At 35.5% G+C, this 69,185-nt stretch overlaps 10 protein-coding genes across 21 annotated transcripts; 6 read left to right on the forward strand and 4 right to left on the reverse strand.

Moving 5' to 3' along the window:
- Nucleotides 1-3,430: 3,430 nt before the first annotated feature.
- Nucleotides 3,431-4,345, forward strand: LOC105171017 (Late embryogenesis abundant (LEA) hydroxyproline-rich glycoprotein family). The gene has a single exon (XM_011092010.3). It carries the CDS (start codon nt 3,531-3,533, stop codon nt 4,155-4,157), a length of 627 nt encoding a protein of 208 aa, XP_011090312.1. The 5' UTR covers nt 3,431-3,530; the 3' UTR covers nt 4,158-4,345.
- A 2,826-nt stretch (nt 4,346-7,171) lies between these two features.
- LOC105171018 (internal alternative NAD(P)H-ubiquinone oxidoreductase A1, mitochondrial) lies at nt 7,172-15,519 on the reverse strand. Of its 4 annotated transcripts, XM_020696866.2 has the most exons (12): nt 15,384-15,458; nt 15,201-15,311; nt 14,909-15,010; nt 14,061-14,130; nt 12,280-12,595; nt 10,408-10,621; nt 10,155-10,315; nt 9,929-9,994; nt 8,995-9,158; nt 8,304-8,418; nt 7,749-7,928; nt 7,172-7,655 (listed from the first exon to the last, which is right to left on the reverse strand). In XM_020696866.2, the coding sequence occupies exons 5-12, from the start codon at nt 12,436-12,438 to the stop codon at nt 7,503-7,505; spliced, it is 1,212 nt and encodes a 403-aa protein (XP_020552525.1). In that variant the 5' UTR covers nt 12,439-12,595; nt 14,061-14,130; nt 14,909-15,010; nt 15,201-15,311; nt 15,384-15,458; the 3' UTR covers nt 7,172-7,502. The 4 variants fall into 4 exon arrangements, with proteins under 4 accessions (XP_020552525.1, XP_020552524.1, XP_020552526.1 ...); XM_020696865.2 differs by lacking the exon at nt 15,201-15,311 and having other exon boundaries at nt 15,384-15,519; XM_020696867.2 differs by lacking the exons at nt 14,909-15,010; nt 15,201-15,311; nt 15,384-15,458 and having other exon boundaries at nt 14,061-14,145.
- Nucleotides 15,520-18,544: 3,025 nt separating this feature from the next.
- Nucleotides 18,545-24,511, forward strand: LOC105171020 (transcription factor E2FB). 5 transcript variants are annotated; one of them, XR_016067532.1, is made up of 16 exons: nt 18,546-19,034; nt 20,574-20,766; nt 20,965-21,024; nt 21,182-21,267; nt 21,345-21,433; nt 21,558-21,612; nt 21,816-21,868; nt 21,964-22,014; nt 22,120-22,168; nt 22,250-22,315; nt 22,396-22,472; nt 22,606-22,828; nt 23,135-23,201; nt 23,282-23,831; nt 23,947-24,015; nt 24,100-24,511. XR_016067532.1 is itself a non-coding variant. In XM_011092012.3 (14 exons), exons 1-14 carry the CDS (start codon nt 18,858-18,860, stop codon nt 23,461-23,463), a joined length of 1,428 nt encoding a protein of 475 aa, XP_011090314.1. In that variant the 5' UTR covers nt 18,546-18,857; the 3' UTR covers nt 23,464-23,945. The 5 variants fall into 5 exon arrangements, 1 of the variants encoding a protein (XP_011090314.1); XR_016067533.1 differs by lacking the exon at nt 23,947-24,015 and having other exon boundaries at nt 18,545-19,034; nt 20,583-20,766; nt 24,045-24,511; XR_016067530.1 differs by having other exon boundaries at nt 23,947-24,511.
- Nucleotides 24,512-25,250: 739 nt separating this feature from the next.
- Nucleotides 25,251-26,197, forward strand: LOC105171021 (transcription repressor OFP6). The gene has a single exon (XM_011092013.3). The coding sequence runs from the start codon at nt 25,460-25,462 to the stop codon at nt 26,012-26,014; it is 555 nt and encodes a 184-aa protein (XP_011090315.1). The 5' UTR covers nt 25,251-25,459; the 3' UTR covers nt 26,015-26,197.
- Nucleotides 26,198-27,115: 918 nt separating this feature from the next.
- On the reverse strand, nt 27,116-28,320 carry LOC105171022 (putative CCR4-associated factor 1 homolog 11). Its single transcript, XM_011092014.3, has one exon. It carries the CDS (start codon nt 28,054-28,056, stop codon nt 27,223-27,225), a length of 834 nt encoding a protein of 277 aa, XP_011090316.1. The 5' UTR covers nt 28,057-28,320; the 3' UTR covers nt 27,116-27,222.
- A 3,854-nt stretch (nt 28,321-32,174) lies between these two features.
- On the forward strand, nt 32,175-37,248 carry LOC105171023 (Translation initiation factor 2, small GTP-binding protein). The gene is made up of 7 exons (XM_011092016.3): nt 32,175-32,519; nt 32,818-32,953; nt 33,341-33,413; nt 34,099-34,447; nt 35,037-36,110; nt 36,192-36,341; nt 36,462-37,248. The coding sequence occupies exons 1-7, from the start codon at nt 32,493-32,495 to the stop codon at nt 36,894-36,896; spliced, it is 2,244 nt and encodes a 747-aa protein (XP_011090318.1). The 5' UTR covers nt 32,175-32,492; the 3' UTR covers nt 36,897-37,248.
- Nucleotides 37,249-38,300: 1,052 nt separating this feature from the next.
- Nucleotides 38,301-41,557, forward strand: LOC105171024 (V-type proton ATPase subunit E). The gene is made up of 6 exons (XM_011092017.3): nt 38,301-38,503; nt 38,599-38,699; nt 39,103-39,259; nt 39,827-40,020; nt 40,238-40,337; nt 41,153-41,557. The coding sequence occupies exons 1-6, from the start codon at nt 38,402-38,404 to the stop codon at nt 41,186-41,188; spliced, it is 690 nt and encodes a 229-aa protein (XP_011090319.1). The 5' UTR covers nt 38,301-38,401; the 3' UTR covers nt 41,189-41,557.
- A 5,260-nt stretch (nt 41,558-46,817) lies between these two features.
- LOC105171026 (uncharacterized) lies at nt 46,818-50,111 on the reverse strand. 3 transcript variants are annotated; one of them, XM_088884447.1, is made up of 5 exons: nt 50,055-50,111; nt 49,884-49,938; nt 49,770-49,801; nt 49,040-49,222; nt 46,818-47,149 (listed from the first exon to the last, which is right to left on the reverse strand). In XM_088884447.1, exons 4-5 carry the CDS (start codon nt 49,196-49,198, stop codon nt 46,982-46,984), a joined length of 327 nt encoding a protein of 108 aa, XP_088740573.1. In that variant the 5' UTR covers nt 49,199-49,222; nt 49,770-49,801; nt 49,884-49,938; nt 50,055-50,111; the 3' UTR covers nt 46,818-46,981. The 3 variants fall into 3 exon arrangements, with proteins under 3 accessions (XP_088740573.1, XP_020552240.1, XP_011090323.1); XM_020696581.2 differs by lacking the exon at nt 49,884-49,938 and having other exon boundaries at nt 49,770-49,843; nt 49,987-50,108; XM_011092021.3 differs by lacking the exons at nt 49,770-49,801; nt 49,884-49,938; nt 50,055-50,111 and adding an exon at nt 49,571-49,712.
- A 3,495-nt stretch (nt 50,112-53,606) lies between these two features.
- Nucleotides 53,607-57,052, forward strand: LOC105171027 (putative late blight resistance protein homolog R1A-3). 3 transcript variants are annotated; one of them, XM_020696566.2, is made up of 3 exons: nt 53,607-56,476; nt 56,576-56,666; nt 56,878-57,052. In XM_020696566.2, exons 1-2 carry the CDS (start codon nt 53,744-53,746, stop codon nt 56,660-56,662), a joined length of 2,820 nt encoding a protein of 939 aa, XP_020552225.1. In that variant the 5' UTR covers nt 53,607-53,743; the 3' UTR covers nt 56,663-56,666; nt 56,878-57,052. The 3 variants fall into 3 exon arrangements, with proteins under 3 accessions (XP_020552225.1, XP_088740633.1, XP_020552224.1); XM_088884507.1 differs by having other exon boundaries at nt 56,910-57,052; XM_020696565.2 differs by having other exon boundaries at nt 56,576-57,052.
- A 1,843-nt stretch (nt 57,053-58,895) lies between these two features.
- On the reverse strand, nt 58,896-63,691 carry LOC105171028 (methyl-CpG-binding domain-containing protein 6). Its single transcript, XM_011092023.3, has 3 exons — nt 63,208-63,691; nt 59,493-59,606; nt 58,896-59,360 (listed from the first exon to the last, which is right to left on the reverse strand). Exons 1-3 carry the CDS (start codon nt 63,586-63,588, stop codon nt 59,235-59,237), a joined length of 621 nt encoding a protein of 206 aa, XP_011090325.1. The 5' UTR covers nt 63,589-63,691; the 3' UTR covers nt 58,896-59,234.
- Nucleotides 63,692-69,185: the final 5,494 nt, after the last annotated feature.

The raw sequence follows: 69,185 nt of genomic DNA on the forward strand, positions 1-69,185 counted from the left end.
TCCATAGGGGACTCAGCCTTATCCTCCAAAAGATCTCAATAGATTCCAACAAATCCCCTAGTCTTAGGGTGTATCCTCCAGCTACCCCTCAAATCTAAGGAGGACCAACCAGGTACTGGAGGACTTTGCACCAAATTTGAAGGAGGATCAGCATTATCCAACACATTTGAGACCATAATCCCTCCAAAATCTGTGACCTTTTCCACAAACCTTATAATTGCCTATAAATAGAGGTCTCCCCCAACGAGAAGGACATGCTCAACCAGGAGGACATTGACCTTCATACATTCATCACATTCACATATTCACAAGTTCAAGGGACACCCTTCATACCCTCACACATTCACATGTTCTTCACTTTTAGTCTACCAATTATATTTTTTTATCCTTTTTTGCTACCATGTTGGCTTAAATGAGCATTGTAATTTCCTACTCAGAGCCTTAATTTTGTATCAATCTTTCTATTGTACACAAAATCGAGCAATAACACTATCTTCTTCACTCATTTAACCATTTTTACCTTCTACCCCTTGTTTCACCACTTCCCACTTCAAGTGGGCCGAACACCTCTCATCATTTATTTAGTACGCGCATTTTTGCAAGCATCACTATTATATCCTCAATTAAACTTTCTCAAAATAACCATCATTTTTATTAATTAGTTTTATTAATATTTTCTTATTTATACACATTTAGAACTAATTTATTTCTAGAGTAAATTATAACAACCTCCTATGAGGTTTGGTATAATTACGAATACTCACTCGTTGATTGAAAAATTATCAGTACCCCTTGATTTTAATAGCCGTCTAACAATTAGTCCATTCCGTTAGTCCCCGTTAGGTTTTCATCAATTTTTTATCATACACTGAGCAAAATATCGTTGTGGACTAAAACTTATAATTTTTTTTATTTTTTATTGACTAAATGGATAAATTTTTTATAAATTTTAAATTTTTCATCCACTTCATCCGATTTTTTTATAAATTTTTATGTTTATTTAAAAAAAATACAGCAAGGGTATAGTTGACAATTTCATACCTCCATCCAAAAATTACATAATTTCATCAAACATCAGGGGGTATTTGTAATTTTTCAAACAACAAGAAGGTATTCATAGTTATACCAAACCTCAAGGGAGGTCCCTTGTAATTTACCCTTTACATTTTTATTAGCTTTAATAAGTTATTCATTTTATTATTTTTTTATTTAATATTTATTTATACACATTATATTTATTATGTATCTATGGTATATATTAACTCACTACTCCACTTTTAATTTAAATTTCACTTATTAAAAATTCTTTTTAGCTAAAAATTAATTTGGTGATAATTTAATACGCAAAAGATTAAAATATATTAAGAATAATATAATTATTCAAGACATAAGGGACAATTTAATCAAATAAGAAGATAAATGTTATATTTGTTAGTTTACGAGGTAGATGTTACATAAAAAATAATCGAGGGGCGAAATATAATTAACATTTATTATTATTACTACTATTATTATAATAATAATATAGATCAGGAGGGTGTATCTTTTCTTTTTCCCCATCTTGGATCAAGTATTAATTAATTACTACCTTAATTAAGTGATTCGAATTTAATCAAAAAGTTCATATCAGCAATAAAATTTATATTATATTAGTATGATGTGATCCATATATTAATTTATTACATCCACACTCGATGCATATATGAATTTATCTTCAGGTTCGAGCAATAATAGAGAATATATGGATTTTATTAATTAAAATGCGATTAAGACAAATACGTTAGGTGAAATGTGAAATTCCACAAGTCCTTTTCTTAAATTTGGTACTAAATTTGAGCAATTTGATAAAATGAAAAAGATGGTTGAAAAATGGAAAAAATTAAACCAATTACGTAACTTGTAATAACCAATAATTTAGAAAAAAGAGCGTGCGTCTACTCATAAATTATATATACTAATAAATAAGCACACTCGACGTGTAGACAAAATATATATTAAAAAAAATAATATCAATATATTTAATTATAGTTATATATTCATAAAGAAGAGTATATTAATCAACGTTTCTGCAATTTATAGATGTAGATGTCCATAAATGTTTTACTAACCGAATAGATGTAAATGTTCTTTCCATAGCCCTCAAAAGGAACATGATTATGATATAGCTTATTCATTATTAGACAAAATGACAAATTAATATAAATGTGTTGTTACAAAAAATAGAATTTGGTATTTTTTTGTGATTTGCTATTCTAGATGAATTTGGATATCTCTCGACTACTCGAGTGTGTATTTATAAAAATTGAGGAACAGTCTTCCAATATTTAAATTAGTAAATAAATTAAAAAAAATATGACACTAGGACATAGTAGAGTAGCATGTATGGCCCGTATTTATAGGAGTAACATTTAATTGTATGATTTTACGTATACCATAAATACAATTGTAGTAAGGAATGGAAGAATCAGGGGAGGAGGTTACCTATAGGATAGGTCATACCATTCCATTATGTCGTCTTCGCTAGAGTTAAATTACATGTGGGTCCCCCCAATATTCCTGAATCTCATAGCCTTCCAATTCAAGCATAATAACACAAAATTTATTTATTTATTTTTTTACTATACAACATCATTAATTATATTCAAATATAAAATGCCGAGTTAAATATATTAATATTTTAAAGCAAATAAACCAAAAATTATTATGATGAAATATATACACATATCTCGACATTTGTTTCAACCCCTTTTTTTTTAAACAAATTTGAAATCCAATTTTGTATTTAGACAAGATTCATTGAAAAAAAAATAACAAGATTCATTGTGTATATGATTATTTATAAATAAAATAAATAATATAATATTTATACACGCTGTGTTTATAAATTAATTGAAATAAAAAATTCAACCAGCCCACCCCCTTAAGTGTAAAATTAGTGTACCTAAGTTGATGTAGTTTAGGTATCTCTTTCAAAAATTAAGGTCAAATATTAATCTACGTAACCTATCAAAGAAGTTCTAATCTTTTATAACCTGCTAGTTATTATAAGTAATAATGTATTTTGTTCGACTCAAATTTTAAATATGTGTCAACTACTGATAAATGTAATACGATATTATATATATATATATATATAATTTACCTTGAGAAATTTTAATTTGAATTGACCATATTGATTATACGCAAATATTGAAGTAAATTGTATTTATTATGTAAATATTTAAATAAATCAAATTTTTGTCTTCAAATGTTTTGTTTTATTTTTTATTGGAAATATTGATAGCTCGTTCGTTTTTTAATTTATATAATGTTCATGAAACATTTTATATATAATATGAATTTTTGTAATTACAATATATTATTTAATAATTAATAATTTAGAATTAAAAAAATGGAAGTGGCAGCAAGTGTGTGTTATAAATGAGACATAACTTACGCACATACGACTCTCTCCACAATTACTAACTTTACTTACACAATTCTCTCACCGCATTAACTTCCTCCACCACCATCGCCGCCGTCGCTACAACATGACGGCCAAGGACTGCGGCCACCATGAGGATGACCGGAGAAAGCTCTACCGCCGCCTCTTCGCGGCCTTCCTCGGCTTCGTCGTCGCCGTCCTCTTCATAATCCTCCTCGTCTGGCTCATCCTCCGCCCCACCAAGCCCCATTTCGTCCTCCAGGACGTCACCGTCTACGCCTTCAACGTCACCCCGCCCAACTTCCTCACCTCCAACTTCCAAATGACCCTCTCCGCCCGCAACCCCAACGACAGAATCGGCATTTACTACGACAAGCTGGACGTCTACGCCTCCTACCACAGCCAGCAAATCACGCTCGCCACGCAGCTCCCCACATCCTATCAGGGCCACAAGGACATCACCGTCTGGTCTCCCTTTCTGTACGGAAACACCGTCCCGGTGGCGCCGTACCTAGCCGTGTCCCTGAACCAGGATCAGATGGCGGGAACGGTGCTGGTTTACATCAGAGTGGACGGCAGAATCAGGTGGAAAGTGGGGACGTTCATCTCCGGGAAGTATCATCTGTACGTGAACTGTCCGGCGTACATAAATTTCGGAGACAGAAGTAACGCCGTCGTGGTTGGGTCTGCTATCAAATATCAACTGATTATGGACTGCCATGTTGATGTTTGAGCTTTATCACCAGGCCGTTCATGGTTGGTTTATTATAATTATTATTATTTTTTTTTTTTGTATTTTTGGGTATTAGTTTAAAGTTCTTGATCATATTATAATTTTATGTCATCTTAATTTGAAATTATATCGAATATTAGAATTTGCAATTTATCATCTTATGGTGATAAGAAAATTTCTGGTCTAAATTTTGTTAAGTCTGTCTAAATTGATATTTCATCTTATGTTTTACTTTTTATATAGATGTATTAAAAATATAAAATCTTCATTGAAATGTATAAGTATTATAAATTTTGTACATATAAAAGTGAAATAGAATATAATTATAAAGATTAATTCAAATTATAGAATCAAACTAAATTTTGTTTTATGGTAAATTACATACATAAACCTGATGTTAGACCTAATTACATAAGTACCACGTATATTTTTTGAAAAATTACAAGTACATCCTTGAGGGGATGTTAGTGTAAAGCATGTGTTCTTTGAAAAATTACAGGTACAATCCTAAAGGGGTGTTAGCGTAATTCATCTTAAAGGGTATTTGTGTAAAATTTTGCCACTAAAAATTATATTCTTTATTACAACTACAACATCAAGATGTATATTTATAATTTCATTAAACAAAATAAATAAATTTATAATTAGATATAACCTCAAAAATATTAAATATAATTTTTCTATCTAGGGTTTATATGTGTATACATGCATAAGTTGCAACTCTTTTACTTCTCTTGGTTCCCAACATTTATTTCATCTTCTTGATAACTTCTCAGTTTCATCTTCATCCTTGTCTTCAAATGACCAAAACGCCCCGAGGACTTTTGGATTTAGTGTTTCTTTTCCTGTAGTGGGTGTCAAGAAATTTCGACATAAAGTCCGAGGGGCAATCATAGTAAGATGTAAAGTTTAGGGATCAAAATTAGGTCTTGACTTGATCATGCTACTTTCATAACATAAGCAAACTTATATCCCAAAAATACTAATTTGGCCCCAATGGGTGTCAATGTGATATAAATATATAATACAAGGACTTGAACAGGAAAGAAAAGTTGTTCACCTGTCTTTGTAGTATCTTGTGATGATTGAACCTTAAAAGAGAAGAAAAATATAAGCATAAAGAAATGTGTGTGGATTGTGTAAAGGCAAAGGAAGACAGAGTTCAATGAGTGTTGACATAGCTACGTAGAGATTAATAATTTAAGTGGTTGATGGTAAGGATGAGTGTTTTGGTTCCTCCAAAGTTTGTGGTACTTAACATACCAAGAACTTTGTTGCCCAAAAGGAAACATATATGCAGAGGTTTAATGTAATGTAGAGATTAAGTAGCAAGAATCTAACATCATGGGTGGTCCATTAATGGCTAAATTTTTTCACTAATATTTTGTATATATTTGAATCTCATCGAGGACTGATTTGAACTAGAACGCATTGTACTTTAAGGTTGTGAAGTAGCTAGGGTTATCTTGATTTAAAATCTTATTATTATCTTACCTTAGAAAATCACAATCACGATACATTGATAGGACAATGATATATTTTCTAGCATTCAAATCAGTGTGGTGGTTATGAAAAGGTTTGACAGATGAATTACTCACGTCAATATATATATATATGCATATGATCTGTTGGATTGAGTTTCGTTGATCTTATAACTAGTACGTATCTTATGTATTAGATTATGAATAATGTAATGCGAGCTGACTCCATCCGAATAGAAACAGAGGAATTCTGTTTTATTATTACGTAATTTTCACAATTTTCAAGGATGTTTTGATCTTTACTTTATAATTTATTAGACCCCATATCGAGAATATATAGATCTTCACTTTATAGAAATGTATTATAAGTTAATAATAATTCACTCTGTCTAACTCTCACGATATGAACATTTAGAATTGGTTAAATATTTTCAAATTTAATACGATCTAAACTTTTTTTTTTCAAAAGAGAGAACTATACTTAATAAAGCATATATACATATTGTGTATGTGTGTGTGTGTTTTTTAGGCTTTGATCTTAGTCTCGATTTCTGATGAGTTACACAGCATAATTTTAGGATCATGCTACAGGAAGATGGACTCCGAAAGCTATGACGACTTACATCGGAACTCGATTAACATGCTAATTAATTGTCCCCACGAACTTGAAATTGATGATTGCAACTTCAAGAATTATTACAGGGTTTTGCAAACTATTGGAGTACCGGTAGGGTATCTCTCATTTTTAATATTGGTGATGCAACGAAATTAGAAATTAAATGTTAAGGCTGGCAGATGATCTATCAAAATCAATCATATTTTTTAGGGTAAATTAAATGGACATTCCAGATATGAAGTCTAATTACATAATTATCTGTTATATACAAAAGTATGAAATATAATTTTTGAAATTGTAATTGTAGTTATAAGTATCTTTTTTGTGAAATTTTACACAAACATTCCTTGCAGTATATTGCACGAACACCCTTTAAAAGATGTACTTATAATTTGACAAAGGCAAAAAGTATATTATATTAATATTACAATAGGGTGTACCTATAATTTTATAAAGATAAAAAGTGATTATAAAATTAGATCGAATTTCAGGTAATATCGGAAAGACAAAATCTTGTGAATATAGGACTGCGTTAGCACTGGAACAGACAGAGTCGGATTAGGTTGGGTTTTGAATTAGTCAGGGGAATGTCTTTTTCAGTTTGGAGAGCAACAGCAGCAGCAGGAGCCTTTTTCAGTTCATGAAATGAATGAAGTGTGACTACATAAGCAAATCACCTAACACTATAAATTTTTAATAAAATTATGTTATTATTCAACATACCTTTTTCTTATTGTTCTTTTTTAGAATATTGTTTTGATAAATGTGTTTTTATAGATATAATTTATTATATCGTTTATTACTTTTCAAATATCAAAAGTTGATTTGATACACCAATAATTTTTAAATTACAAAAAACTGAACAAAATCAGAAGCCGTAAGCCTTATGGGATGTTTGCAAATATTTACCCACTTGATTTTATCAAAACACTGGACGATATATAAATAGTCCAATCTGATATACACCAAATAACTTAACAAAATAATTCACAAAGGAAAACTTTCACGAAGTTCAATCGTGTGTGTAGTCCTACCCAGAAGTATACCTAACACATTGCTTCTTGATCACACTGTACGAAGCTGACTGTTGTTGAGTTTTGCAACTCCCCAGTCTTTTCCAACTCCTGGTCGGAAGTGGAACTAAATAGAAAGACCACGTGGTACAGATATACGGTAATGTCCTGATCCGAGCCATAGTGTTTCACCATCTATTCTGGAGTGAACAAGACAACAAGAACGTGCTCGTGTCTATATCCGACTTATATCACGACCAAACACAAAAGTCGTCAACCAGTTGATGGCTACGTAAAATCGGTTCCTCCAGCTTACGACACGAGTGAGATATGCCGAGCGCCAAATGAACCAGCTGACGAATCCGGCCAGCGACAGACCTTTTCCTTCCTGATGACAAAAGATGAAATGATTTGGGCCACTTGTGGCAGGTTTTTTTAGTAGTTAAAGTTATTTTTCATGAAAAAGGGAGGAAATCTTAACCTTGCTCTGCCTGAGGTCAACAAGGGCCTTGTACCTCCCAATGGTAGCCATGCTCCCCAAATGCCTATACACAAACGGGCTCCCAAAATCCAACTCTTTTGCAGCATCAGCACGTCCACCACCGGCCTTGCCTAAGTGGTTCAACAGTTTTGCAAGATATTTTCCCTGTCGTTCTGCCACCTGAAACAAATGTTATCTCAATTAGGCATTTAGGACACTTGAATTGGATGGTTCTGAAGTGCGGTACAAGCATATTTTCAATTAGCCCACTTTTGGTTTCTACATAACACAGTCAAGTTGTAAATACTGTAAAAACTTGGTACTACTTTAGACAGTGCTGTTAACATAATTGTATGAAAATGATGAGTGAATATTCAGGTTTTGGTCCTAAGGAAGATTTCTCTGATCTTATAGATGATACTATACATTCGCATGGTAATCAAGCAGTCATCCATCAGGAAAACGACGAGTGATGATTAAGTCCCAAATCAATCTGAGATGTTCATAACTCCATCGATTTCTGAAAAGCATATCTGACAGTATCCAGTAGCATACCTGGGCTAAGGCTGGTAGAACGGGCCTGCCAGTATTTTCAAGAAACCCACTGCAGTCACCAATTGCAAACACGTCCTGGACAGAAGGGACACGTTGCCATTCATCAATGCCAATCCTGCAGTAACATGAACTCCATTCACCCTTCAGTAAAGGAAATTGGACATATCGAGAATTTTATTAGATGGGTTCAATTAAAAACAGAAAAAAAAAACCATGACGATTGTTTCAGGAAATTGTGAAAAAATGCAGACTAAAAATGAATAGAGCAAGTATATATCTATCAACTCCGTGATAATAGTAAGCAAAAGAGGCCACTAGAAGTAAGAGTTGCATGCATACACATTGAACTAGATCATAGTGATCACTCTACATACAAATGGAAGTCTGGAGTAAGGGGAGAATCAATGAAATTCATAAGAAATCTAAGAGGCAAGAGCATCAGAAAATAGTTCACAGGGACACAGGTTCTATTAAATAGATGTCCTCTGTGCTGGTCCTATATCCGCAAGCTAAATTTCTCTTCAGATACATACAAAGACATTTAGCATATATAAAAACCGCCGGCTCCTTTAAAGAGTGCCCAAGTTCCAAAGAGTTTCCATCACAATCTTTTGAGAAGCTTAAATTTATAGCCAAAAACTACATATTGGAAGAAAACAACTAACAGATATCCTTTAGAGCCAAAATATACCTTCCGCCAGGTGCTTTAGGAATTTCCAGGGAATTCACGAATGCTGAAGGACCAACCCCTGTGGACCACACTAAAACACCATATGGAATCTCAGTATCGTCGCTAAGAATTATCTTTTCAGCTTGGACATCCTTCACAATTCCACGGACAAGACGAACTCCTGACTGAGAAACTGGTGTGTAAATATCAAATAGATCCACAAATTAACATAAAAAAGTGAATGCTATATATCCAGAAATTGGTAAAAGGAATTCAGGATGGCAAGTAAACATTGTAAAGAATACAATTTAAACCATTCCCCAGAACAAACTAACACTAGAACTTGGTGGATTGATGAGCAAAATTTAGAAAAGGAAGAAACCTGCTGGTTATTTTTAACAGGATATAACTAGCAAATGCACGATACTGCATGCTTGCACAGGGGAGCAAAATGTTCCCTACCTAACCGTATAGGATTCCTGACGGCATATAGAAGACTAACACTAGCCAAACAACCACTAGAGCAGGGATAATTTACGAAACCGAGGTAGATGCTGGATTTTTTCCGGGTTCAAGGATATCAAATTAGAACAGAACTTATGCTGAGTAACACATAAGTTGTCACATTCTTGTTCCTCCATCGCTGCTCTCACATTCCTCAGTAAAATTATAGTTAATAGCGCACAACTATGATGAACATGTGAAATCCGTGGCAAAGGACAATCAATCTCACCAAAGCCATTACCAAACACAGAAAATAAAGGGGGCATGCTAAAGCAGAAGATGAGCATAAGCAAAGTGTCTTTACTGTGATTAAGTCAAACACAAAATAATTTCTTTCTCAATAGCTGCTTATTTGATTCAGTTCTGATGCAATATGCTTAAAAAGTTGTCATCAAGAATTGTGATATTGGATAATATCTAAATGCATATCCCATAATCAGTAATTCCTCACCTTGGTCAATTGCTTAATTGCATATTTTCTGAGGCGATCATCGAAGGATGATAGAATCTCATTTGCCTGCAAGGTGAGAAACATAAGATTGAGGACATAAGATTCAATTCAATGAGTTTGACTCCAACTATGCAGAAAGCATCTACATTATCCCTGTAACAGATGAGAGCTAGAAGACAACAGAGATTTTATCACAGTAAATCTACGCAAGTTTTTTCAGCCTAACCTCAACCAGAGTAACATGAATATAATCTTTCACATGTGCGTATCTTTGATGAACATCCTTCTGTATAAAGTCACTAAGTTCTCCACTGAACTCAACTCCTGTGGGACCACCTCCAACAACAACACAATGCAGAAGCCTACGCTTCTCTTCATCAGTTATTCCTGTTTTAATACCCAACTCAACAGCTAATTAGAAAAAGTTTAGCTCTTTACGCATCATTCAGTTAAGGTTTAATATCTAGATTTTCTGATACCTGGCACATCTGACAGCATCAGATTTAGCAGCAGTTTCCTCCTGATCTCCTGAGCATGATGAACTTCACGAAGAAAGGTTGCATGTTCATTTGCACCCTTAATTCCAAATGTAGAAGCCTGTGCTCCAGAAGCAATTACTAGCTTGTCGTATGCAACTTTGAAGTTCCATGGATCTAAGGTTTCCACACCTTCAGTGACAGTTTGGCAGTGAACCTAGCATGACGATTTGAGCTTTCTAAAATTAGGCCACACTTCAATATAGATAAAAGGTCAATATCAGAGTTTCAATGAAGTGATTATGTATTCCATGGCACTTGACAATTGCACTTTTATCGAACTCTGGATGAGGCCGTGCTCTAGATTTCAGAAACAAGATACAATTTCGACATGGATTCATTCCTTCCCTATGGTCAGTCATTACAAGAACACTATTGTCTCTGGCAGCTAGCTTAGCTACAGTACAGGGAAGACAACACCTTACTCAATTTTATCCCTAAGATTATCAGCTCGGGCAGGTCAGTTAGCTCCATAGCTAAGCAATTCTTGAGGGCAAAGGTAAGCTATTTGGTGTTAACTATGAATTTCATAAATTGAGTTTGTTTCAATCATTACATTGAACTATGAATTACTATTTATAGATTGGGTTAACATTATGACAAGCAAACAATAGTTCCAAATCTTCCATCTTTGGTACACATGTCGGTTTTATTGAGCAAATTCATGAGCACCCCAAGATAGCAATACATAAGGTTGTTTCATACCAAAAACAAGAAACAAACCTATGTGGAAAAAAATGTGGGAACACAGAAAGGAAAAATAAAATATGTTCAGGAAGCCATTCCAGAAAACAAAATTGAATAATCATATAACCAGAGTTAGAAGATATCACCAAACCAACCTGAGAATTTTTCCAACCACTGATCCAAGCAATTCGGCGGACATGTAGAGCACGCAAGTTAGACTATATCTTTTAGCATATTACATACAGAGATTTTTCTAGAGCTTGCACACTATTTCCAGAATTAGAATTTTCATGTTCCACATATGAAGCTAGCAGAGGTACTTATAAGCATGACCGAGTGTACACTACGCGAACACAGATAAAAGCGATAAGAAAACCACAACATATGTACGCTCCCATTTTTTATTATATGTTCCGCTGGTTAAATCTTTTTGCTCATCAGCACTTACTCATTATTATGTACCAATGTAATTCCTTTACGAGTTATGTACCAAATGTTGATGCTTTTCAGACTTCATGAGGACATTTTGCACTGGCTACAATTACGAAGGGCCACAATGCAAAACCAAAAACATCACCTACTTTATAACCACAGGATAGAGAATAACTTTTTCATTAGCCTATTGCTCAAGAAAACCTTCCTTATAACTATCTTAAGACTAGCAGAATGCCAATAGTTCCTTTTGAAACGAATGTCTTCCTCTTCTGCCGCTGCTTCTTTCTCCATTTTTCCTTTTTGGTTTCAGGGACTTCTTTTATTTCCAAGATAAAATATCTTGACTTACTCCAAGAAGTCGACATTCTTCCAATATTTCATCTGTTCAAAATTAATTTCATATCTCACCCTATCATCCTTCTTAAACAAGGATCCATAACAGATGCAAAGGTCTCCCATTTATTCGAAGATGATAGTACAAACATTTGACAAATACATCAGCAAAATTCATGAAATTCCTACTCCAAGCTTTACTTAGAACTACACTATCATGTCCAAGAAAGTAATCAATGAAGTACCGGATACTAATTTGAAGTTCTTTACTTCTCCACAGAGAGAAAAAAAAAGAAGCACGAAAATCAAAACAAACAGGAAACACTCTCTCCTTCTCAAACAATCACAAAAAGGGAATACCTGGTGATTCTGGAAGTCAACCCCAGTACAATTAGCCAAGAAGAAATAAGAACCGGGTTCTCTCGAAATGGCGGGCTGGATCCTCCCGATCGGCTCAGCAACCGACCGGAACTCAAGCGTTCCTACACAAGTGGAAGCGAGGAGTGGAGTGAACACCATGTGATTTCTGGGTGAGACACAGACAACATCATAAATCTTGGTATCAATATCCTTGATGAGCCTGCACCCGGCCCAACCCGAACCCAGAACCACCACTCTTGGCTTCTCGTCCCCCTTCGTGGGCCCCAGACCGGGATACTTCTCTTGAGGGTGGGTGCTGAAATGCCGCAACAACTGGGTGAGTGACGGCGAACGAGTAACGAATATCGCCGCCGCTGCTCTGCGCGGCGACGACGACGGCGACTGTTTACTGAAAGTGGCGGAGAGCTGGATAAAATTTCTGAACCACGGCATCGTTTTCTTTTTAAAAATTTTTTGGTATATTTTTGGGATGATGATGACTGTTTTATTCTTGTATTAATTAATCTTGATTATTCGGAGAAGAAAAATCTCCATAAATGTGGGAGGTTGAAGCCTGAAGGTCTAAGGGGGCTGCTTGGACTGCGGCTGCTGAAATGGTGGCAGCTTGGAGTAGTCAACACATGGCAACTGTATGAAGTAAATCTGGTCTTCTCCTTTTCTTTTATTAAATGTACAAAAGATCAATTTTATTTATAATTTTGACACTAATACTTCTTTCCATTGGGATGAAAATTAAATTAAAATACATAAAAATAATAATACGTAGTTATAGATAAATTGATAAAAATAACAAGATAAGTCCATTTTCGTTTACATCGAAATTGCGTGAAAAAATACTAATATAAGATTCCAAAAAAAAAAAAATCTCTGTTTTAATTTTTATTTACTCATCAAATTCTAAAAGTTACAAAACAATAAAGGATGGACAGATTGGATTATGTGGTTATGAATGAGCTCAAATAAACTAATAATAGGTAAGATCTAGCTAGATTTATTTTTCCAGTATCAGATCTGAGGTCATAAATTACAAGCCTAGTTAGATCTTAATTAAGTCTCATTTTTGTTTTAAGTATGTGCGAACTGTCTCGAAAGTCAAGAAATATACTGTAATAAGATGGGCAAGTTAAACTATAATTCTCCTCTGCAAGTTCGGAACTGAATTCAAACTTTGGTTCAGTAACAGGAAGCGGCTGTATCCACTTTATTCTTCTCTTTAAAATATTAATTAATAATTAATTAAGAATGTTCGCTCTTAAGAATTTCCACTTTCCAAGATGATTAATTATTCTACTGAATTTCTAAAATATATATTTTTTTTGTTAACGCAATAGTTTTAAATATAATTCCGTGGACGTCGTTGTAGATAAAGATCATGATAACAAGGGCCCGTGGGCGAATAGGCCAAAAATATATGTGAATCCAATTTCAGATATATAGAGTTAAATTAAAATGACTTGCTCTAAAAATAAATAATTAAATCATATATATTTCCTCTTTTGAAATAATAAAAGAACTTTTCTTTTGAGTTTCTGCATTTGAAAAAACTTTTCAATTATACTATAAATACAAATAGTGACACCACCATATTTGATATTTCTGAAAAGGGGGTGTATTAAGTATACAACTCTCATGAGGAAAAATAGTTATAATCAACCCTATATTATAGTATAAAGTTATTCAATTTCGTATATTTTTCATGATAACACTCTTCCTCCAGTCGTTTGGTCTGTTCTGCCAGTTAGTGTTGGTAACAAACTTACCTCTGTCAACATGGATGTGTTCGTCTTTGCTTCTCTTAGCAAGTTTTCTCCCATGTTCTCTTCCCCATTGCTGCAAATAAAAATACTAAGAGTGGCCTTAGCATATAACTATGATGTACACCAAACATTTATTATTTTTGCAACTAAACAGTGACAGATTCTTCACAATATATGTAAGCCACCCTAACGAAAAGTTGAATAAAATTTAGGCAAGCAGAAGCAAGAACACGTCATCGACCATGAACAATGCATAGCAGAATATACTAACCCCTGTATCTCTTTAACACATGCTGATCTCTTAAGCTATTACAACAATTACAATGACGAACCATGGTAATGCCATACGAATTTTACATGTTATAAACACATTGTGGAGAAACTTTTTATGTTAAGCTCTTGCATAGCAGTAGCCTGCAGTACCAAGGTCAGAGTTGGGGGCCTGGGAAAATGTGTAACTAGTTCATCAAGCACAAAAGGTCCAACCAGTTCACTCAGTTATGTCAATTTCTATGAATAGATCATATAAGCTGGAAACTGAATCCAGAATTTACCAACACGAATTATACTAAAGGGAGTGCATATATTATGCTTGCTCATCACCCACAAATTGTGACTCTTCCACGAATTACTTGCACAATATTGGTGTTATCCTCGAAATTATTTTCTGTCACATATAACTCATAGCAAATTAGTTACTATTAAGAAAATAATGTCAAATAGCAAAAAGCCAGGAACACATAAAAGGATAGCAAATACCTGTGAATTATTCAATCATACTGACAACAAAGTGCGAACAAATACATGAATGGCCATATGCTAATAAGTGAAAAAGCGAATTCGCATAATACCTTTCAATCTTGGCGATCCATCCGACTAAGAACGAAATTCTTCCGTAATATTCTCATCAACAACAGTAAATGCTAATCTTCATACAGTTTTTTCCCTGAATGCTGAAAGTTTAAAAGAGGTGCAGTTATTATGTGCAAATCCTTTTGCCAAAATCACAAAACGAATACTCGATATCACCACGTAATCCACACAAATGAACGACCTCAATTCCATATAAAAAAGTATTAACAAAACAACCAATCTATGTGAGCCGTAATTCAGAAATCAAAAACTAAATCACAGAGCCCTTACACAAAACCAAGAGCTGCAGCTACTCAAACTAAAAACGCTGATTTCACTGAAACTGAACCGCGAAAATTCACTATAAATTTCAGCATCCGCACATTACCAATTCCTCTAAATCTGGAAAAATAGAACAACACATGCGTTGCATTAACGTAAAATTTAACATAAAAAATCAAGCTATAAATTTACCGTGTAATTTCCGATCGAAGCGTCCAAATATACAGAGATCAACTAGGCAAGCCGGAGCCTGGAAACCCGAGAGAGGAACTACAGTGAAGGCGCAATTGATACAGAAGAAAGGTAGTCGAGAATCAACTAAAAGCGCTGAACTTTGTGGGCTGAGACAAATGCAGGATAAGCCCAGCCCAAAAATAGGCCCATTAAACATAATCCGTTTTGGAGCAGTCAACCGTCAAGGCAAGCGTGATGGGGTCTCTGTCGCCTCGTGGCGAGCATTAGTTAAAAAGCATTACGCGCCAAAAGATCGGCAGCGTAACGGTGCAAATTCAAGGCGCGAATCGCCGATCCAAACATGTCTTAAACCCCACTAATATAAAGTCATAACTAAACCTATTTTCCCAAAGGAAACAAAAAAAGGGAGAGAGAGAAATTTAACTAACAACCTATTTTAACATTACAAAAAAAAAGAAAATAGCACATAATGTGAGTAGAAATAAATAAATAAATAATTTTTCCCTTTGTTTAGTTATGAGATTGAGTAAATAATCCTCATCACATCCCAAAGAAAAAAGATATGAATTGCCCACGTTTACCTAAAAATTCGAAATCATCGGAAACTGTTCATTGTTTTTCCTATTTTTCTAAATTAAAATCTAGTCAATCTCGCAAATATTTTATAATTCTAAAATAAAATATTGCTTATTCTTTTTAATAAATTTATACAATATAAATAAGTAATGTTTTACATCTGTTATCCACAAAATGCTTTGCGTTATAATTTATTAGAGTCATTTTGTTACATATTGTTGAATATTGGGTCGAGTTAGCGGACTCGTGACCCAATATAAGTTCATCTTTGAAATAGAGTTTGAGTCTCTCAAATACATATTGGGATAATGACTCATTTAGGATAAATCCTATCTAAGATAGAGTTTGTAGTCTTTCAATTAAGATATGGACTCCTCTTAGGGATAGGTTTATGTACACTTATAAATAGGGTACATGATTGTTATCAAATGACAACACATAAACACTAATGTGATACAAAATGAGTTGATCACAATAATCTCTCCCTTTTTCTCTTTATGTTTTTTCTTGGAACATCACCATAGGCTCCTTGAATTTGAGGTGTGTAAATGAATGCATTACTCTAGTAGTGATCCATCAAGAGAGTAAGGTACGTTCGTGGTGTGCACAAAATTTAGAGCAAGATTTGACGTGGGGTAGATCTTGAAGTTGTTCGTGGGGTGGCCTCGAATCAATGGGGAAAACGATGTGTTCGTGATTCATAAAAGGCATAGGCTTATAGACGAGGTTGATCCGTATGGGTGGATCGACATGTTTCCATTACTTAAGGTTAATTTGATCCACAATTATGTGCTTATATGACTAGAATAATGATTTTCATAATTCCACAAATAAGGAGAGAACATTAAAACCCCCCTCGTCTATGTGAGACTAAATGGGTATCCGCCATAATTATTATGTAGATGTTGATGAGTCAAATTTTACGAATTAACTTCACTTAACACTTCAAGTGGATAGTTGCTTAAAGGGAATTGATATCCCTAATGACTAGGAATGAAGCTAAGACTATAGGTTGATCTTTTATCTATGAGCAAGATCATTGAAAACATGTAGTTTCTAAATGTAAATGCAAAAAAGATAGTTTATAAAGGTCAATTGACGGTGAACTATTTACGCCGACTTGAGGGGGTGTAGTTTTGAGATATTTTTCATGAAGGTGAAATTATTTGAATTCGTCATAGCCACTATCGCTACTTTTATCTAGGTGTACTTAGATAATGATGGTTGACATATCCAAATGAGAAGTGGACATGAGGATAGTCTTCTTGTTAATTTAAGCAATGGGCAAGAGCAAGTTTGATGCTTGAAAGCTCCAGGTGGGCAAGCTATCATTTGATAAGCTTAACGATGATCGAAATGCTCACCGAATATGGCAACATAGTGAGAGAATGGAACTCTCATTGCTATGTGGGCGAAAATATTTGATGGCTAAAAGTGATATAGAGGTATCGCCAAATAGAGTGATTGTCTTTCACATAGATATAAGGAGATCATATGATACATACTTAGTGTTCACATACTAAGATTGTATACATGTCATACTATCCTTATTGATACTTCATAATCACATTGTTCTTAGATAAATGAGATGTCTTGAAATTGAAAGAAGAAAAGAAATGCTAATGAGTACTAATTCATTAGGCGCTGTAGAATGTTTGATGGACAATATGTGTGCTCAACAGGTCTAGTGCTCAACAATTAAAATGCTGACTAGACATCAAGATGATCCTTATTATACATTTAATGTTAATTCGATCTACAATTATGTGTCGATATGATTAATATTTATGTGCACATAATCATTTAATTATATACTAGATTTATTAATGAGATAATATATGAATTATGGATTATTCTTCTATTATATATATTTCTTTCTTTTTGGTGTGTGTGTGTGTTGGGGGGGGGGGGGCACTATTTAGAACATGAGATGAAAATTAGGCACCTTAAATTATTGGTTAATAGGGACAACACACAAAAAAAAAAAAAAAAGGCTTTTACTCTAATCTTTAGCATTATAGAGGTTTCTTTCAATAACACCCTTTGGACCATTGGCATATAGCCATGTGTTGCCACCACCTGAATTACCATACATACCCCTCACTACACATCAAATGTAATAAGCTACACTTTTTGTGAAGATTGACTTATGTTAAAATACCATAAACCAAACATAACCAAATTTACAAGTGTAGTTACTTTACATCTCTTGTTTTTTTTTTATCTTGTTTTTATCATTACAAATTAAATTAAATTTATAAAAAATACTTTATTTAATTAAAAATAGTCATCCTATGGCTGTATTTTAATCAATATATGCACGATTAAGTATATAACATGCAAGTCCGTCAAAAAATATGTAAATTTACATATCCCAAATAATATATTACAATACGAAAAAAGTGAATAAAAATTGAATTTTGGAACTGGGTGTTACAGAGCAATGCATATTCAAGTTGATTCATTTATGTGAAATTTGTACCAAATTTTGGTAAGTATTTTATTGTAGTATTTAATATTTAAAAATTTTATAATGGTATTTGTAAGGAAGGGGTAAATGAGTAAGAAAGTGGTTCCCTCCACATCTATATCCGAACCAAATTCCCTCCCTTCCTCCCCTCACTCCTCTTTCCCTCGTTTTCTTCTCCATTTTCTTTCCCTCTTTTTTATTGCTTCTCTCCCAAATCAGATCTCCCCCAACTCCAACTCCCACTTCCATTCGTCCCTCAATTTCCCTTTTCCATCATCAATTTCCTTCCCCCCTTCAATTTCCCTCTCCATGAACCCCCCAAGAATTCCTTGAAGATCAATTCTTGAAAACCGGAATTAATTTGGAAAATTCAGGATTTACCGCGCTTTCTTTGGGTTTTTGAGCTTCGGGGAAGAGATCAAATCATGCAGCAGCCGTCCACGCATCAGCCGCAGACTTCGAGAAAGCAGTTGCCTTTCACTTCGGCCAAGCCGCCTTTTGGTGGAGGAGGAGGAGGCGGTGAGTACCATCACTTTGCCGCTGCTGATACTCACCGGCCAATTCAAGAATTTGATGAGGCCATCGTCGTGAAGACGCCTCCCGTGAGTGTGAATTCGGTTTGTTTTGTTTTTGTTTTTTGTTGGAAACCCAATTCTGTTTATATGACCATTTCATGTTTATGATTAGTGGTTTATAGTTTCAAAGAGAGAAGAGATTTGGTCGTGCGATGTAAGTTATAGCATTGGTTGACTTGTCTCTGTTCTTGAATTATTAAGTTTGTCTAAATGAAAGGTTGGTGTTGAAATCTGAGGTGAAATTCAGGCGTCAATATGGTATTTGTGCGATCAAGCCTGTCCTAATTCCAAGGCATGATATTCAAGGCCATGCTGGAAACTGCATTGAATTGAATTGTTTGATTTGTAAACTATATGGGGTTTGAGCAGCACCATTTAGCTTGTAATAGCCCCACAGTTTCATTTTTTTATTTTATTTAGGCAGAATTTTGGAAGTGGGATTTATCCGCTATTTGGTGCTAGTATGAAAACATATCACTTCATAATGATGTATTCCTTCAATTATGTCGGAGTTTCTTGGTAATATGATCTGTATGTTCTCTAGGAATTAAATACAGTTTGGTCCTTCTCTCTTTCTCGTTTCCTATTTGTTCATCTCATGCAATTGTTGTTTGGGACTCTTAACATGGGATTAGAAATGATCATCTGCTTGCAAGGATACATTTAAAAGGTCTACCTATGTTGGATTGGGTTGTTCTATATAGTCTAGCTGGCTGAATGTGGTTTACATCTTTATAGCATCCGATCACTGATGTGAAGTATCCATTTTATGAAACACCATTACCACCCGGCACAAAATTCATGCACCTGGGAGATATCAATGACCAGTTGGATGGCACCATTTTTTAAACTGTGTACTCAACAATTAATCAAATTGGTTTAATCACTAGACTTGATGGAGTTTGTTTTTCAGAGTACCATAAATTAATCTTGATAGTTGCTCGTGTTTTAGTACATGTTTTAGCTGTATTGATCAGTAGTTAGTGTGTGTTAAGAGACGTTATCTGCTAATTGATGGTATGGGGTGATGAAGAATTGAAGAGCTCTTATTGCACACTGTGTCAGTGGCCTCTTTGATCTATGTTGCAGTATAAAATCACTTGAAATGGAGTCATTAATCTCTATTCTGTGTTTTCACTTGTTAATTGCTATTTATAACTTGTTGGATATGCTTATTTTACTACATCTTCACGCAATCACCAGATTCAGGCTGCCAATTTCAGTTATTATCTCTCATTAGCATGATAGTTCAAGCAAACAAATCGACTGATCCCTGCTTTTTTGCTGAATGGTAATGCCAACTTATGATGGGGCCAATGTGCATCTGGAAGTGATGCTATAGTGAGGTTTTACTTCAGAACCTGAAAAGCCTTATTAAGGTTTTGTAGTTCTTATCCACCATAACTACGCTAGTATGATGTTGGTTTTTCTCCTAGAAAGTGACATGAATTACCGTTCATGGTGTTCCTTTATTTTCTACCTTGGAAACTTAATTTGTTTGAGAATAACTTTTAGTCGTATTTGATGCCTGTTACTGAACGTAACTTGTTTTTTCTTCTCGGCAAGCCATTAAAGCGGAAAGGCGGAGTAGCAGATAGTGAAGTAGAATCTGCTGAGCAAAATGCAGGTGCTGGCAGTTTTGCTGCTCTGAAAGCTCCTGTTCAGACCCCACCATCTGGAAAATCAGGAAAAGCCCAAAAGGTTCCAAGGACAACAAAAGCCAAAAAAGCTGGATCCCAGATTCCCATGGCAAATATTGGTATGCATTAAAATAATCAGTTTTCATCTGGGCTGAAGTTCTATTTATGATATATTTTTCCGAGTTGAGTAGCAATAATTAATAAAATTGTATCCCTCTGAATATTGTTTCCTTCACTGGTCTTTCTCCAACTTGTTCCCAATGGACCAAGGAATGATCACAAACCGAATAGTATTTCTGATAAACATCTTTGTGCAGGTTCTCCTGGCAGCAATAATCTCACTCCCGTCGGGCCCTGTCGTTATGATAGCTCTTTAGGTAATGGACATTGTACCTGTTCTATTTACAATTATTTCTTCCTTCTTGTCGAATTTGTATCTTGCATCTATAGTAGATTTGCCTTGAATTCCAACTTTTCGAGTTCACTCTGTTTATTTTGAGGACAAGATCATAGAATGTCATTTTCCCCTCTCAGGTCTCTTGACGAAGAAGTTTATTAATCTGATTAAACACGCAGAAGATGGTATTCTTGATTTGAATAAAGCTGCAGATACTTTAGAGGTGATTGTCTATTTCTGACCCTTCATTTTTTACCTTGTTAGTAGCTTAAATTTTTTGTTTTTTTTTTTGTCATGCAGGTGCAGAAGAGACGTATATATGATATAACTAATGTTCTTGAAGGCATTGGTCTTATAGAAAAGAAACTCAAGAACAGAATCCAGTGGAAGTATGGAAGGATCATCCAATATATTTCAATTTAATCGAGCATCTTTTTTGTAGTTTAACATTTCACTTTTTCTTGAGTATCAATAAGAAAACACAAGTTACTGAAAGGTAATACTTTGAAATAGGGGTGTAGATGTCTCAAGACCAGGGGAAGTCGATGAGAGTCTTCCCAGTTTGCAGGTACAAGCATAAAAATGTACAAATTGTATATTGGCATTCCACTGGCTTTTGCTTTCCTGCTTCTATTTCGATTTGCATGATTATGCTTTTAGCAAATAGTCCTTTAGGAATTATGGATTTTCTGGTATTTTCGTGCCACTTGAATTGTCCCATTATATTACAAAGGTGTTAACAGCCATAATCAACTCTTTGCTCTCCTTCAGGAAGAAGTTGAAAATCTGAACATGGAGGAGCGGAGCTTAGACGAGCGCATAAGGTCATAATCTGATGCTTCTATAACTCTATGGCAGAAATACTTTTGCTAATTTACTATTACAAATTCTAATCATCTAATAAATTTTCTTGTTTCAGAGAAATGCAGGAAAAGCTGAGGGGCCTGAGTGAAGATGAAAACAATCAAAAGTAACACATTTTGCTACCTGTTTGGGGAACTAAACTATTTGCATTTAATTTGGCTATGTCACGTTGTGTATTGACTTATCATACTTCTATCAATCTCTCTCCCAGGTGGCTTTTTGTCACTGAAGAAGACATCAAAAGCCTACCTTGCTTCCAGGTATAATTTGAGATATCAATTCAATCCACTGTACCAGTTAGCGTATTAATATTGAAAACATGACTATGTTCTTTCCACCAGAATGAAACACTGATAGCAATCAAAGCTCCCCATGGCACTACTTTAGAAGTTCCAGACCCCGATGAGGTACTTTCGCTTCTCTCTGTTCCCAGTAATTTGGACCCAAGAATAGTTTTAATTCAGTTTTTGTTAATTCACCTCTGCAGGCTGTTGATTATCCACAGAGAAGATATAGAATAGTTCTTCGAAGCACCATGGGACCAATAGATGTTTACCTTGTCAGGTAAGCCCCATTTCAGCTTTCCCAGCCAAGGTTGAACCTCATAGGAATGGTGTTTGGTCATCTGTTGTCTTTTGTAAAAGTGGTTATTTGTTTCTGAAGTTGTGTCTGCTTTTGTGCTTACCGTTTGTGGTAGTCAATTTGAGGAGAACTTTGAGGAGGTTAATGCTGCTGAGGCACAAGCAAGCATTCCTGAAACATCAACTGCTAATGAGCATGCTTCTGCGCTGTCTCCGACCCAGGAGATTAGAGGAAATGAAGTTGATGTGCAGGAAGTAGAAGCTCAACGAATGTGCTCAGAAGCGAGTACATCACAGGATTTTTTCAGCGGAATAATGAAGATCGTGCCTGATGTTGATGTAAGTCGGTAGTTACAACAACTTATAAATATTATTTTAGTGAATCCAGAGGTATGAAAAATGAAACTTCGATTACAACAGTCAATTCATGTCGGAAGTCACCTTACTAACAAAAGCAACCAATCTGTTTGTCGAAAACAGACTATATTTCCAGTTTAAACATCTCAGGCCGTGAAGGAATCTGATTTCAATGACAACACATCGGAAAACACGAAAATCTTGCCCTTAATCTCCTTTTAATCTTGGGAAAGATCACTATGACTTATTCCATTCATTACTAACTTGACTTTGATGTTTGGCGTGCAGAATGATGCCGACTATTGGCTATTGTCAGATGCGGATATAAGCATCACTGACATGTGGAGGATAGAATGTATCCTTGTTTAATTTTTGTGTAATATTTTAGTTTCCTTTCTATATTCTTTTCTTAATTTCCATGACTGCCTACTATAGCTGGCATCGACTGGAATAGCTTGGACACAATACCTGAAGACTACACCATGACAAGTATAAGTACCCCACGAGCCGAAACTCCACCTCCAAGTACAACACCTATGCCATCTGTTATGCCACAAGCTCAAACTCCACCAAGTACAATTGAAATGCCTTCTGCAACCAACACCACCAAGAGTTAAACAGGGTTTGATGGTGATGATTTTGAATGAAGACACTCGATTTCTCTCTTGTTGTATGCCAGAAGCCAAAGGAGTGGTGGCCCTGCCACTTGAAACACTAAAACAAAACAGGCATCACCAGGATACCTCCCAAGTACTTGGGAAGTAAATGTGCTGGAGAATGAAATGGATGTGCGTTCAGTGTACAGTTTATGTTCAGAAGATACCTGTAATAGCAATAAATGGATAGTTGCTGTGAGAATTCATGCTCTGTATACTACAAAAACATGTAGCTCTGTAGTAGCGCGTCGTGAAAATTCTGTAGGCTCCTCTGTAATATATAGTGATCTAGGTTTTGTGCACGGGTACAAGAATGCTCTTCATCTCAGGTACGAAGTTCGTTCACTCTCATGTCACTCCATTGTACAATAATAAATTCCTTCTCCCCAGACCCCCTTTTTCAATTTTATAAAATATTAAGACCGTTGATCGTTTGTTTGCCAGGGAATGCAAGTATCGTAGTTATCTTTTTGTATCAGATTATACCCTCAATGAAAATAATAACGGCTGAAGGTTTGAGCTCACATTCTTCTCTGTTACAGACAATGTGTTTGGGTGCCTGATGCCATGGTGTAAGATGATTCTAATTGCTTACAGGTACATCCTGCCTCCAACCTCTTTGACCTGTTTACTGTCCAGTAATATCTTCATTTAGCCATGGATATCTAGTGCTTGAAAACAAAACTTCAACATCGTATGGAAGTATTGTCTAGACACAAACAATGTTGGATGCAAGAAGATCCTCAACCTCATCTCCCATCCGAGGACAACGATGTCCTTGTCGTGCATGTGTTCTTCTGTGGGCTGGTTCTACTTCACGCACTTACATGAGTTCAATCTCAATTCCTCTGGGTTGGTTCTACTTCAGCCACTTACATGAGTTCCATCTCGATATTAGCACGGCTTTGTTCTGATATCATTTTGTCATAAACTCGGTTCACTATTGAAGAATTGATTACTAAAGAAGAAATAAACCATATTATATGAGAAGAGTCAGAAATTCTTCCTACAGGCCTATGATTTTGATGTAGAAAAAAATGTGGATGTGATAACTAATTTCTCTTAGAAAAGAAGAGTGTAAAATGATGACATTTTGCATGTCTGAAAATAGTGAAAAGGAATAAGAAGTTCTATTAAAAAGAAAAAGGAATAGAAGGGCATATATTGGGGGTAGGGAGCAACTCTTCATCTAAGCCCATTAAGATGAAACTAGAGAAGAGTACGATTGGGGTAACGAAACAATTTGTCCAGAACTCATTTTTTGGTCACTTTTCTCTCAAATAAATCGTGTAAGCTTGAAGAAAATAGTAAAAATGTGGGCTATCAAGCATCAATCAAAGGTTGAAGAAGATCGAGTTCAAGATAGGAAATTCAGGTTTTTTTCCCTTCATTGTCGCGAGTTTTTCCATCAACTATAATGGCTCCTTACACGGCATGATGGCAAGAACCAAAAAAAAAAGTTGGCAATTTGAGAATTAAAAGTACGATCTTGATAATTTGAAATCAAAATCAAGAAAAATTCTTGTTCGAATTAAGTTTGAATGGATCAACCAATTATAGAAAAAGAGTATTACACTTGTTATGTGATTGATCGTTTTTTTTTTTAATTATATAACAAATATATTACACTTATTATATAATTAGGTGAGTAATCAAAATCTGAACTAGAAATTTTCCAAAACCACATGGATGGTTAAATATAGGAACCAAAATCGCAATACACCCCATACGTTCTTCCTTGATGGAGCTGTGCCTTAAAGTGTGAATCACCTATTTATTATACTCCCCCATTTCCCACGCCAATACCTCAAACACGTCACATATCCATCATTTTTCCAACTCCTCCAACCATAAATATCCAATATTCCAACATCACTCTCTCGTTTACCAACACATTCACATAACCATATCGCCGCCATCTCCGCAGCCACCATTACCACCACCCCACGACCACCATATGTCTTCCACCAAGAGAATTTTCATACCTAATGGAGGCTGCGGGTGTGGGCCAAAGGCAATTGATGTTATTATTGAACCAAAACCCAACTCCAAAACCACCTCCTCCGATCAGAAACCCGGCCTTCGCTCCTCTTCCTCCGCCAGCTCCTCCGATAAGATTAGCCGCCGGAAGCCCACCATCGAAGATGATGGCTACACCTCCACCTCATTCTCTTTCAACATCGACGACTCTTCCTCGCAATTCTGCCCAAAAAATCATGATTACGACAAATGCTCCGAAAGGGTCAGCTCCGGCCGGAAAATCCACGGCACCTTCGCCGTCGTGAAAGACACCGACGACCCTTATCGTGATTTTCGCCACTCCATGCTTCAAGTGATATTTGAGAACGAAATCTGTTCGAGAAATGACCTTCAGCAGCTCCTCCACTGCTTTTTGGAGCTCAATTCGCCTCACCACCACGAAGTCATTGTTAAGGCGTTCGTGGAGATATGGAATGGTGGTGCAGCCGCCGCCGCCGGCGACGATGAAAATGCCGCCGTGTTCCTCCGCTAAAGCCACGTGAAGACGCCTGGATCGATCATAAGGTGTGTGTGGGCACGTGTGGCGCGGTGGCCATCATGTGAAGACAATAGACTTCGATTTTCTATTCCAAATTTATATTATTTATTTGTATAAGACAAATTCAATAAAATGATGATAATACATTGCCCTCTTTGAAAAATTAGTATAATTATACCTAAATTTTTATAATTTAAAAAATTATAATTATAATTTTTAATTTTATTTATTTAATAAATAAATTTATCTGTTAGTCAAAATTTATTAAATTTATTGATATTAATAACAAATTAAATATAAATTAATATTTACCCTCGATTGATTAGTTACAAATTCATTCAGGTCAAACAAATTTTTTAGTAATCAAACTGTCTTAATACATTTTCAGTGACCAAACTATCTTTTTGCTCCCATTTTAAATAAGATTAGTTTTATTTTTTAATATAGTATAAAATACTCATATTTAAAACAAAAAACAAATAGAGAAAATAATTAATAAAAATAAGAGGTGGGGTTTTATTATTTAAAGACTATGTGATCATAATGAAATTAACATTAATATTTGATTACTCGATCTAAAATAAATTCAGGGTGCATTTGAATTGATAAATTTAAATTTAAAAAGAGAATTTAAAGAATTTGAAATTCATTAATATTTTTTATTAATATTCAACTGAACATAATTTAGAATAAGAATAAAAAGATTTAGAGTCTTTTAAATTAAGAATTATTGAAACATATTTTAAAAATTTGAAATTCATTCTTTAATTCAAATGCAACTACAACGACAAGAAGTCGCCTTATTAAAAAAAGTTACGATGATATCTATTTTGTATTTCTTGAAAAATTTATAAAATCGAATGTCGTTGAAGACCAATCATATCTATTTTGTGTTTCTCGAAAAAATTTATAAAATTGAATGTCGTTGAAGACCAATCATATTTGTTACGACACTAGGTTTGAAGCGAATAGTGTTTCATCAGGAACAATGTAAATAAGGGAAGTCGACACAATGAATCCTTAGCTTCAGGTAAACAATTGACTAGTTTAAGGTTGAAGCATTATTAATCAATGGTAAGGCAAGGAAACTGAGAATTGTTTTCCAAAGAATATGTAATATTATTGCTATTAACCAATGGTTAATTAATTAATTAATTATCAACAATTTGACAATAATCCTAATATCCCATATAATCCCCTACTTAATAAACTTCTAATCCGTACAACACGCCAGCATATTTCTCATGCCCCTGCTTCACAAAATACACATCCCTCATCTTCTGAAACGCGTGCCACGTCAGCAGGCTGTCGGAACCGGCCTGGTGGCACTTCCCAACCACCCGGTCCACGTCCAGCGCCCGAGCCACCCGGTCCAGCCCCCCGTACAAGCTCTCGCAGAACCGCATCAAGTACTTCACGTCGTACACGTTGGTCCCGAAGAACGCCCTCAGAATCGCCAAGAACTCGCTCAGCCCGCCCGGCAGCGCGCGCCGCGTGAGCACCTTCACCAGGTACCCGAAGTCGTACGCGCTGTGGAACGTGACCCAGCTGACGGCGTCGTTGCACACCAATCCGGAACTCATCATCAGCTCCGCGAAACGGGCCGAGTCGATCCCGGAGACCCGGTTCTCCTCGAAGTCAATCCCGTGGGCCTTGAGCAACTCGATGGAGTCCGGAGCGTGTGGGTCACGCGCCACGTCGAAGTCTGAGAAGTTGAACTGCCAGATGAAGCGCTCGCCTGAGCCCAGATCAGGGAGGTTCCCGGAGGCGTCGGAGAGAGTGAGGCCGAGCTGGATGAGGCTCAAGACGTCGACGTTCGACTTGAGGAGACGGTAGTGATCCGAGGGGGACGGCCTCCGTGGACGGCGGTGGGTCGAAGACGTCTCGGGCTTGAAGATAACTCCAGGAAATTCCGTATCCATGGAGATAAAGGGGTAACGATCCACCAGATCCGAGATCAACTCGAATTCGGATTCGAGGTTCTGGGAATACACTTCCCGGATCTTTATAGGCTTACCAAGGTTCTCGAAGGTCATAGCTGCGTAGATGGTGTGAACTCAGACCAGAAAAAAACCAAAGAAGACAGCAAAACAGAAGGTCGAATCTGCTAGTGTTGGGGGGGCGACGAGGAGAGTGAGGATCTTTATACTGAGGAGGAAAGAAGAGAGAGAGAGAGAGAGAAGGCGGCTGATGTTGCTTGGAAAGAGAGGGCTGAGGATAATTGGTAATAAAGAATATGAAATTAAGGAAAGAAGGTTGTGATAACGGATGCAAGTGGTAAGCACAAGTGGGGGGGATACAGTGTTCTTTTCTACAGAATTCGGACATGGGTGTGTTTCTTATACTGTGTGCGGTCAATCACGGTCATATTCATGTATAGTGCGTTTATGGTCCAAGTTCAACGCGTTTTATTATTTTGACTCAAAACCCGAAACTTTGGTATTAAAACACGATTCCATTCGTAATGATGGGAGAACGGTGGGACTCCGTCTCAACTCTCAAGCCGCCCCCCTCCAACCTCTCATTTTTTTATGTAATATTTGTAAATAAATATAATAACAAACTAATTTAGAGTTAAGTAGGAAAAATATGTAAATACATTTATTTTAAAATAATTTATTTTGCCCACATCAATTTTATAAATGTATTTTAAAATAATTTATTTTGTCAACATCGATTTTATACTTATAAATATTAAGATTATAATCAAACGGATAATACAAGTATATATCATGATGTTGGTATGCATTTTTTCTCGATTGTGAACGAAAAATTTATATGACTCATTACCTCCAAAACATCCTTTTGCCCAATAAGAGAGCTTTGCTGATTTTTGTGAAAAAAAAAATGATTTGTTGATTTTATTTATATGTTGGAAATAGAATTTTATTTTATTATGATTGGATTTTGTATTTTTCTTTTTGGAATCTAGGAGAGTGTCGTGTTGTGTTGTATCTGAAATTTTGAGTTGGTTGGGTGAATTGGTGTGATTGACGCCAAAAGTCGTGTGGCTCATGTGTACACTTGAAAGTGCACTCCAAAACCACGTGCTTTTTGTTTTTTAAACAACAAAATGGTCGTTGTTCGATAGTGATATCTATAATTTGATAAATTAATTGCATTCAATTAAATTAAAAAAATTAGTATGTATAGGATATTGAATTTAAATTTGATATGATATTAATATTTGGTACTTATTTGTCGTACTGTAATGGATATCAATTTTTTTTTTAAAAATATATATTATATATTATATTTATAAAATACAATTGATATAAAGTATATATAAATATTATAGATTTATGTATATAAATATGCAAGATATTTTATTTTTAAAAAAAAAATGCTCTGTTAATTCTGTAGAAACCTAATTGGACTGATTTTTGATATTCGGTATGTTATTTCTGGCGTACCAAAATTTTGATCTTGATTTAGTTTTATCAAACGAACACCCATATTGTTCAGTGTTATTTTATTGTGTAAAAATGCATTATTTATTTTCTTTTTGACAAATATGTTTGAATTCGGTGAAATTGAAAAGGAGAAAGAGGGGGGGGGGGGGGAGAAGTTGAGAAAAAATACAAAATAGGAAAATATGTATTTTTTCCTTTAACAAGTAATATAGGTATGTTATTTGACTTTTGCAAAAAAAGAGAAATTGAATTAAATTATAAATCCATAAAAAAGGAATAAAAAGTAATGATTAATAGGTTGGCAAGAAAGGTAGCAAAGAAAGATATAAAATTAGCGCAAAATCTCCGGCCTAAGTGAAAAAATAACTTTTGTTGTCTACGTCACCACCTCATCATGTTATGGTAGTCTCCAGCTCCACAATTATCCGCGTGGGGTATGCGCTCACTTAGGCGTAATTTTTATTTGGAAAATCCGATAATTGTTTAGGTCAGTTGCTTCCAGAATTAAGACATTCTAGGCGACTCTCTCTCTTCCCTCCCCCCACAGAAAAACAAAAATGACAATGTAGGAGTGACACCTATGTGTCTGTATAGTACATATCGTAGTATAGAGTGGTTTTATTGTAATGTAGAAAGTGAGATTTGGGAGGAGAAAGGAGTTGAGAGCATGTTTTGAATTACACTCCACTTATTTCTCATAGTGGGGGTTCCCCAATGTTTGGTTTTGGCTTTATGATGTGGGATTGAGGATCAACCATAATATCCCATCTATTTTATTTGCCTTATTAACTTACATTTTATTTCCTTTATAAATATTAATAAGGGCGAAATGTATCATGCATTCCTGTATTATGTAAAAATAGTAATTTATTTTATTGTATTAAAAAAAATCAATTTATCGCCTTTTATCTTAATAAATGAGCAAAATGGGCCCGCGAGTAGTGTGATACACGGGCATATTTTTTTCAAAAATATATTTTTTTATATCTTTTTTTAACAATCGTTAGATTTTATTTTGTACAAATCAACGGTTCATATTACATTCTGGTAACAATCGCCCCTTCTCCTCCCCTAGCCTCCTACCATCACCCCCTCCCATTCTGGTAATAAAGGATGTGAGATGAATCAAGTCTGCTTGTACATATAGATTTTGATTGAATATTTTGATGATTAGAGATTATTTTTTTTTACAAGCAGACATCCAACATATATGCACATGCCCTAAGTCCAAATATGAGATCTCTCATAGAAAAAGTTTATACTCAAATTATTAGATTGTCGCTCTTAAAACCAAAGATTAATAATATGAATCCATACCAATTTTAATAAATTGGTTGTTAAGGGAACCAAAAAAGAAAAAAGAAATATCAAAAGAGGTCCAAAAACCCTCTCTCAATTGATTTGATATGGAAGTGTCACAATCTTCCCTCTCAATCTACATGCGCTATGGTGTTGTACGTACTCCACTTGAATTATCCCTATTTCGAATAATTGCTAATGAATTTCAATCCTCTTTTTTTCATATACATTACAAATAAAAATTACTGTCTAATTATAAGTTTTAAAAGTCACGCATTAAATGTGAGTGTTAGAACAATATGACATTCTCGCAACAAATTTTCCAAACTTTGAGGACTCAAGTAACTAAAGGAACATAAATTCCATGACAACCAAAGTCACAAACAAAACACACAAAAGTTCAATTTCAATGAGAAAACAATATAGCACTGTATCATCATATATAAAAGTGAAGACATGACCTTATCAACTGCAGCATTTTCCTGACATGCAAAAATTCGATTTTTCACACTCAAAATTCATAAACTATAACAAATACAATTGAATTTCTGAAAATACTTATCATTTTATACATTGATTTGAAAATTATGGAAAGATGACATGTATCTTTAATTACGCTTGTTTGGTTATTTTAAAAATAGCCAAAAGTACAGTAATTCCTTGTCAGTATTTCTTTTAAGAAAATGTACAGTTAAAACTTAATTGTGTTTTCATTTATTTTTATTTATCTTACACTAATGAGAAGTACGTACCAATCAAAATATGCTAAAAACTCTAACACACGCATATATTTATTTTTATATTTGTTTTTTTAAAATATAAAAATTAAAACCAAACAGAACTTTTGAGTGTGATCAAGAGTCTCGTATCATGAAAAAAGTTCAAATTGAGTTGTAGTTACTGTATGAAAAACAAACTCAGTATTATAGATAAGAGTCCCGTATTACAAGGAATAATCAAATTAAATCATAGTTACTATCCCAAAACAAATTTCTTTTTTTTTTAAATAAAAATAAATAAAATAATGGCTCAAAGAATTAAAGGGATAATTATATTAACACCTTCTGACCTATGGTCTGTCTGCACAAGTCAATAGAATTATCAAAATTATTTACACAAATCACACATATTTATCTAAAAGTAGACTTCTTGGAAAAAAATGTTTAGATTTATTCTCTAAAATTAAATTAATTAATTCTCATAATTTTATTTTTATATAAGAAATTGATTATAACTTATAAGTAATATATCATATCTCCATATTTCAACTCATTTTTTTTTATCAAATGTAAAAAATTTAAAAGCCCGAATTTTAGTTTATGCTAAATTTTTAATTTTTAGATGATAACTATAAAGTTAGGAAGATAATTATGAGTAATTTCTTAAATTGCAAGAAATTATAAATAAGGCAGAAACTAAAGCGAACAGAATTATATGCTATAATAAAAAAACAGAGAAAAGGGGGTAAATAAAAGCGAAAGGAGTCCGCACTCCCAGAACTCACGGGTCGGAGACATTGTCCGAATCCCTTTCCCGGCTTCCTCCTCCGTCACCCCGCTGCCGGCTGAACTGTGACGTTTCCAACTGCCGTAGCATTACCTTCCTGCCGCCGTCAGTAAAACCATTATCGTCTGCTTGGATTAGCGAGCAAATCGTCGACTTCGAGAGCGGCTGTAGAGATATACAAATACCTGATTTCATGTACTGTTTCTGAATTTCCGAGTCTGTATTGGGGGATAGAGATACTGGTGTCCTCGTCAATGGCGTTCAGGGCGTTAGGGAAAAAGGTTGGTTCCTTTTCTCTATACCTTCACTCCACTCCTGAAGAAAAAGGGAAAAGAAAAGGGGAGAACCCTCTAGTGTTTTTGCCCTAAAATTAACTGTAACTCCTCGAAATTTTCCTTTTCGATTTTCCGTTTAAACGCATCAGCATCTTCAGACTCATGAATTTATGCCTTATTTGCAGTTATATCATCTGTCTCAGTGATAGTAGTTTGGTTCAATCAAGCTATTTACTTCATGAAATCTTGTTTTGAATTGCCTAGTGCTTGCTGTTTAGTTTGGGTTGCCTGGATCCTCCTGCAGGGTATCTCTACAAGTCTTACCAAAGCATTGGCAGTTACATCTAGATATTCAGCTGCAACAGTTTCTGAATGTGGACTTCGGGATTCTGCTAAATCACTATCTGCTGCGATCAGACATTTGCACTGTAAAAACCTAGGTATTTGCAATTTCGAGTTGCATGTATTTGGCAATTATTAGTGGTTTGTTACTCGCTTATGGTCAAGCCATCTGATTTCAGTTTAGGGTAACTCTTTAATCTCATAAAATTGCATTTTGGCTATTAAGAGGTAGTGCCACCTCTGATCGGGTGAGACAAACAAGAAAGTTAAATATGCATGACACTTTGGAAATCACATGACGCCCACCACCAAATGTTTCTGTTACATTTGCATTATCCTAATGTTGATCTGATAGAATTTCAATATACTGTGGACTGTATAGTTGGGGAGTTTGAGTAACTATTGATAATTGCTGTTTGTAGGATTAACATTTAATAAAGATCAGAAGGAGTGTATTTACTATTTCATGCTTAATTATGTTTCAGGATGTTGCTACACTGCAGCATTTCTAAGAGCCGATAAGAATCTAGCTTTTTCTGCCGACAGATGGTTAATTAGGTAAGTCCGCTTACAGCAATTTATTTCATTTTCTGCTTTTATGTTGAGTTGTATCATTAGGGCAGATGGATTTTTGATAAATAGCTTAGTACTGTGCTACGATTTCCTTGTGTGGGCGTCTGTGAATTGTGTCATCAGTACGGGACAGAGTGGTATAACAACTTCTTAGGAATCGATATCCATAGTTGCTTCTTATGTACCTTGTTAGGGTTCGTATCAGCTAGAACATAAGACAAAGCAATTTTCTGCTTAAGTGATTGATTCTGTGGTTTTAACTTTAAGGCTTACTGATCCGAGAGGATTAGATTTTTCTTTTTCTTTTTGAAGCCAGGGGGGTCACTCATTTGTTGAATTGAATGAGTTTGATTTTACATTCTTTCGGGAAAAATCGCGATGGTAAAGATTCATTACGAGCATCATTTCATTTCTCATGCTCTATAAATGTTTACCTGTGAAAGATCCAAGTGTATTTGTGCAATGTGAAATCACTCATCAATATGGAATCCTTCATTCTATGTCTAAACCTTGATCTTGTGACTTTCATAAATTTGGATCATTTTTTATGTGCTTCTTTTATTGGGCTTTTAGATTCTGGCATTCTGTTGATGGTTTACATACCTGATGGGCATGTTTAGTTATGCCTTTGCAGTACTTGAAGTTATTAGTAATACAACATTCCTTTTAGGTGTTTCCATGCAAGTCCAGAGCTTCTTGCGAGGAGAAGGGAGGATGAATCATTGGGTCTAAAGACTTCCAAGCGAGTAAAAGTTCTAAATAGCGGGAAGTTCTCAAAGAGAACGAAAGATACCCAACCACCAGTTGAAACCCCTTATGTGCCCCCTAAACTAAAGAGAGCTGCAAAGTCCTTGCCAGTTAAAACAATTGAAATATTTGAAGGCATGACAATTGTTGAGCTTGCCAAGCGTTGTGGAGAGTCTGTAGCTACCATTCAAAATATTATAACAAATGTTGGGGAGAAAGCTGACTCCGAGTTTGAAGCTCTCAGTATTGACATTGCAGAGCTGGTTGCTATGGTATATTCCCTTGAATTGTGAATGTCATCCTCTGGTTTTTGATTGGTTGTTATTTGATGAGCAAGAACACCAAAATTTTTACATTCTAGTTTTAAAGTTTTTCTATACTATTGTCAAAGGGAAAAACCCTATTTTTACTACCAGCCATCGGCGAAGCATTAAAAACCTATTGCACATGGGACACAGGTTCTTTCAGAAAATGTTGATAATATGATACTCTCTCTCTCACACACACACATATGCACTCACGGAGACAGACACATGCACACACCTAGTTGGCGACAGTTAGATACAGTTCAGAGATTCAGTTGGCTTTCTAGTTCTTACGTTGCTTGAATTTACATATACTGAAAGTAAAGTTGACACCTGTTTCATCACCATATTTGGTTCTGTCGATATGTTGTTTTGGCAGTATCATAACTCCTTTCCTCCAACTGCAGAAAGAGCAAGGAAAAGTGGGGGGGGGGGGGAGGGGAACCAAGGGGAAGCAATAATCAAATCAATTCTATATTTTGTTCATTTACATGTTCGTGTATTTAACATTTTTTCTGCCTACAGTGATATAATTAGGGATTGAATTTCTATTTAGGAAGTTGGGGTCAATGTCCGTCGGCTGCACACAGATGAAGGTACTAAAATTTTGCCACGCCCTCCTGTTGTCACAGTTATGGGTCATGTTGACCATGGTAAGACATCTCTATTGGATGCTCTTCGTCAAACATCCCTGGCTGCTAAAGAAGCTGGAGGTATCACACAGCATTTGGGTGCCTTTGTTGTTGGCATGCAATCAGGGGATTCTATTACTTTTCTCGACACTCCTGGCCATGCTGCCTTTAGTGCAATGCGAGCCAGAGGTGCAGCAGTTACAGATGTAGTTGTGCTTGTGGTGGCGGCAGATGACGGAGTGATGCCTCAAACTCTCGAAGCCATGTCCCATGCAAAAGCCGCGAATGTGCCAATTGTTGTTGCAATTAACAAATGTGACAAACCAGATGCAAACCCTGAAAGAGTGAAAGTCCAGCTTGCGTCTGAAGGGTTGCCACTGGAGGAGATGGGTGGAGATGTCCAGGTGGTTGAAGTTTCTGCTATAAACAAAATTGGGCTGGATAGGTTGGAGGAAGCTTTGCTGCTCCAGGCTGAGTTAATGGATCTGAAAGCACGGACTGATGGACCTGCGCAAGCTTATGTAGTTGAGGCAAGGGTTGATAAGGGACGTGGTCCGCTGGCTACTGCAATAGTGAAGGCAGGAACCTTAGTTTGTGGACAGCACATTGTCGTAGGTGCTGAGTGGGGAAGAATTAGGTGTATTAGGGACATGACAAGAAAAACGATTGCACTGGCTACACCTGCAATGCCTGTTGAGATTGAAGGGCTAAAGGGCCTCCCAATGGCTGGTGATGACATTGTTGTTGTTGTGTCTGAGGAAAGAGCAAGGATGCTTAGTGAAGGAAGGAAAAAGAAAATTGAAAAGGATAGACTTATCAGAATGGAAGAGGAGAGGCAAAAATTAGAGGAGGAGAGACAAAAGGCATCAGAAGATGAAGAGAACGAGAATAAAGACGAGAAATCTAAGAGGGTTGAAGTTCCACTCATCGTGAAAGCAGACGTGCAAGGCACAGTCCAAGCAGTCAGCGATGCGTTAAAAAGTTTGAACAGTCCACAGGTCGAATTGATACTTACAGTACGAAATGTTCCATGCTTCAAATGTATTCTTCCTTACTCTTAGCTTTTGATTGTGTCCCAGGTTGTTGTGAAGGTCATCCATGCAGGAGTCGGGCCTGTCTCACAGTCTGATGTGGATATGGCACAAGCCTGTAGTGCATGTATTGTTGGATTTAATGTTCGTGATCTACCTACTGCAATCAGTCTCTCAGCTGCTCAAGCCAAGATACAGGTATATGGTCGCTGTGATAATGCTTTTGTACTTTGACATTGAGAATCTTGCAGTGCTTCTTCGAACGGGAAATAGGTAGAAGAAGATACTTTGTTTAACTTCAACTATAACTTATTGTAGATAAAATTACACCGCGTAATCTATCATCTTCTGGAGGACATTGGTAATTTGATTGTTGAAAAGGCTCCTGGAACACTTGAGACCAAGGTTGCTGGCGAAGCGCAGGTGCTGAACATATTTGAACTCAAGGGTAGGAGCAAAGCCAAGGGAGAGGATGTCAAGATTGCTGGTTGTCGGGTGATAGATGGCCGTCTCACAAAGTCGGCAACATTGAGACTTCTCAGAAGTGGGGAAATTGTATTCGAAGGCTGTTGTGCATCTCTGAAACGGGAGCAGCAAGATGTGGAGGCCGTGGGCAAGGGGAATGAATGTGGACTTGTGATCAAAGATTGCTGTGATTTCCAGGTTGGAGACGTTATTCAGTGCTTGGTGAAGGTAAACCGAAAACCTAAGTTCATTTCATCCGAGAGCGGTGCAGTTCGTATAGAATGCTGATCATATTTCCATCGAATCACACATATCGTTCAGATCCTGGAGGGCTGATATATTGTTGGGCTCAGCCATTTTTGTCCATAAACAACTGAAGAGTTTTTATTATAGCTTTAGACTTTAGATTTATATTGATTGTTGAGAGGAATCAAAATTTTGTGGAACTAACTTAAGACTGTAGTCCTTTTATATTTGATTTGAGAAAGTAACTCGAGTCATAGTCAAGTAACGGTGAATAAATGCTTTATATAGTGAGCTTCGTGCGTGGGGGATACATAGAAGAAAACAATTATGTCATGTCATGAATGAATCTTAACAGTTGGATATTAGTTATATCTTGTTGGATGTGTTTTGAGTATCTCTTTTATGTGCTAAAAATTCTCTTGGTTAAGTTTCTGCATCATATTTTAATTGGTAGGACATATCAGTTTCATAAGTCGATTTCACTGACGATTAAAGATCATTATTTTAGGGTAGAAGTTATGTTCACTTGTGTAATATTATAGGTGTAGTGTTATTTAATTCCAACATTAGAAGTAGAAGATATAGCGCCGGATATTGGTGGAAATACTTCAAATAGCTTTTATCAACTCTATTTTTCACGGGAAACATCTCTAGACAGTGTTCATACATGAGATTCAAAACTGAAAATTGCAAAATTATATTTACACATTGAATTTATATTACCATACAACTAGGGGCAGTTAAAATAATATTCGGGGTATAAAAGGAATAAAATTTATGTATAATGGTTTAAAAGAAATTACAAAACTTACGGGGCTCATATATATAAGAATAATATTTATGTATATTTAATAAAATTGCAAAATCGCCCCTGGATCCGTAATTTGTTTAATCTTAAATCAATATGGTTAAAAAGTTGCTATATGTTATTTATTTTTAATTAAATTAGCAGCACAAAAGTTGCTATCATTACTTCACGAGGAGTCAAGAAATAGACGTAGACCGCGGATACTAATTCTATCTCTCATAAATAAATTTAAGATCATGATTTCTTATACCATCAAATATGTGATATTTATCTTATTTTATATGAATTATTGTAATTTATTTATTTATATAAATATATATTGAATCGATCTATTACTTAAAAAAAAAAACAAATACAAATTCTTTTATCTCTAGTTCTCTACCCCCAAGGGAAAAAGGAATATCTCTCACCAAGGAACCAATGGGATTTTCAAAAGATTTGGGGTGAATAGGTAATAACCTAAAATAGGAGAGAGTCGTGCATCACATTACATACAATAATATACCTTTTTTTTTATTTTATTTAATCAATTACATATAATTAAAAATCCAAAAATGTGCTTACCTGTCACGTTCTGATTAACGGGTGGGTCCAACTACATGTACAGCCCCATCATCTACCCATCTATCTATCTATCAACGACAAATCGAACAGAGCGAGGCTCTATTCCCACACTCACCAGACCAAGCAAAGGCACAAGTTTCCTACCCGAATCCTCTGACCCGATCCACCCCCGAAAATGAACGACGCCGATGTATCCAAGCAGATCCAGCAGATGGTCCGCTTCATCCGCCAAGAAGCGGAGGAGAAGGCCAATGAGATCTCCGTCTCCGCCGAGGAAGTATGGTTTTTTTTGGTTGCCTGCTCCAATCTCCGACCTTCTCGTTTTGGTGATTTTTTATGTTTTGGATTAATTTGGCTCTTTTGTTTGTGTAGGAATTCAATATTGAGAAGTTGCAGCTAGTGGAGGCTGAGAAGAAAAAGATCAGACAGGAGTATGAGCGCAAAGAGAAACAAGTTCAAATCCGCAAGAAAATGTAACTTTCATCGTCTCTCTCTGTCTTTTCCTTTCTACTGAAATTGTATGGAATTTTGCCAATGGAGTATGAGATTATGATGTTAATAGATTGATATTTTACTGTGCTGGTCACATCAATGCTGATCCACTGAAGTGACTGTGAGAATACTGCGGACATTTGATTAACTTGGGAGATCTGAATTTCAGTAATGTATATTAACAAATCTCTAGAGTTCATTCCCCTGCGTGTGATGGTTGACTTGATTTCAATGTTCTTTTTACTTATGAACTTAGCTTGATATTCTTTTAGCATTAGATGTAGGTCTTATGGTAGCATGTTTTGGCCTTATTCAAGTACTTGCTACACTATATCGTGTTTCAATATTTAGTGATAAAATTTGTTTGCAATTTGGATCTTGCAGTGAGTACTCAATGCAACTTAATGCTTCCCGCATCAAGGTTCTTCAAGCTCAGGATGATTTGGTCAATTCCATGAAGGAGGATGCATCAAAGGAGCTTTTGAATGTTAGCCATCACCACCATAGCTATGAGCACCTCCTGAAGGATCTTATTGTTCAGGTTGTGCAAACCAAGTCCCGATACACAGCGTTATTGTCTTCTATGGAAAAAGTTGGCAACTCTTATCTCAAACTTTAGTTGATTGTGCAGAAAACTGAAATCTCACAGGGAGCTATTTTGAGCATAGATGTTGGTTCCCAGTATACCCATATGGATTTCTTAAAATTTGGTCGTTATTAGGTTTTCAGCATGTAAATCTGTGATCATATTCTACAGAATTTTGTTCCTCACATGTAAACACGTTATTCTCCATATCTGTGGATTTGGATATGAGGGAAGCCGAAGGCAAAATTGAGATTTTGAGATAAACAGTCAGGAAGAAAAAGTGTACTTCATGACTATTAGAATCTCCTCTTCTTTTCTTTGTGTAGTTTGTTTTCATGTTCACTTTCTATGTGATTACCCAAGCAATTTATAGCACCACTTGTTCTGATTTTCATAGTTAAAATGTCATCAGGAAGCAACAAAGTATGCCATGTCTTCTGATATATGTCAGTTACAATGAACATAGCAGTTGCCATCTACCAATTCATCTGCCCGGCTCAGAAATATACTTTTTGGTTGCAGGGTTTGCTGAGGCTGAAAGAGCCATCTGTGTTATTGCGCTGTCGTAAAGCTGACTTACATCATGTGGGGTCTGTCTTGCACTCGGCAAAGGAGGAGTATGCCGAGAAGGCGAAGGTTCATCCTCCTGAGATCATAGTTGATGATATCCACCTACCACCTGCCCCTTCTCATCACAATTCACACGGTCCTTTCTGGTACTACTATTCTTACTCTCCTGGCTCTCATTTTTAGGAACTTGTGAACAACTTCCATTGTTCGACAAACATTTCCTTGTGATGATTTCTTTCTATTCAGCCACTTTCCTTCTCTTTCTTCAACTTGGATTACGCTTGACCTCTAGAAGTGAGTGGTTTTTAATCTTGAATGTTAACAACCTCTGATGTAATTCTTTTCCCTATATTCTATTCTCAGCTCTGGAGGTGTAGTGTTGGCTTCTAGAGATGGGAAAATTGTATTTGAGAACACTCTTGATGCTAGACTCGATGTTGTCCTCCGCAAAAAATTGCCAGAGGTATTCCCAACTTATTTTCTTAGCACTTTCCTTATTCATATGTGCATATGTTGTAATATAATAGTTTGTGGATTTGATGATGTATGAATTGTACTTAGAGTCCAACAGTCTCTTTTCTAACGGTTAGCATACACGGAATACTCTTCAGTTTTTCTACAGTGATTTGCTGTTATCCACTTTGCCTTGTGCCTTCCTGTTTTAGGATGCATCAGTTCAATTAATTCATGTAACACACATGCCATTTTTAGCAGTTCACTGGATTATTGCTTTGGGATCTCTTGACATTTTCTCCAGCAAGAGAGTGTACAAGAATTCAGAGTGTTACATATTCTGTGCTGAAATTATAATTAGGGATTGAGGCCTCAGGACTCGTTTCTGCATAGGAATTGGGATAATAGTGCCCAGGATCTGCTGAATATAAAGATTTATGAATCTAGAATGTGCAATTCAGATGGGGGTTCCCTTTGACTTTTGACGATCTGATTTAGAGGGCCAAGTGAATATTTGTGAGAAACAAAGAAATGAGAGACAATGAAATGATTAAGCAACAAAGTAAAGGACAAGCAAAAGAAAAAAAATAATAAATGTAAGAACCACCATATGACCAATTTACTTGAAAAAACTTCTCTCTGGCCTATAAGATATTCCAAATTTGTTATAATAGTATGTAAAGTTTTGCCCTTCTCAATTTCCAGATTTACCATTGGTGGATTCTGGATCTGTATATCATGTCTGGCAATATGGTTTTACTATATCTCCACATATGCTTGCTTAACTATGAAAACTGCTGTAACATAATTTCTGTTTAATTGCAGATACGCAAGAGCTTATTTGGTCAGGTTGCTGCTTGATGATTGAAAGTATTCTACATTTACCAGAACCATCTTATGTTGGATGGGTTGCTTTCAAGCTTTTCCCGGTTTGAGATTAGTGATCAAACTAGAAATTACACATCTGATGTTCCTATGTTCTTTTTCATTGAGTGCATGCCCTCCGTTAGCAAAGGTGCGTCCTCGTTCCTTATTGCACCGAGGGGCTATTCAAAGCATTACTTATGTAATATTTATTCAACTTTTAGCTCAAACCTGCAATTTATTGTTTATTAATTTGTACTATAACTGTAAGCGGCTCGGTCCTAGCATTCGTTGCCTTGAGATAATAAATCAGATTGGGAGACGATGGTCTTTGAATTCAGCTATAATATATCTCTGTTTGTTTTAGTCTGTCTATTTAAGCTCCCTTTTTCCAAATTACAAATTAGTGCAAGTCAGGAAAGTATTTATTTACACTCTAGCTGATTTTTGTAGTAAATGATCACTTTCAGATGTATTACTGTTAACTAGCAATGACAAACCAATGGTTTATATGTTGCCACTTATCAGCTTTTGTTAATTAGTTACTGTATAAACTAGAGAAAGACATACTATTACAAGATAATAACAAGACTACAATATACTATATTGTGAATTATACTATTAATTTTTTTCTTCATTTTTCATTAAATTTTGGAAGTTAAATGAATAATGTGTTTTCATAGACTGATGCATAATTTTTCATGCAAACACGCTACATGTTAATTTAGGAATTTTCTTTCTTATTTACATCTCTGTCTTTTGTCTTCTAAATGTATATGGAACTAATATGTGTTCTTCCTGACTCATGTTGCTTTTACCTAAAATGGCCGTAGTTGGATATACAATCACTGCTTTCTACCGTGGTGGGGGGTTTACATTAAATACCTGAATTTGATGGCATTAACTTGTATACTACCAACTTCCTTGAACTTAATTTAACACCCTAATAAATTGTATTAGATATAGCACCTACATCAATTTGGTGCATTTATTTTCGTAGCCCAATTTTAGGAGTTTGATTGACATAAAATACTTTTATTGATGAAGATGCATTCACAAGTCCATTGCCTAACTCAATGTCAATTAGTAAATTTGATGACTTTCTTCAGAAGGTTGAGGGTTCGATTTTCTTTTGTTAATATGGGGATTCCATGGATGAGCAATTTAAAAATATCTCTATAAGCGACTTATGGCCTCTATACTTTTTTCTGACTTGTAGTGGTGATTAGAGCGAAAGTCAACCAAACTCGTACTTGCAGAAAAAGAAAAAAAAGACAAGAACATTAGCCTTTAATGTGAAATTACTATACCTATTCACTAACCGGGTTTTTCTTGGGAAGATCGAGTTGAAAACTTCAAAAATTAAACACGTAGTTTTCTACATGACTTATAAATAGACCCCGTGTAACTAATGGTTGTGAGCGAGTTCGGCAGCAACTTGAGAATTTTTTAGACAAATAAGTCGTCCGAATTTAATCACTGGTGTTGAAAGTCTGGATAATAGTCTAATACTTCAATGCTTGAATTTGATGGAATTGCTTGCTTTCAAGGAATTATAGTTCATAAAGTTATCGTACTTAGCAGCGGGGCTTTATTGCAACTGCATTTTCTTGCATTTAGTATTAGAAACCAAAATCCAGAGTTTTTTAGATGTATGGAGAATAACACTAAGTACATTAAAGGGTCTATTTTTTTGCTATTATACAGGAAAACAAACAACACCTAGAAATATTACAAAAACCAGCCAACAGAAAGTCCTCTAAAGTCTTTCACTTTTCTTCTGCCTTCTTCAGCAACCAAAGGCAGTTCCATTAAAAGGGGGACCAGAAAACCCAAAAAAAATTAGTGAAAACCAGAGAGACAGGGACAGAGCAAAGAACCTAGAAAAATACTACATAAGTGGTCAAAACCAAGATTTTAATACATGAAAAGAGCTGATTCAGATGACTACTGCTTCAGTTCTTGAGTCTCCTGGACCTGTCCTCATGCAGGAAATCAAGTAAAACAGTACTCTTGCATTTGGGGCACTTGGGATCCTCCTCGAATAGCATAACATACATTAGGCACCGAGGGCACCCCACCAGCATCATAGAACTAGCTTCTGGGCTGCTTGAGTAGCGGCGGTTCCCATCCGGGCTTGTTTCCTGGGACACACACGAGGTTCGTGGCGATGCCTCCGTTGGAGACATCGCCCCATTGGGTGACAGCATGTACCGACGATCCCTTGGTGGGGATAAGTTGAGTTTCAGCTCAAGTTTTGGGCTCTCATCTTTGTAATTGTAGTTCATTCTTCCCAACTCTTCACTATCCCCTGTTGTGTATCAGTTCACACACCAAAGTCAGTAGAGGCACCACAGAACACACATCAAATCAGATAAAGGAAACATCAAAACAACAGTGAGTTTTCAAGAGTTTTACCTTTCAACAGAGACTTAAACTGCATGCAGGAACTATGTGAAAAAGAACTGGATGAATCTTGAGAGACTTGTTGCTTCTGATGCAGCTGTGGATTTCATGGCCTGGAGGGGGAATTTATACATAAGAGGGCAGATGTTTGAAGACATAAAAGGACAGAAACCCTCTTTAATTTGAGAATTGATTATGGAGGAGGGAGAGAGTGTTGAATAGGGTATGTATGTATGAGAGAAATGGAGAAGCTGAATTGAATTTTGTATTAAAGAGGAGGGGGTTGTGTTGGAAGATAAGTTTTAAATCCTGAGGCCAGAAGATGTATTAATTGCAGGGGTGGGGGAAGAGAAAGATCACAAGAAGTTTGCTGCTGGGCTGAATCAAAGTGTTTTTAAGTAAATGTTTGCAACCAGAATGGGATGTTAAATAACTTCATTCATTGCTGACATTGTTGGTTAAAGACATATTACATTGCAAGAAGCAATTAAGATCCCATTTAAAGCCTAACTGCCATCAGATTGGGTATTTATAGCAGGGCAGTTTCTAGTAAGAACTGACATTACTTTTCGGGAAAATTCTTACCAAGATCGGTTTTTACGGAGAACTTCTTACCTGCACCACCAGGTGTTTAACGTTGTACAGTAAGAATCAGGTCGTGTTACTGATGGGTCCCGCCTTTATTGTACGGATACCAATTCGGTGATATGGATACAATGATGTGTAATTTATAAGAAGTTTAGGACATAAAACTGCTCCAACAATATGAATTTTGTGTGAAAAATATAAGTTTACATGTACATATATGAAGGTATTTAATTATGTAAAAGTAATTTAGAGGTAATAGAGATACTGATGTTGAGAATATGTTTGTTTCGGTTAAATATGTTATTTTTTAGACTATGATATTGCTGGGAAAAACAAAAGAACATAAAAATATATATGAAATATATATGACATAAAAATAAAAAGGCCCTTAAAAACATGTCAGACAAGCCATCAACTGTATTGAACTTTTTGTTTTTTATTTTAATTTTTGAACGTATTAAATGATATGTTCAACAAAAGTTCAAACTTGTCTATATTCAACACTGCATGAGATAATTTTTTAAAATATTGGTACATTATAAGATTTCACTGTAATGTATTGACATGCCATGAATATCGCGTCTTGATGTGAAACACTCAGCATAAACAAGTATTTCAACTGAGGTCCACATCATCGCGCCATTAAAATGTACACTTAGAGGGAAAAACTTGTACTATAATATAACCAAAAGTGATATGCACAAGGCGCGCTTATTAGGCAACCAACATTTAAATGTGTCCTCCAAGATGTACAATTATACAGTGGTAGTTATCTTATCTATGAGCTATATGGAGGTAAAAAGATGGCACAGACACACCCTTTGCCTTCCCCTCATTATAGAAGACAAGTGCTTAACTTTGAGGGCTCATTTCAACCAACCTTATTAATGCATAACCACAAGTCTTTTTTTGATTATGCCTTTACTTTTTCTTCACATCACATCAATAATTATCATTCTGTACTTAAACAAAGTACTTCTTTTTTTCCCATTAAGTTTGTTTTGAGGTAAATTACAATTAAATTTCTGTAATTTAACTTAGTTACAAATAATTTTTGATTGAAAAACATTCACAAACACACTAGAAACATAATAGGACAGAGTATGACAATATCACTTTATATGTACATGAATTTGTCCTTGCTGATAGAAAAATATTTAATAATGTTGTTCTGGAGTTCATTTGTGGTGTATGATGGATATGCCTTAGTGTAATCAATACTAAACTTCTTTGTTATAAATTTAAATTTGAGAATAACATTATCTTTGAGCATGGCATTTGTCGGGATGTAGTAGCATCGTAAAAGATCAAATGATTGATTGACGATCTCGAGATTGTTGGGAGACTAATATACACGACATCTTATAATTTGATCTTTTATACCATGGAAAAATATATTTGTACACACCAATCAATATTATTATGGAGACACGACAATACAACTTAAGACATAAAAAGAGAAAGAAAAGAAATAAATGGGTATAGCAAAATATGGAAAATAAGTATAGATATATTAATGGGTATGGGTTACAGCAATTAAAGGCATGACCTTCTCCTTCACAATGGAATGAAATGAAAGGCATTTTGAGTATGATAAAAGCAAAGCCTATAATAAATTTTCATCTACTCTCCAACTGCAATTGCAGGGGGGTACCTCAAATTCTGTCAATGTCGCCCATCCCATTAAACCTTATTCCCTTTATGTCCTCATCCCCACCACCACACAACACTTTCCCTTCTTCATCATTTCATTTCATTTTCCATTAATGGAAATTTCTTCTTTCTTTATTTAGCAACAAATATTTCCTCTATCCCACATAAATATTATTTTATTTCTACTCCTCCCAGCTCAAGACGATGTCGTATTCGGCATTTTTTTAAAGAAAAAAAATTAATATTTTTTTTCTCTTTCTTCAAGATATAGTTTATTACTTTAGTCCTTACTTTCAGATACCAAATGATAATTAAACATATTAACACAATATTAAATATTATTTTTTTTAAAAGAAGATATAGAATAAAGAATTCTATTTTTGTACTTAGTTGGCTCTCAATTAATTAGTTCAGGAATAAAATCCAGGGCACATAGGTACAACATTTAGCTTAATATAGTAAAGCTTTTAAAGTTCATTGCCAAATTAAATTTTAATTTATGGAATAAAAAATGTATGAGATGGAGTGAGTCTGCTCAGCTCTCAGCATTCGGAGCCTTTTAAAACTCATGGATCCTGACCCTTTATGGACCCGAGTCCAAAAGGTTGATACCCGATCCATTTGAGCAGTTAGCTTCGGGTCAGCTATACCCAGAATCCAACTGAAGAGGTTTTAAGATCAACCAGTTGGACCGGCCCAATTTGCGAATGGACCAGTTGAAAAATTACAAAAATACCACAGTCCATTCGAACATTAGGAAAAGAGATTCCCCCAGGTTCATGCCAAGCTCTTCTACTCCAGATTATATTGCATCTTGTATTTTACATTTTATATACATGACGCCGCGCACGTGTTTATAAAATGAAATTATATCAGTGGTATATTTAAAATTAAAGTTTATATACAATGTAAAAATAGGAGATGCAGTACCAATTTACAAGCAAGAGGCTGAATATTAAATGGTTCTGAGACGACGAAATATTAGAAATGAACACACAACAGCAGGAATTTGTAAGTAGCACCAACACTAGTACTTTAGGTTAGCAAAGAGTTCCACAAGCCTCAGTAGAATAGGCTGCTTAGAAGGAAAGACAGCAAAATATTACACATACATACGCGATTACATAACTCAACGTTCGGATTTCAGTCCTCCAGAATATGATGTCGCTCAAATTCAATAACATTCTCACTCAGAGCGCTGAGAGTGGCGTTAGATGTCTCATTATTGCTACGGCATTGCTGGAGTTGTTCCCTTAGAATGCGAACGAGCTCATTCAGCCTCTGGATGTGCTTCTCCTGTGATAAGATAATCTGCACAAGAGGGTGAATAGAGGTCACATGACTCAGATATAACATGTTAATGGCCCGAGAAATGTCATATCGTTGCAGATGTTTTCCCATGCAGAGTTGTCAAGTTTTATTGTTAGTAGATAATCAACAAGCGATAGTAAGGGTAATATTCATAGCGACGACTATGGATCAAGGTATACAATGCTGTTTATAAATTAATAGTATAAATTTTAGATGTCATGGAAGACATTGCTGGTGGTAACGAAGATTTGGAGTTTTTGAGGGCAATATAGTTTGAACAGTACAATGCAAATTGGTACACAGCCTAGTGATAATCTTCGACCACATTTTACAGGAAATAACTTTCCAAGATGTCAGGAGACCTTCAAACACATCAATAGGAAACAGAGATACTATCTTTCGACATTAGTTTTCCCCCTACACCAATGAAATTACGTTCTTCCTAAAGGCTACCGACGTAGTTTCAGTTGAGACGTAGCAAATAACTTCTCCAACTATTGATTGGCTGGAATGACCTCTACCCATGCTTCTTTAACACAGAGCTCTAACACTTACTCTTCTAACACTGTTCGACATTCAATATAGCAAATAGAGAAACAAGGGTTAATTACAATGATTCCTTATGAAAGTCGGCATAATTAATGACAATATCTGACCCCCTTGGAAATTATGTTTTCCCCCTCTAAGTTTTCACATTAAATAAAAATGAAAGAGAAAAGAAGGATACAACCTTACAGTACCTCCCTTTTGAGAGATTGGATATAGAACAACTGCACCCTTATGTTTATGGAAATAGGAATAGTAACAACCCACCAAATTTCCAGACACTACTACACGGCCAAACGAACTGAGATGCTATGGAAACATTATAAACTTGGAGTGGAGTTTTGGTAATTTCAGAATCAGGAGAGCTGTAGTAAATAATAATACCAAGTTACTAACTCATATTAGGTTCAATGAAATTAACACTAGAAACAATTCAAATATTCTACCACCCTGCACCCCCACACCCTACCCCAACTGAGTGCACATGTGGAAGAGGCATTTTCATTTCTACCAAGACTCAGTTCCTACTGCCGCAGCAGTTGGGATATTACAACTAATGCTATCGGAATCATATGTTTCATTAACATTGTACTAATTGGTTACACATCGATAAAGTACATAGTACATCAACCTACGGTGAATCCACAGGAAAATCCCAATAATTCTGGATATTCATTTGGAAGCTGAGCTGACGATTATGTTGTTTGAAAAATTCTATACACTGGATATTCATTTGGAAGCTGAGCTGACGATTATGTTGTTTGAAAAATTCTATACAGCATGTGCTCAATGAGAAAAAACAAGTGGACCATGAAAAAGTGACTTAACATGAGCACAAGTGGTGAAAACATAGTGATGCAGTATAAGTTGCGTCATTTTTTGAAAATACAAAGCGTCGTGCTGTAGAAGAAGGTTATAACTTAGGCCGAGGTTAGTCTCCTACAGCTTTGCATAGATAAATGCCACAAAGTATGCTACCTATGGAAAATTTGAAGCCTATCACACAACCCATACACCATAATGTCAGGAAGTACAGACAACACAGGAGTGGCTTTCTTTCGTTGTGGTGGCTTTCGTGTAACATCACAAACCACGTGTAACGGTATGCACAGCTGGAAATCCCGGAAGCCATGGACATTAAATTTGGTTCACACAGAAACAAATTCACATGCAGAACAAATATAACCTTTACCTCAATTCCCTGGCCTTTTTGCATGCCAGCCAATTACAAGGAAAAAAAATACATAAGATATTTATGCGGACACCAAGATATCGACAAACTTATAACAACCGTTCTGACTAAATAAATGCGATACGAAGAGATCAGAGAGAAGCTACAATTACCTTCTCCTTGACAGTTTCTTCTCTATTGGAAACTTGTGGCTGCTTCTGTGGCTCCCTTGGACTTGTATCCACATCACTTACAAATTGTTGTCTCCATTCAATTTGGGACATGATTACCAATATCAGCAACACGAAAACAAGCAGCATCGGCCTCGACATGATTCCTATCTCCTCTCACAAAACCTAAGCAAAAATTAAAAGAAAAAATGAGCACAAATTTCACAACACAGACGACACAAAGCAATGTATAAGCTACAAATACATTAATCCCTTATCAAAAACACACATGGTCCATTATATATAGAAAATATATTCACTCAACACCACAATTGCTTGTTATCCCAGGAAAATAGTTCAAGATAATCAAAGCCCAATACGAAATTGCGTTTCTCATCACTCTTCCAGCAACATAAATATTTCATTCCCCAATTCTTGCACTTCATGCTCCACATTTTCAACTTAAATAACTCGCAATACTCGAAAGCAAGAATCCACATGAAAATTAAGAACAGCATGCCCAATTCTGCGTACATTTCAAGCTCAACGCCTTCAAACAGAAAAAGGGTTTTATAGAACACAAATTTCCCGGTCAAGATTAACAAAAAAATCGATGCTTAGCTTCAAAGTATACAAACTCATTTTTCTGTTCTATCCTATATTTTCCAGGGAAACCCTGATACACAATTTTCCAGAAAATATCAGAAGAAATGAAGTAAAAGAAAGAACTTACAGATCAGAGCTCAACTTGGAGACGAACAGCATCTGAATGAAACGGTCGAATAAAGAAACTCGTGAAATAGTATTCTGAAAAAACCGTATTCCTTGTTTGGTTACAGGGTTTTACCAAGATTGGCTGTTTTGTTCGACGGAAAGACAATGCCGCCGTCAACTGCCTTTTTCTGTAAGGTGAAAACTTAAAAGTGAAAGCAAGCGATCAAAATTATTACCGAATCTGATTACGACAAATTGTGGAGTTAAAGAGATTGTCAAAGGTCAGTAATGGCAGGAGAACTACCAACACAGAATTGGGTTTCGCGGATTCCAGGAGATGATTCTTCCACTCTCTCTCTCTCTCTCTCTAGATATATATTATCATTATTATTATTATTATTATTATTATGAGAAAAGCGCATAGAAAAATGATCTACGGTTTTGCTGTTCTTCTGAGGAGAATCAGACGTGCGGTTTTCCACTCAATAAATTATGGGTGATCAAAAAATTTTCAAAACGCCCAGAGTTGTCCCATTTTTTTTTAATCAAATTGCTTTTTAAAATTTATTTTTTAATCGTAATTCTAAATTTAAAGTAAAATTGCACCTTACTATTAAATTTGATTTTAATTTATAATTTAAAAAATCATTAAAAATCGAACCGTACCACTAAATATATAATTAAAATTTTAAATTATATATATAATAATTCAATAAAATAATTAATTTTTTAGAAGAATTTCATATTCAAATTATATAACCTCAAAATTCATATGATATCAAAGATCAAATTATTAAACCTATTTAATGATTGTCTAAATTTTTTATTCATCTTTTCTCCCTCTTTTCTCTCCACTATTTCTTTGTTCTGTCTTTTATCTCTATTATCTCTAGAATCGATCATTGACATTTATTTGATTAAAACTATGATTGGTATGCAGGAATGGAGTGGGAATGAAATTGACATTTCTAACTTCATATGTATTGGCATAATTAGGTATAACTAATGAAAAGACTTGGTGATTCTATAGAAATCCTTATTCCGTTAAGAACGGGAATAGTGATTCCATCCCCATACCATGATATTATTTGTTCCTATTATGTTGGAAATACAACATTTTTTTCTTTTGACAAAATTATCCAAATAAACCAAAACAAATCCTACGTCTTTCAGGTCATAGAATTCAAGAAAGAGGTGCAGTACTGTTCCTTAATTTGGCCTCCACTTCACTTGAGATGAAAATAATGAATAAAGCTGTCTAAATGAAAAACCATTAATTTTACACATCATTCATGCAAATTGCAATGAAACCCAATACATGGATCCATCTAATCCTCAATATCAATCGCTTATTATCTTAAGCTCTAAAACAAGCAACATATCTATCTCTATCCTGATTAATAATGAAGCCAAATTACTCTATCAAATTTTCCAGCTGATCAAGCTTCCAATTTAATCTGCTATTTTTGGGGCATCAATCTGGCCTCCTCACATCCTCCTTACAGGGACTTCTCAAGGGGTTTTGAACCAAGTCAAACACTATACTTGGACAACCTATTCACTATTAAAGATCTAGGGGTTGCTTTAGCTAGAGGAGTTAAGATATACTTCATCGATTATGAAGTATGTCCACACTCCATGAAAGATCCAATTTTCAGCTGAATATTTGGTAGTGCGCAAGTTAGGCGTTTGGATAGCAACTAAACATAGGTTCATATTATGTTAAGAGCGATGACACGCCCAAGTTGTGTGAGAGTTCCATCATAATATACATTCATAATACATGTGCTCTGAAACAACCTCTTATAGGAAGTGACTGAATGGTCTATACTTCCTTACTATGCGAGCCCATATTGTTTATTGTACCATTTGAGATTTTGGATGATATCATGAGGTGTAAGCTTGGTGACGCTATATTAGCATGATATCCAATAGCCATGATTGATTCGGACTGTCAGAGCATGTCTAGAAGCTGTCAAGTCCGAGCTGATTGGTATTAGAGTCCAAGAAAGAACTAAATTGGTAGCACTTGTGTTCAATTTTTCATAGCTCGGGCGACTGTGTTGGAAAATGTCTAACCTGTCATGAACATAAATACATATTTGAGTGAGTTAAGCACGCTCTACTTATTAAGGGATCTAGAGATGGTTAATTAAATAAGACCATATAGTTTGGGGTACATAATGAGTTGTCGAGTTATAGGGTTATGTTAGTTCGATTATCACAACATGGCCTCCATTGTATGTGAATTGCTTTGGTTCTCTAACTTGCTTCGTGATTTTCACATTCCAATTCAGTAGCCTATTCCTTTTTGGTGCAACAACAAAGCTACTCTCCATATAGCTGCTAAACTAGTCTTGGATGAGCGTACCAAGTACCTTGACATTGATTGTCACTTGGTGCGCACGAGATCAATTCAAGTGTAGCTTCATCAATCCCTCCTCCATCCACGGTCCTGATCAACCATCCGATCTTTTCACTAAGTCCCTCGTAGTGCCCATATTCTCCCGTTTGCTGTCCTTGAGGAGTTATGGCATGAGTTGCAGGTGTTGGAGTCTGTTATTGTATTTTTGTAATTTTTTTTATTTATTAAAATAAATAAGCCTGTTTTTAATATTATTTTGTTTTCTGTATTTTGTATTTTTTTAATGAATCAGTTACAATATTCAATTTATTAGAATATCAAAATATGATGTGGATTAAGTATATAAATAATCTCATATTCAAGCAAAAATAAAAATAAAATTTTAATACCAAAAAAATAGATAAATATGAACAGATAAATAGTAGGCCATCACCATATCATATCATTGAGAAACAAAACAAAAAACTGCAGAGCAAAGGTGTAAGTTTTAGTACAATCCCAATCCCAATCCCAATCCTTGGGAGGGTTAGACTTAATTAGATGGATCTTATTGTAATTATTATTAGACTTTAGTTTTGCATTTCCCTGTTTTCTATTGTAATGATTAATTTCGAATTCATATCAACAACAGCTCTATTTTTTAATACATTTGATTGTCTATGTATGGCTGATGCAGTGATTAAAAAACTCAAACGCACTGTCGGAAAAGTCAGCTGTATTATGGGACATTTATTAACGGGTTACTTAACAATTAAAAAATACCAACTTGCTTAATAATCATCAGACCAGAAAGTATTTTTGGAGCTTCCTAGAATGTCCCGGGTGTCATACCCTACTCACACTCATAAATTAATTTTAAGATCCACACTCATTATAAAAATATAGATCAATTGATTTATCTTCGAGTGAACAACTATAAAAAACTTAAAATATCATAATATTATTTAACATGTAATACTTTCATAAGATTATTTTATAAATGGTATAATAAATGTATATTATTTGAAAAAAATTATAAAAGAGAGAGCTATTTGTAAATTGGTCTTACCAATTTTGAATTTATTGATTAATTATGTGTAAAAATAGAAAATTTAAAAACAAAAAAGAAATTTAACTTATTTAGTACGATTTGCAAAAAAAAAAATATTCAGCAAAAAAAAAGAAAGAAAAGAAAATCGAATTTGGATGTGACCGGATCCAAACATTGGATTTGATCGGGTCCAGAGACCCATGGGTCTTGAGTGGGGTTCAATAAATTTTATTTTTATTTTTATTTTTATTTTTTGCAAATAAATGAAATTCAATGAACTGAGTAAATTTAACTCTAAATTAATTTATTTGAGTGTTTTTCAAGTTTACCTACCCATTGACAAACTTATCAAACAATATCCCTATCATGGCCAGCTTTTAGGTTTTATCTAATTATATGTACAATATAGTCTAATAATGTTAGTACTATTTCTTTTCATTAATAATTAATGACTTGAATAATATGTGTGAAGATGAGTGGGTTCATAGTCTTCTTGGTTGCTCCCACGTCCCAAAATAATGCATCATGCATTGCTGCAATAACTCTCTATAATGTGTCTGTGACTGTGTGTATTTGTGTGTTCTTGAGGAGCTAAGAGATGGCTGCTTATGCTGCTCTGCTTTCACTCCTCCAAACACTAGACAACTTCCCTCGACCTTTCCAACAAACCACGTCTCGTCTTCATGACAAACTTTGCTGCTTGCTACTGATTCTTGAAGATTATTCAAGAAATTACTCATCAATCAAGCATTTGGATTTGGAAGCCCAAATCAGAGACGCATCACATGAAGCACAAGATATGGTAGAATCCCATATTTCAGCACAATTTCCCTGCAAATCTGAAGATGGGGGAATGTTTCGGAAGATGATTTCCAGTCTCCAAGACATGTTTTCTTTTGCCTTGTATCCACGCCAAACATTTGACTATACACATCAAGATTTCGACTTGGAATTCAGAGGATGCTTCGAGAAGGTAATAGACGAATTTGATTCAATTTTGGAAGCTCTGTCTAAGATCAAGGATGGGAGAGAAGAAGAAGCTTCGAGAACGAGGAATTCCTCGTTCGCTAGTTCATCTACATTTGTTGCCGGTGTGAAGAGAGAGCCGGTGGGACTTGATCAGGATTTGATGTGCATGAAAGAGTGGTTAACTGCTTCACTGTCCAAACTCGACATCATCTCAATAGTGGGGATGGGTGGTATCGGGAAGACCACTCTTGCGAGAAATCTCTATAGTGACTCGCTTATTGAATATTATTTTGACATTCGTGCCTGGGTAGTTTTATCGCAGGACTACGACGCGCGGTTAATGTTCAGGAGTCTCGTATGTTGCACAGGAGAGCCTAATGGTGAATTGAATCATAAGAGCATTGAAGAATTAGCTGAGCGTTTGTACAAAAATTTGAAGGGTAGAAGATACCTGGTTGTGATGGATGATGTTTGGGATACTAAAGTTTGGGATGATGTCAAAAGGTTCTTTCCAGATGACAATAATGGTAGCAGAATCATTTTGACTAGTCGTCAATCGGAGGTAGCTATTTATGCCAACTCTAGTAACTCTATTCATCAAATGAGACTTCTTAGTCCGGATGCAAGTTGGGATCTACTGCGTAAGACGGTGTTTGGGGAGAAAGACTGCCCTTCTACGCTAGAGACGATTGGACAGAAGATTGCACATAATTGTAAAGGGCTTCCGCTTGCAATTGTCGTGATCGGTGGTCTCCTATCCAAAGACAGCAGGGCGCAGAAAGACTGGGAGTGCATTGCTGAAGATGTAAAGTCGGCAATAGGTAGAAATGATGGTGATGATTTCATGGAGATTCTATCTTTAAGTTATAATTCCTTGCCTCATCACCTAAAAGCATGTTTCCTTTATATGGGCGTGTTCCCTGAAGATTATGAGATATTTGTCACCCAACTCATCAAGCTCTGGATAGCTGAGGGATTTGTGAAACCTCCAACCCCTAAAAGCTTCGAACAAGTGGCAGAAGATTATCTCAAGGATCTTGTGGACAGATGTCTTATTCAGGTTCAACGGAGAACTTATACCGGTGAGATTAAAACCTGCACCATCCATGATATGTTGAGGGAGTTGTGCATGAAAAAAGCTCATGATGAGAAACTTTATCAGATAATGAACACGCATAGTCGTGTGTTCCCACGAGGCAGAAACGATCAACGCCGGTTTAGTATTCATGGAGGTACTTTTGGTCATCGTACAAATGATTGTGATTCGTATGTCCTTTCTCGTTCTCTTCTCTATTTTTGTTATGGTCCCGGCCATAGTCTGTTAGTATCTTTTACTACAAGTTGTAGACTGCTCAGGGTATTGGATGTGCTCACAGTTAGATTCTATGACTTCCCAGTTGGCATAATGGAGCTAGTCCATTTAAGGTACCTTGCTCTCACCTGTAACGGCAGGGACGAGTTGCCTGCATCAATTTACAAACTTGGAAATCTTCAAACTTTAATTGTGTACAGAGGGGATATCCCATATCCCCTCTGGTTTGCCCGCGACATGTTTTATATAACATTAAACATCTGGAAAATGCCACAACTGCGACATCTTATGCTTGAGAGAGGTTTCTTGCCTTATCCTTTCCTAGAGCCAGTAGTGAAAGATTCAGTTGTTTTGGAGAACCTACAAACACTTACAGGAGTAATAGATCTCAGATGTACCAAGGAGGTCTGCGCCATCATGCCAAATCTAAAGAAACTGGGAGTTTCTTATATTTCTTACATCGATGACAGTGAAGACAAATGGTCATCATATGAATTCAACAATTTTCTCTACCTGCACCAACTTGAAACATTGAAGTGCCGTTTCATTACCAAGGATCCTCTAGCTAACAAGCTTTTGCCAGTGAGCCTAGCTTTCCCTCCGAATCTCAAAAAGCTAACGCTCAGCGGTTGTAGAATTCCTTGGGAGAAAATGCCGGTTGTTGGTATGTTGCCCAATCTTCAAGTACTAAAACTGAGAGATCATGCCTTTGAAGGCTCAACGTGGGAACCACACGAAGGGGAATTCAGTAAATTAAAGTTTTTGCTCATTGATGTGAGTAATTTGGTGCATTGGAGAGTTAACGACACACATTTCCCCCAACTTCAGCACTTACGTCTCAGTTGTTGCTTCTCTTTAGAGGAACTACCTCTTGAAATTGGGGACATTCCAACACTTGAAATGCTTGAGTTGTATGAATGTAGCCCATCTGTCGAGGCCTCAGCGATGCTAATACAAGAGGAACAGGAGAGCATGGACAACTACGGGCTTAGAGTTCATATCAAGTCCTCCTCCTTTGAAAACGACAACGCCAGCACCTCTCTACGAAAGGTAACTAACTTGCCTATCAAATCTAGTACTACATCAGCAGCTAGTTGAACATCAGATCCATCATCAGCTTTTTACTTCTTTTTCTATTTATAACTGCAGGTAAATAATATGACTAAGTTTGAACGGCAACGGATGATGATGGTTCGAGGAGGAGGAGGACAATTCCTGCGAAAGTTGAGAGAATGAGAAGGTATGACATGCAATTCCTTGATAACAATCACTCAACTGAGATGGATGTCATTCTTTTACTTTCAATATTTGTACCAATTCGTTCTTATCAACCGAGCCAGCTAACAAGTTCTGGTAACAAGTTAAGCAGACAGATCCAGGTAGAATTTGGTTGAGTATATGATTTGTTTATTAGGTAGAGTCGTGTTTATGATTTCAGTAACAATTTTCAGATATCCCTTATTGCTGGGGAAAATTGTTGCAGTGCACTATGGAAGAGGCTGGAGCTTACTTAGTTTTTATTATCATTTGAATTTTTTTGTAAGGTTTACTGTTTTGAATTGAACGTTGTAGCTTTATACATTTCAACGATATGCTGTTATTTTATGTCCGGTGATTTTTGACAAATTATTATGGTGGAATTGCAATTTACCTTCCTGTGATATACGAAATAGGTAATTAGCCTCCTTGTAAAAAATAAAATAGTAATTTACCCCCCTCAATATTTAAAATAGATACAAAATATCCCCCTTCACGTGTATAGCGTTGTGCACGCACGATATAAATCAACTACTCATATTTTATCTATAGTAATTTGTGGTCCAAATCATATGTTACTTAATTGATGGACAATACCTTGTCCTTTCAAATCAACGGTTGAAATTTAATCTCATACGTATTAGTTATATATAAAATTTATAAAAATATAAAAATACAAATAATTAAAAGAAAAGGAAAAAAAAAAAAAGCAAAAATGGCCATCTTCCTCAAGCAGCCCCTCCCCCCAGCTCCACCTCTCCCTCCCAGCCCCGACCCCGTCCCTGCATCCCCAAGCCCGCCTGCGTCCTCGCCTTCCCAGCCCCCCCCCCGCGTCCCCGCCTCCTCATCCTCGCTCGCGCCTCCGCCTCCCTACCCCTCCCGCGCCCCCGCCTCCTACCGCCACCCCTTATTTTTCTGTATTTTTTTTACTTTTTAAATACTGTATATATATATACACATGTGTGTGTGTACATTTTATGTATTATTAGTTATATAAATTTATTTTTATAATTTTATAAATTTATAATAAATTTGAGGCATTAATTTAATTTAGATGATTTTTATATCAAATATAGATCGTTGATTTAAAAATAAAATAAAATAGACCATCGATTTGTTTATTATATCTGGACTGTTGATATATATATATAACAAGATTTAATGATTTCTGATTAAGGGTATATTTTAAAGCAAAAAATGAAGCAGATCGCACTCAACGCACGTGCACATCACTCACATGAAGAGGGTATTTTGCATATTTTTTAAACATAGAAGGAGGTAAATTGCTATTTTATTTTTCACAAAGGGACTAATTGCCTATTTTCTGTACCATAGGTAGGTAAATTGTAATTTGCCCCAAATTATTAATTTTTAAATAACTATTTGAGGTAAAGATGCTCTACATTAATGTCAGGAATAATTATATTGTCATCTCTTAAAATTTAGTATAATTATATGTACATTATTTATGGTTTGGAAAATTACATCTAGTACCCTTTACATTTACATCCATCTAACAAATAAGTTACTTCTTTAGTCAAAATTCAAAGAATTTCTTGATATTAACAAAAAAAGAAAAACTGAATGAAAATTAATATTTACTGTCGATTGACTTATTGCAAGTTAAATAATTTTTTCTAACTAAACTATCCTATACCTTCTCACATGCTTAATAAGTAAAGGCATATGAGAATAATTTGATCATAAAAATATTTATTTGACTTTTAATAAATCAGTAACGAAGCAATCGGGGATAAATATAGATTTTTCTTGGGATAATTTCGGTGAATTTTAACTTTCTCAAAGGTACTAAATGTAATTTTTTAGACCACAAGAAGTCGATGTGTAATTACACCAACTTTAAAAAAAACAAAATGTAATTATCCCTTAATGTTAGTATATGTTGGATTATAAACATGGAAAATGTCATAGCCGGTCTTGTTATTATTAATGACAAGAATTATATATAAAATTTTAACCATAAATGATTGGTGAAACATTTATAGTGACAACTCACATATTTCTAACCTGAAAACGGACAAGTTTTGTAACTTTACTGATGTAATTTCATCGTAGTAAATTGCAACTATAAACCTGGTTGACGTAAATCGCGACAATAGAACAAGCAATAGTAATATCGCAAAAGAACCAGGCTGATTAAAGCTACTCAAGAAATAAAATGACAAAGAGAACTAATCCTAAAAGAGCTTAATTGGGAAACATCATTTTGCATCATAAATATTCCAAGAAAATCTGTCAGCAAGACTGCTCCAAAAGGAGAATTCCAGTACAAGATTGTTCTATCTCAACTGTAAATGTCCAAGAAAAAAAATATTTGACTCTGTCTCGAACAAAGATCACAAGCACTAGCAGAATTGAACTGAAAATCTGTATTCAGGACATGTAAAAGGCCTATAATTCCAACTAAAATCCAGTCCACAATATATAACAATTCAAAAGAACTCGGTCCTCTGTTAATGTTTCAACATTTCCATCAGCGTCAATCTAGGAGTGCATATGCTACAGCTTGCTTACGCTTGTCCCGACAGTTTCATCTCTCTTGAGGAGTATCTCTCTGAACGCCATTGGGGACATGAGTCTCAGAATTTAAGGTCTCGGATTTCTTGCGTTTTGCGCTCGACTTCTTTTGTTTTTGGCTCGCGGGACTTGCGGAACTCTGCAAAACAAATATATACCATCTTGGTTCAGAGAAAGAACAAAAGATTTAACCACCATAAAGTACAGTGAAATTGATGTATTAATTTATATCAAAGGGAAAAACCTCAACCAACGAAATTTTTTTACGTACCCCAGCATCTGCTTCAGAAGTCGACTTCCTCTTTGGTTTACCTCCCGTTTCTAAATAATGAAGCACCTCAACCTTTGAACGGAATTTGCGTTGTCCCGATGGTTCAACATAATACTGCAAAATGTGGATATCCAACACGTGTTTATTTAGTAGTTTCATCGACGATCATTGAACGACCAAAGAGAAAATATTATTTCCATGTACATCATAATTAGCAAATAATATAACATAATAATTAACTTAATCATAGTATTTTAACCTATCATTGCATGCTGATCTCCGCTGGCGATTTTTCACCAGACACCTAATATTATAGTTACAAGTGAGGAGTTCAAGAGAGCAAAGGAAGAGATCCCAGAAAAACACTCACAATCCAACTTCAGGTCATACTACTATGCTGATCTTGGACAGGCATACTTGAAATGCAGACAAAAGTGTACATTTAATTTTACATCTATGTTTGTTGAAACATAAACATGCAATAAGACCAAGTACATAGTAGAAACATTTCCCAATAAGCATTGATGCTCCAAGATAAGGAAAAGGAAAGAGCAAAAAGGGAGTGCTTTTGGCAGTTGTGTCAACAAATGGAGTATTTTTTATTAAAAGTCTAAAAGCAATAAAATCATGCAATTGATTTTCTGGATATCAATGTGACCCAACATGCTCCCCTTAGGTGAACAAATATGAAAATTATTAGACAAAGCACCATCAGCATTACGTAGCATACATGCAAACAAGTGCCGTGCAAATTTACAAGTGAATGATTGGCAGTTTTCCTCAATTTGACCTCCAGTTCCCTCAAATGTTATTAGTCATCGCACGAAAATAATATCGGTACTGTTAATGTTTCAATTCAGATGTTATTAATCATCGCATGAAAATAATATCAGGTCCTGTGAATTTTTATCCAAACAAAACATTGTTTTAGATAACATTCGTGCAGAGAAACCCATTATTACATGGATCCAATATATAATTTCAAACATTTATCACCTTTAATTCTAAAAGAGGCAACATATCTATCTCTGTCATGATTAATAATGAGACAAGTTACTCTATCAACTTTTTCTGCTAATCCACCAGCGGATCAACCTTCCAACTTAATCTCCAACTTTTGGGGCACCTATCTGGCGTTAACGAGTTTAGCAGAGAAAGATTTCACCCCTCTTTTAGGCTCTTGTAACAGAGATCTAACATGCATTTACTCAAGGAATCAATCTTTATTTGGCTGTTTGCATAATGTGTAGCTTAACACTTTCAGACTCCAGTACATTAAGCTTGATCTTTTCAACATTCTCATCAATGGAGACGGTCAAACAAAATTTCCTCCCGTGTGATCAATTTAAGATCTAATAAAGATGGTAGGTGGCATAAAACAACTGCACCCGACTCATGTCATGACCTAGACTCTGAAAATCAAAGAACATTAAAGAGTTTCACCAAAACAGGAGTAACATGTAGAGTATGAGAGATTTCATCCCAGTTGCTTGTAGTTGAAAATGGCAAAAGATGTCACGAAGACTGGGAAGTAATCGGCAAAAAGGCATTCAGAAGGTCAAATCATCAGACAGGGCCGAAGCAAGAGTGACAAATTTGATGGACCAAAGAAGAAGGATGAAGCTCTTTGAACGATCCATAAGCATCTCCACAAGATTTTAAATAGACAAAATGTATCAATAGAGACAGCTGAACATCTACACAAAGAAATTGCCAAACAGTCCAAGTTAACTGCGCTACAAACGGTTCTGAGATCACAAAAGTGGTCATAATAAACAAATCAAAATCTCACTCCGAAAGCACAAATGTCGACAAAATCTCCCTCCATCCCACAATGAAAACTCCCATTCGACCCAGATCCAAGTTTTAGGTGAGAGTTAATAAATTGAAGTATTGTATATGTTTCATTATTGTCCTTGAAAGTAATGGTTGAGAGTTGGTGTCACATCATTCCTTTAGTTGAGGTGATAATTCTGGAAAAATGGAGTCTTATTTTGGGACATCTCAAATTTGGGTAGTGGGAGTACGTTAAACAGTATTCACATGGAATCCATCAAGTCCTCACATGCTTAGTCTGCGAGTGAAAGAAAGCTTTTTATATTTGAGTTTGTCTTAACTTTGGAAGTTGTCGGGGCCTGGCATGCTTACGCCACTTTTAACTTTGGTAATTGGGCTTCCTTACAGAGAGGCTGATCAGCTTTTAAACAATGTCGTTATCAAAACAAAAAGTGCTAAAATAACACAGTGCACCAACTCTTAGAATGACATAATCAGTCTGATACTGTCTCATAGTTGTACTTACCCATGAATTCCATTATCAAAAGAAATACAACATATTATCTATTCCAGTGTTACCCTCAACCAACAAAGAGGAATGTATGATGGCAATTGAAGAGGTAATTTTGGTAAAAGAAAAAGAAGTACTTTAGGTCTCAACTTATTAAAAAAGATCCTAATCAGAACATTAAAAAATGTTTTAAAAGCAGAAAAAAAAGATCCTTATCATGCCATGCCAATCACTATACTATAAGAATCACCTGGAATGTACAATCCATCTGAGTAACATCCAACATCATCAACCACAACACAAAATGATAAATCATAAAAGAAGTTTTGTGCTAAAGACTCCTCACATGACGAATGTACCAAATCAAATACTCATCCTTCTACCAACTATGAATAGATAACAAGATCTAGCTTGGTCAGCTCACTCATCTCAAGTCAATCAGGAGGAAATATGAGTTGTTCCATGAGCAACACAAACATATTACTTAATTGTTTGGATAACTACTTTCTCTTTATGCACATAACACGATTACCTATGGATCTCCGGGAAAACAAACTGTCAACATCAAAGTGAAGATATACAATTGAACATGAAGAAGCACAATCAACATTATAACAGATAAAAGCACGTGTGCATGAACACACCTCAACAAAGCCACATGCAAAAAACATTTAAATACTCTCTAAATGTAATTAGTGGTGCTCCAAGTAGTTTATGAAGACTTACATCTTGCATGTATGATATATCAAGTCTAGCACATAGAAAAGTACGTGTGTCAACCATTTCTATGAACATAACTCCAGAACTCGCTAACCAAGGGCACCAAAAGAAAGGGAAGTCGTTAATGAGTTTATGACTTTCAAGAATTAGGAAACTAGTGACCTCATGAAAGATTAGATAGTTTACACTATTTCTGGATGCTAACTAGAAATGATGCAAACTACTCAATAATTGAATCGAAACCAATAGTCTAATAGACACAAGATTAATTTGCTATCTAGAGCAGATGTAGTTGAATCTTTAGTGTACTTTCAATTGTCTAACAAGCAATGAGCTTGACTGCATGACTCCGACACCAAATTAACATGGACTTGAACAGTTTGATCTTATTGCTCGACTTCGACTCATGCTTGGTATCTACTGTTATTCCACATAGCCCTAAAACCTAGTCATGCCAAGGCCAGCATTATTACATCAACTCCACAACAAATATAATACATACAAGTAAAAGAGAAGATCCACCCAAGAACCAGCTTACACACATTGAAGCATCCCCAAATAACAAATTGCAATATTCATCATTCCGCATACAGGCATAACGCCGGTATCTCTTCTCCTCACTCAAACCAATACAACCAACTTTAAGACACATAATCAATGGCCATAAATTCTTTCAAGAGTATGCATAGAGAGAAAGAAGAAACCTACTCGATCGATAAGTCCAGCGGTAGCTCCAGAAGCTCGGACTCTCAAATCAATCTGCCAGTCCTCTGGCAACCAGCTCGGCCTCTTCGACATCTCCTCCGGGTTTCTCCTCCTCACCGACCGAGGTGCGGCCTCCGCCGAGTTCTCGGAAGGTGCCAACATGGAAATGGGCTCTGCCGCAATAACCACCCCCGGCCCGAACTCCACGCTGGGGGCCGGTTGACATTGGTGGTGTTGGGGGGACTCAGCCCCGGTGTCGTGGCGGTCGGGGTCGATGAAGGAGCCCGAATCCAATAGCGGGTCGGGTGGAATCGAGTGGGCGGGTAGCTCAGTGGGGGTGCCGGCGGGTTGAGGGTTGGGGTTAGGGAGCTGGGGTTCGGACATTGGGATCGAGTTCGGAGAAGCTGAGGGAAAGGGGGAGAGTGTGAGCAAACGTTTGAATAAGCGATGACTAAAAATGAAGGGGAAAAAAGCAACAATAATTCCTTAATTTCTGCGTCGCCCTCACCCTCGCGTGCTAAATCTATTGGACATTTTCACTAAAGTTTCTATATCATATCATATGTACAATACTTTTGACTATCTTGGATAAAACTACATTTATTTTTTCAAAATACAAACTACATTTATTTGTTCTTTGTTGAGATAGTCTAAATATGAATGTTTATGATGTTTTTTTCTTTTTTGGACATATAAATTAGTAATAATAATAGGGATTTAGGTTGTTGGTATTTGGGGTTTGTCTTAATTTACATGGGAGTAGATAATAATTATATTTTATGAATTTAAATTTATGGATTCTTAATACTAGTTATTAATCTATTTAAGTAATAATTGTTTAACTTATTACAAATTCTTAGTGGATGTTGACGATTGACATGACATTAATAGTTATCAAAGTTTTAACATCGTAAAAATTGAAAGATGAACTGGAATTCTTAGATAATCGAAGGCCTAACATGTAAAGAATTTCTTAGTATCTTGATATTTAAATCTATGACCCTTAAATAGAAATGGATAAAATATATCATCAATGTGTAAAATGTGTACAGGGAGCACTAAAAAATTATCAAAAGGTGTTTCAAGATATTTCAAGAACGCTTGTCTTATCTTGACCTACCTAATACCTCTTTTATAGAAAAGGGACGAGAGAAATTAGGGGTTTGTAGGCCATGATTCACATCGGTCAAGATTATAGTCCAATTTTTATCATGCGAGTAGATTGGTTCAATTGTATACTCAAAGGTGGGCGTTTATTTTAGAAGCAAAATGGTTTGTGCTTCAACTGGATAGGCCATTGGATTCTCACAGGCCTATCCAATGACTTGCTGATATGTTTCTTCGATGGCATGCATGTCTGACCTAAAGCCTTCATGCTAACGACACAAATTGGTATGATATTTCCCTGATGGGTTATAGATGAGCTGAGTCAATTCTAGGCTCTCAGTATGCCACGATTACGCTTGGTATTGTACTTCCCTTCTTAGACTTAAAGCATCTTGGCCGTCTTGACTTTTTCACCTGCAAACTTGGACTTTTATGAAAAAAAAAATAATAATACTGCAAATATGTGATGACCTTCTAACTATTGATCCAAACAATCCGTCGCATTCTGATTGAGTTGCATATAACACTTATTTTATCCAAATAAAAAATATAAAATTTAACACACGACAACCTTCAAATATATCTTGTAGATGTAAAAGCTTATATATTTATCTATACATTATTAAGACTAAGGGATGTTGACTAACCACTTTTGCGGTACATTATTTGTATGTACGTAACTACCTTATGGAAAAAGAAAATGGCAAGTGATTTTTTTTCCTTTTTCTTTTTTTTTTTTTTTTGGCTTTTGGTTTATTCTTTCTCATCTTCGTTGTAATTGTACTCTTGATCTCCCTACATTTCACTTCCTCTTTGTAAATGAATGCATCAAGTTTATGATAATTATCACATTTATTTAATTTGAAGAAAATCTAAAATACATAACAAAGAAATACATTTATTGTATTGGATTTATGTTATATAATTATATATATTTTAAGTGAATTTATATCTTATTTTGCATACTCATCAAATATGTCACGACCACTCGTAATATTAATTAAGGAAGAGCTGCTAGAATAACTATTTTTGGAATACATTTAATATATTAACTAAATTGGCCCTGTCTAAAAAGAAAAATTACACTAACAAACTTTATTTTTTCCTCTTTCTTTTTTTCAATTTTATAATTCAAATTTCTTTAACCATATTCATAGAATTAGGGACAATAACATCGACATCACTTATCCAACAGCTATTAAGGAATCAGCAACAGATTACTTCTGTAAATTATTTTTCGAGGACACAATAAACTTCATTGAGTCTAGATTTCCCTTCCAATTCACACAGGTGCCAGCAGACATTGCTAGTACTCTCTGCCAAACTCCCACAAGAAACTTTTGGCCCATTTCCTATGCAATGTCACTAACAAGATCTTCTCTAAGTTATTGTATAATAAAATTGCAGGTTTACTTTCGACAATCACCTCTCCTTCCCATAGTGGATTTGTTCCAGGGAGACTCATTGGAGATAACATACTTTTGGCCCAAGAAATTATCCACTCGCTTGATGAAAGGCACAATAAAGATAACGTTGTTATCAAACTTGACATGGCTAAAGCCTATGATAGAACTCAATGAAAATTTTTGTACTTTGTATTGCATGCCATGGGTTTTTCGCATGGATTTGTCCTACTTATTAAAAATGTTGTTGAGAACTGTTGGTTCACAATTTTTTTTAATTATGAAACTTCTAGTTTTTTCAAATCTACCTGAGATCTTAGACAAGGTGACCTTATCTTCTCTGGTCTTTCATACTGGCTGCTGAAACTTTTTCTCGTGGTTTTGATTTCTTATTAGGACTAACCCTACTATGTACTATCAGTCACACTGCAGAACCCGTGACTCACCTTTCCTATTCAAATGATTTTATTATTTTTACTAACTCTGAGGAGGATGTCTCAACAATCTGATGGTATTTTTGGATCTGTATAAATCATCCTGTGGGCAAAAGATCAGTTTTCCGAAAAGTGTTTTCATACCTAGTAAGAAAGCCAAATTACTTTCCCAAATGATCAATAACATCATAGGCTTCACCATGAAGGAACTTCCCATCATCTACCTTGGGGCTCCACTTTGTAAAGGTATAAAGAAAAATTCCTTTTTGTCAATCTTATTGACAAAGTTCGTATAGGATTAGGTTAGGAGCATGCTCACCTTTCATACGGAGACAGATTACAGCTTATCAAGAGTGTTCTTTTGTGCCCGTTTATCTCATGAAAGTATTGAGTCCTCCTGTTGCAATTATACAAGAATTGGAACAGCTCTTCGCTAGATACTCCTGGGGCACTACTGCTTCTCAAAGGAAAATCCACTGGACCAAATGACTAATACTTGTTATCCCGTTGCTGAGGGAGACCTTAGTGTTAGAAACCTGAGAGATGTTGTCGAGGCATTCTCTCACAAACTTTGGTGGAGATTCAGACAGAATAACTCATTTTGGGCTCTTTACACAATGAACAAGTACCGCAAAGACAATGCCCCTTCTGCAACTAAGGGCTCTAGAAACAATCTCTTACCTGGAGAAAGCTTTGTAAAGTCAGACAGGCTAAACAAAACAACATTCTCTGGAGTCTTGGTATAGGAAGTCTCATTTTGGCATGACTGTTGAATGCAAGAAAATTGACTGCAAGATCTTTGTAATCATGAAGGCTCCACATATTTTCCTGTTAACTGCTCTAGTAAAAAGAAAGTGGAATCAGAAGAACTCAACAGAACTGTACCACCGGATGCTGCCACTCTCATTGCAACAACCCCTATTGTCCTAGGTCAATAGGACAGTCCTATTGGAAAGCGTTCAAAGATGGCAGGTTCACAACATCATTAGTCTGGAAAAAATCAGAGACCATAGAACTATCGCTTCCATCTTCAAAAACATATGGATTCCACTTTTCATTCCGACCACCTCTATCTTCCTTTAGAGATTACTCAACAACTGGTTTCTTGTTGATGCCAAACTGAAACAAAAAGGAATTTCATTGGCTTCTAAATATTGTTGTTGCTCACATGAGGAGATTGTTGAACACCTATTCATTAACAATGTGCACTCCTTGACGGCATGAAATTTCTTTTCTAGTAAATTCAGTGTCACCTTTCCTCAATCATCCAATATTTCTATCTTCATTTAAGCTTGAGAATCCTAATCAACCACGTAAACTTAAAGATCTCATCCTATGCTTGTATTATTGTATATATGGATTGGAAGGAATGATGTCAAGCATAGAAAAAAGTCTTGAATGCTCATGCTATCATCCTCAAGATTATAAATCAATTGCAAAATCTTAGTAGAAGCAAGCATGGAAATCAGAACATCTCAAAGGGGATTTGATTGCTACCAAATCATTTGTCTATTCCTATTCTGATCAACCACATAGCCAAACTTGTTCTATGGTTTATTGGAGAAAACCTGAAATTGGTTAGGTTAAATTGAACACTAATGGGGCCTCTAGAGGTATCCAGGTATTTTAGGAGCAGGGGGCATTATAAGGGATCATGTTGGGCAGGTGATATTTTCTTTTTTGAACCATTAGGAAACACCACCAACATGGTTGCAGAATTAAAAGCCTTGCGTCAAGGAGTTAGTTTGTGCCTTGACAGGGGCTTTAAAAAGGTTTGGATTAAACTAGATGCATTACATGTTCTCCACCTGATCTCCAAACAATCCATAGGTGCATTGCACCTCCAAATTCTTCTTTCCCATATCAAGCATTACTTATCTCAAATGGAAGTTAAGCTCTCACACATCTTTAGAAAAAGTAACCAAGCAGCAGACTATTTCGCCAATCTTGGATGCTCAACTAAGACTACCTCCATTCTCACTCAGGACCAACTCTATGGTAAATCTTAGGTATTGTTAAACTTGATCGTCTCAATATGCTATACTTGCAGTTTTCATAGTATACTTCTAGTTTCAGTTATCTATTAGCTGAAATTAAAAGTACTATGAAACCATGCTCATTTTCTATTATACTATGAAATCATATAAGAGAGTAGTACTCCTTATTTACACTTTCTCAAACTATTCTTATAAGGAAGAAGTTTTCCTTAGTTATATCTTATCAGCTCTTGATTGTAAGGTAGTAGTATTTCTTATCTATGATTTGTTTAGGCAAATATAGGGAGTTAACACTCCACGTTGTAAATTTGGGGCAAAACTTGAACTAATATAGAAAGAAAAGAGACCCCAAAAAGTTTCCCACCCTCGGGTGGATTTTGAAAAAAAAACAAAGAATAGTATTTTAAAAATATAAAGATACATAAATATTTATGTATTATAGAAGATAAATGTATTCTGCCGTCAGCCTTTCGAGTCTTTTTCTTTCTTTCTTTCTTTTTTTTTTATTTTTTTGAGCCAACTTTAATTTCCAGGCCTTTTATTTTTTCCAAATCGGTATGGAATATTTGGTATGTTGAAATGCAAAGCCCAAAGACAAGTTTGTTATCCACTTGAAGCACGCTTATCTCTACTTTTTTGGGCAATTGAAGCACGCCTCTCGTACATGTAAAAAGGTTCCCCCCATGGAATTTGTGCCATGTGTATGCATAATACACATTGGGAAATTAATTTTGGTATGTTATATTTGGTGTAATTATATATAAATTTTTTGTAGTTTGAAAAGTTGTATTTAGTCTTCATGAGATTTATTTATATCTAATAAATAGGTTCTTCTATTAGTTAAAAATTCACTGAATTAATAACTAAAAAAATTAAATAAAAATTTATTTTTACCCTCGATTGATATATTACTAACTAACTGCAAGTTAAACAAATCTTTTGTGTCTAAACAATCCTTATAATGAAGATATACCTCATCATATGTATTAACGTGTGAAGATATATAAGGGTAATTTGGTTAAAAAAATTATTTAATTTGC

Source organism: Sesamum indicum, linkage group LG9, assembly GCF_026168435.1.
Source record: "Sesamum indicum cultivar Baizhima isolate 11 linkage group LG9, ASM2616843v1, whole genome shotgun sequence".
Lineage (NCBI taxonomy): Eukaryota > Viridiplantae > Streptophyta > Magnoliopsida > Lamiales > Pedaliaceae > Sesamum > Sesamum indicum.

Bases quoted from the DNA above. Each gene is read 5' to 3' on its own strand.
- LOC105171018 (XM_011092011.3), bottom strand. From the start codon at position 12,732: ATGCCGTGGTTCAGAAATTTTATCCAGCTCTCCGCCACTTTCAGTAAA. The intron at 10,316-10,407 runs GTATCAGAAAAT...GTATTAAAACAG, and splicing joins GATGCTGTCAGATGTGCCAG to GAATAACTGATGAAGAGAAG. The intron at 7,656-7,748 runs GTTAAGATTTCC...TTTTGTCATCAG, and splicing joins TTGACCTCAGGCAGAGCAAG to GAAGGAAAAGGTCTGTCGCT.
- LOC105171021 (XM_011092013.3), top strand. From the start codon at position 25,460: ATGTCTTCCACCAAGAGAATTTTCATACCTAATGGAGGCTGCGGGTGT.
- LOC105171022 (XM_011092014.3), bottom strand. From the start codon at position 28,056: ATGACCTTCGAGAACCTTGGTAAGCCTATAAAGATCCGGGAAGTGTAT.
- LOC105171023 (XM_011092016.3), top strand. From the start codon at position 32,493: ATGGCGTTCAGGGCGTTAGGGAAAAAG. The intron at 32,954-33,340 runs GTATTTGCAATT...ATTATGTTTCAG, and splicing joins TTTGCACTGTAAAAACCTAG to GATGTTGCTACACTGCAGCA. The intron at 36,342-36,461 runs GTATATGGTCGC...AACTTATTGTAG, and splicing joins CTGCTCAAGCCAAGATACAG to ATAAAATTACACCGCGTAAT.
- LOC105171027 (XM_020696565.2), top strand. From the start codon at position 53,744: ATGGCTGCTTATGCTGCTCTGCTTTCACTCCTCCAAACACTAGACAAC. The intron at 56,477-56,575 runs GTAACTAACTTG...TTATAACTGCAG, and splicing joins CCAGCACCTCTCTACGAAAG to GTAAATAATATGACTAAGTT.
- LOC105171028 (XM_011092023.3), bottom strand. From the start codon at position 63,588: ATGTCCGAACCCCAGCTCCCTAACCCCAACCCTCAACCCGCCGGCACC. The intron at 59,607-63,207 runs GTAGGTTTCTTC...CACATTTTGCAG, and splicing joins CCGCTGGACTTATCGATCGA to TATTATGTTGAACCATCGGG. The intron at 59,361-59,492 runs GTACGTAAAAAA...TTTGTTTTGCAG, and splicing joins CTTCTGAAGCAGATGCTGGG to AGTTCCGCAAGTCCCGCGAG.
- LOC105171020 (XM_011092012.3), top strand. From the start codon at position 18,858: ATGCAGCAGCCGTCCACGCATCAGCCGCAGACTTCGAGAAAGCAGTTG. The intron at 20,767-20,964 runs GTATGCATTAAA...ATCTTTGTGCAG, and splicing joins GATTCCCATGGCAAATATTG to GTTCTCCTGGCAGCAATAAT. The intron at 22,015-22,119 runs GTAACACATTTT...TCTCTCTCCCAG, and splicing joins GAAGATGAAAACAATCAAAA to GTGGCTTTTTGTCACTGAAG.
- LOC105171024 (XM_011092017.3), top strand. From the start codon at position 38,402: ATGAACGACGCCGATGTATCCAAGCAGATCCAGCAGATGGTCCGCTTC. The intron at 38,700-39,102 runs GTAACTTTCATC...TGGATCTTGCAG, and splicing joins GTTCAAATCCGCAAGAAAAT to TGAGTACTCAATGCAACTTA. The intron at 39,260-39,826 runs GTTGTGCAAACC...TTTTGGTTGCAG, and splicing joins TGAAGGATCTTATTGTTCAG to GGTTTGCTGAGGCTGAAAGA.
- LOC105171017 (XM_011092010.3), top strand. From the start codon at position 3,531: ATGACGGCCAAGGACTGCGGCCACCATGAGGATGACCGGAGAAAGCTC.
- LOC105171026 (XM_088884447.1), bottom strand. From the start codon at position 49,198: ATGTCGAGGCCGATGCTGCTTGTTTTCGTGTTGCTGATATTGGTAATC. The intron at 47,150-49,039 runs GTAATTGTAGCT...CCTCTTGTGCAG, and splicing joins AAGAAACTGTCAAGGAGAAG to ATTATCTTATCACAGGAGAA.